Genomic DNA, 72,089 nt, shown 5'->3' with positions numbered 1-72,089 from the left:
ACATCCCACATTTGTATACCTATTTATACGTAAACCAAAATTAATAAAAATAACCATCCAATTACTAATTAAAACAACCATCTACACATCTAGTAAATTAGGCATTTAGTATATTTAACTTGTGATTACGTAAATAACCATTCACGTATGAATAAAAATAACCATCTGTCAATATAGTAAAATGAACATCTTGAATATTCGTTATTGACCACAACTTATAACACTTTTAGGATAAATTTCTCTTTAATCACATATTCATGATACTAACGGCATATGTTTTATAATTGAAAAAAAATTACACTTTGTGATAAATTTCCATTATGGAATATGACATAGTTAAGTAGGATTTAGAAATGCAATAACATGTCTATTATAACTTAATAACTTATATCTAACTGCAACAACTCCAAGCATACATGAATTCAATGAATGGTAAACTAAATCCAATTCAACAATATGATCACGTTCTGTTTCATCAGTTTCTAGCTCAGTCATATCCGTCACTTTCGACCTGTAATCGAACACAAATAAAAAAAATCAACCAAAGGAATTAAGTGACATATGGTACTATGATATAAATATCAACAATATAAACCACCAAAAAAAATAACTAACTCAAACTGGATTAAGCGTGTTAGTAAAATTTCAGTTTATAATAGACACTATACTCACTATTTTTTAATAAAGTCTTTTAATCAGGCAAAAAGTAAGCAACCATAGTAAAGTAAAAGTAAATCACTAATTCACTAACGTGATTATGGGATTTGAACTAAATATTGGACAGGACATGAATTTAAAGCAGACATGTGTGTAATCAAAAGCAAGCCTAATAATGGAGAATGCAACTGTTATCTTCACATTGGCTAAATAGTATTTTGCCATTTGTCAAGGGGTGCAATGAATGTAACATTGACAAACAAATTTTATCATAGATGCATATTACAATAGCTCCATAACTCCATGAATTGTGAATGAAGCAAAAGCTGTCACAGTATTTGGTTATCACTGAAAATAATGAGACCATAATTGACAAATTAAAGGCACTTGTGTTATGTTGGACAGTTAGAGCCTGTCTTCATGGTGTATGAATTGAAATGTTTACACTAATGCAACCAAAAGGACTATCAATTAATTGAGAATTGAACCAAAAAGTGGTCCTTAAAATTCTCTTTTATGAAAAAAATCTCTTTTTAAGTTGAATTAAGAAAGTTTTAATTATTATTCTTTGAAAAAAATCCAAACAATCAAAAATAATATTTAATTACAGCCTCATTAGAGCATTTTAAAAATGAAAAATACTCCTCGTATATCCAAGAAATAAATTTGAGAAACCAAGAAGAAGTGAAAACAAGGAAGCATACTCTGCTGTTGCTTTAATGCGTTCTTCCAATGTTGGGTGAGCGGTGGAGTTCCAGTGTCAGGAGAGGCAACTCCCATCAGCCATGGACGACTCGCGCAACGAAGATTGGGCGTTGCAGTTCGGGCCGACGCTGATGGGCGAAGCAGTTGCTGCCAGTGACGGTAGAGGCGCGTGAAGGAAACTGGGCGCTGCAATTCTGAACGGTGCCGACTCAGGTTCCAGGTCAGGTGGAGGCGCAGGGATTGGATGTTCAGCGGCGAAGGAGGAGGGTTTTTGTGGGTAGGGTGACCATTGGTTCAGAAAAGGGAAATGGATGGAAATTAAGACTAGGGATTACGTGGTTTTATAACTGGCGGTAACCCTAATTTGTTTCAAATTTTAAATTAGAAAAAATTTAAAATTAATTAATTACCCATAATTTAATTTTAATTTTAATTAAACCCCATTGTATGCATTGTACAATAAAACTATTGTCTCCTCATACTTTTCGTTAATTGTAATACGCCGAAGATAGATTATGATGCTTTCGTCTTTTACTCGTAGATTATTTATATTTTGATGGCAACAAAACGAAGTTGTATCTCTATTGAACTCTTGGACTATTTCTAGGTTTTTTTTTTTTTTTTGGGGAGGGGGATCAAGAGCCAAAAGAAACAATTTGAAATTTATGCAAATTTTACATAATCTTTTTTTATTTAGCTTAAGTATTTTTTTTGGAAAACAAAAATTTAATTCTCAATTATTCGATAATAAAAATTCTAATCTCATATTAAGAAATTATGTATTCTAAAAACTTGAAGATAAAACAAATTTACGAATAGTTGTAAATAAAAGTAATTATTCCTTAGTCCTTGCACATTCTTGTAGTTATTGTTCTAAGCTTGTAGTCTTGAACTACTTTCACAATAGGCTAGTTAATATTATTATTATTATTATTATTTATTATTTTCAAATTCCAAACTCGTGATGTAATAAAGTTGACCTGTTATTTAATTTTCTCTTGACTTTGGCATTAACCTAAAGATATATGCAATTCATCCATCACTTGACCTAGTCTTCTTGTAGATAAATTCTTATATAGATTTTAGATAAGAGAAAAATTTTGCTCTATATCATTTTTTATCAGCGCATTAGTTTTTAGGTTTATTACTGTTTTCCATTTTTTTTACATGTATATTTTCTGGGTACAATATCTTTTTATAAATATTTGTAATCAAATAAGAAATAACCGATTTAATATTGGGTATTGTTTTTGTTTTCTAACATGTTACTTGTTAGGGTTAATATATATAATTTTAGTATTTCATTAAATTAAATCACATTGACCCAGTATAAGATCATTATTATTAATTACATCATCATCATATTAACCTAATGACAACAATAGAAAATAAAAGAAAATGACAAAACTAATAAATATCTAGGATTAAGATGTTTCTCTCTTACTCTAAAAGCATCTAAAATTTCTCCATCTTTTATCACAAGTCTTGGGTCTAGTCAACATGAATCACAATCCAAGTGTGCCAGTTGTTATTATAAAATAAATTATTGTAATTATCATAATTAAGTTGTGGATAACTGATGAAGGACATGCATGAACCACACATGAAGTAGTTAGTTACTACCTCTTTGAAATTCTTGTATAAATACCCTAGCCATTGCAATAGTATAATAACTCAAAGCAAGATATACTCAATAGCACAAAAAGATGAGTAATTCTCAAATAATCCAGTATTATTTTTTGGTTATTGTTGTTATGGTCACTACTAATTTGGGCACATGGGTAATCCCTACCAATGGCATGAACAATGATGATAATGGAAGGCTCACTCACCATTTCTATAAGAAAACATGCCCTAAGGTGTTGCCAGTGATAAGGTCTGTGGTTGAAAAGGCAATAAAGAAAGAACCGCGCATTGGAGCTTCATTGCTACGTTTGCATTTTCATGACTGCTTTGTTAATGTAAGTAAAGTAATTGCATGCATGCATGAATTAATTTACTATTTAAATAAAGATGTTTTTTATGAAAATAATGAACGAAAATATTAGAAATCTAATCATTTATATTATTTTTCTCTATCAATTAATCTTTTGGAATGAATGATTTGATACAGAGAATCAATCATCTTAAATTTTTTTATAATAGTTTAATATGTTTAAATAAATTATTTAACTAAATTATTTTAATTATTATTTTTACATAAAAATATTTTTATGTGAATAATCACTCATAATTTATTAATAGTGCAAGAAATTATTTCATGTATATATACATGTGAAAACTCACATTTAGTAATTTTTATATGAAGTTAATATTTGTAAATTATTAAATTATTTAACATGTTTAATTAAATTATTATTTAATAGTTCTTAACTATTAACTATATATAAAAATAATGCACAACTGTATGTGAATTTACATACAAATATACATAGTTCTGCAGACATATTTTTTGGCTCATTATTATTTAATATTAAAATTTGTTTGCTTGTTTTTACGTTAATATTTTTTTGTATTATTCTTTTTCTTATATCTTATTTATGTGCCAGCTAAGTATTTGAGATTATTATAAATTATTTGTTTTAAAGGTTTAAGCATGATTATTTGCATGATTATGTGTATAATATATTTTTTTTAATTTTCACTATATTTTATACTAATTCTTTTTTATAAATTAAAAAACTAATTTTATATATTTCAATTATAAAAGTTTTTATTCGATATCTTAAAATCACTTGTCTAACACATACATTAAAGATGACAAAAAAAAGATATACTAATAATATATTTTTAAAGAATTATATAGACAAATTAAAAAAATATTCACCGTTTTAATTTTATTATAAAATTAATTCTCTAAAAAATTTAAATAAATAGAAAGAGATATATGAATTATTATATCTTTAATAAATTTTAATTGATAATTGTCGACGGCACTACAACTGTGATGTAACTTTTAAACTTTAGATAGAATGCACCACAACAAAATCAACTCACATGTTGAAGAAAAATATCTTCTTAACTCACTTTTCTATAAAACACCTTATTCCCAAACATCAAAATATGAAAAAGGAAAAAGAAAATTCATCATGTGAAGAAAATCCACACGATGACTTATCTATAATAGATATTTAGACCAGAAAAAAGGCAAACACCATAGGTCCAACTATATATGCCAGAGACTTTTTTTAAATAAATAAAATATATTATTTATTAATGAATACATTTTTTAAGAAATTACGTTTTTGTATATTATTACGCGTCTCGTCTATTGTATATGTACAAATAAAAAGAAAAATATCAATCCATAAAGCAAGAACCGTGCATTGGAGCCTTCATTGCTACGTTTGCATTTTCATGACTGCTTTGTTAATGTAAGTAAATTAATTGCATGCATGCATGAATTAAGTTACTATTTATTGATGTCTTCTTATGAAAATAATGTCTAAGAATCAGCCATCTTAATTTTTTTTATGATGGTTTAATATGTTTAGTTAAATTATTTAACATAATGTATTAATATTTTAATTATTTTTTTTTGTATAAAAATATTTTTATGTGAATAGTCATCCATAAATTATTAAGAGTATAAAAATTATGTTATGTATATATACATATGGAAACTCACATTCAATAATTTTTATATAAAATTAATAATTAAAAATTATTAGATTATTTAACATATTTAATTAAACTATTATTTTACCATTTTCAATTATCGATTACACATGAAAATAAGTGAGTTTATACTATATTTAGTTATACATAGTTTTATGCACACATTTTTTGGCTCATAATAATAACTATTTAACATTAAAATTTATTTACTTGTTTATTTTCACGTTAATATTTTTTCTTTTTATGTCATTTTTTTATATCTCATTTATGTGTCAGCTAAGTAATTAAGAGTATTATAAATCACTTCTTTTAAAATTTTAAGTATAGTTATGTGTATAAGGTTTTTTTTTAGTCTGTTTAATAAATTAAAAAACGAATTCTATTACTTTCAATTATAAAAGTTTTGATTGAATATCTTAAAATCACTTGTCTAACAAATTGAAGCTGGTAAAAAGAATATACTAATAATATATTTTAGAAGACTTGTATAGACAAATTAAAAGAATACTTTTCATTTTAATTTTGCTATAAAATCAATTTTATTAAAAATTTAAATTAATAAAACATATATATATAAATAATTATATCTAATAAATTTTAATTGATAAGCGTCACAGCACGGCAACTATGATGTAACTTTAGATAGAATGAACCACAATGAAAGCAACTCACATCTTGAAGAAAAATATCTTCTGAACTTACTTTTCTATAAAACACACCTTAATTATTACCAAACATCAAAAGATGAGAAGGAAAAAAAAAAGGTAAGTACGATTTTGGTTCCTAAAGTTTAGCGCCAGAATCGATTTCGTCTTTCTTTTAATTTTGGATTTAAAATCGTCCTTAACGTTTTTTTTCGTATTAAAATCGTCATTTTATTTTTTTTTTTGGATAAAAATACCTTCGTCACTACCAACATAATTACTTCCTCCATCACCACTATCACCAACACTTCCACTACAACTTCCACCAACACCACCACCAGCATCACCACCAACGCCGCCGCCATCTCCCTCCCCCCTAAACCCCTTCTTCCTCCCCCCTCCCCTCCCCTCCCCCACCCCCTCCCCGTTTTCCCTTCCCAGCACCCCCACCCCCACCCCCACCCCGCGCACCTTCCCCTCCCTGTTTTTCCTTCCCCCACTCCCACCCCCTCCCCGTCTTCCCCTTCCCCCCACCCCGCGTCCCCTCCCCCTCTCCGTCTCCCCCTTCCCCAAATCAACAAATCAGAAACAGAAAGCAACAATAATATTCCACAAATCAGCAACAACAACAACAACAACAACAACAACAACAACAACAACAATAATAATAATAAGAAGGGAAGAAGAAGAAGAAGAAGAAGCGGCAGGCGGCGGTGGGGTCGGCGAGGTGGCAAGGCAGAGGCAGACGCGGCGAGGCAGAAGTGGAGGCGAGGCAGAGGCAGAAGCGGCGAGGCGGCAACGGATCTAGCGGCGGTGGAAACAGCCGAGGCGACAGCGACAGCCGCCATCCCCTTCCCCCTTTCCCATTCCCCCTACCCCCTCTGCCTCTCCCCTTCCCCCACCTCCACCCCACGTCCTTTCCCCTTCCCCCAACCCCGAACCTCCACGTCCTTTTCCCTTCCCCTCCAAGCTTCGCCGCCGGCGCCGTCCCCCCCCCCCCCCTTTCCCCTCCCCCTCCCCTCTCCTCCCCCTTCGTATACCCTTTGCCTCCCCCCACAAAATGTGTTTTCTTTTTTTTTTTAATTATATATTTTTTTATTAAAGTTAAAGTAAGGGTAAATTTGGAATAAATTAAAAAATTTTATTAAAAATGACGATTTTAAAATGAAATGCAACATTAAGAACGATTTTAAGTCGAAAATTACATCAGGGACGGTTTCGATTCTGACGCTAAATTTTAGGGACCAAAACAGTACTTACTCAAAAAAAAAAATTAATGTAAAGAAAATTCACACGAGTTTTGTGAGTTATCTATAATAGATATTTAGACCAGAAAAAAATGGCAAATACCATAGGTCCAACTATATATACCAGAGTTTTTTTTTTAAATAAATAAAATCTATTATTTATTCATGAATAATTTTTTTACGAAATTACGTTTTTGTATATTATCAATCCATAATACTACCCTAAATAGTAGTCCACTAGTCCAACTAGAACAAAAGCAAATTAAACGAAAAAAACAAATATATAATATATTATAGACGATTATTAATTTATTTATTTATAACTGTACACCAATATTTTTCTTGATTTAATTTATTTAATCGTCCTGAAATTGATGGGATGTAGGGTTGCGATGCATCAGTTCTGCTAGATGATTCTAATAACATAAATGGTGAGAAGAATTCGCCACCAAATAAGAACTCGCTAAGAGGATTTGAAGTGGTTGATGAGATTAAATCAGAATTAGACAAAGCTTGCAAGGGTCCTATTGTATCATGTTCTGATATCTTAGCTGTGGCGGCTCGTGATTCTGTTGTTATTGTAAGTAATTAGCACTTTATTTTTAGTGTCTAAAATAAGGTTAGATTATAAAATTTTGATTTTTTTTTGTGGAATTATTTAGTAACTTGATTTTTAGTATTTTATAAAATAATTCATAATTTTATAAATCAATTGAATTTCTCAAAGATTTAACGGCTCAATTTAGTATCTAAAAGTTACATGTATAAGTTAAGTTAGTCCTTCAATTAAAAGTAGTTATGAAAATGACTAATTTAACTTGTATTGACAATTTTTTAAAGACCAAACTAAAGTATTAAAGTTTAATTAATTTGGTAGTTTTAATAGGTATTGACATATTTTAAAGACCAAACTAAAGTATTAAAATTTAATTAATATAGTAGTTTTTATAGTTTTGTCAAAATTTTAATTGAATTTTTATAGTTTAAAAGTTTGTAATTCAATTTTATGTTAAACAAAAATTTGTAAAAATATTTTTTAAAACATTTATTTTTGTATTTAATATATGATGAATCATAAAATTAAAAATATTTTAAAATTAATATATTTTTTAAAAAAATATATTATATATTTTTATTTAATATAAAAATTTAATTATAAATTTTTAAAATATAAAAATTTAATTAAAATATTATAAAAATTAACAGAATAATTAAATTAAGTATTAATTTTTTAAATTAATTTATTCATGATTTTTTTTAAACCAAGTTTGAACATTAACCCAACTCAATGTGCTTCTATTATAATAGCTAGGGGGTCCACACTATCGTTACCATGTGCCCTTAGGAAGAAGAGACGCTAGAAGTGCAAGTTATGAAGCTGCAAATACAAGCCTTCCTTCCCCATCTTCAAGCTTCTCAGAGCTTCTCTCTAATTTCAATTCTCATGGGCTGGGCCTTAAAGATCTTGTGGCCCTTTCTGGGGCCCACACTATTGGATTTGCTCAATGTTCCTCCTTTAGGGATAGGATCTACAATGACACCAACATTGACCCAAAACTTGCATCCTACTTGAAATTACAAAAGTGCCCTCAAAGTGGTGGAGATAGTAATTTGGCACCATTTGATTCCACTGATGAAACATTTGACAATGTCTACTACAAGCAATTGTTGGATAACAAGGGGCTTCTTCATTCTGATCAAGAACTCTTCAAGGGAAATAATAGTGAGAGTGATAAGTTGGTGAACCTATTTAGTAGGAATCCAATTGCTTTTGCTAAAAGATTCAAACATTCTATGATCAAGATGGGTAACATGAAGCCTCTTACCGGAAATGAGGGTGAGATTAGACTTAATTGTAGAAAAGTTAATTAATATTCATATTTGTATTTGTATCTTGTTATTGTAAAACTATAGATTTTATAAGGGGCATTTTTGTCAATTTATCCTTAAGATTAGCGTAAACCGATTGTGAGTGAGATTGGCAAGAATGTAAGATATATATCATGTATGTAAAATAAACGAAAAATAGGTCTTTGGCCTTTTATCTCAAAAATAAATAAGTTTTTTATTAATTAAAAATATAAAACGTCTTTTATTTTTTAAAAGGTGAGATATTTAAGTATTTTTAAAAGATTAATATTTTTATATATTTTAGATAAAAAAATTTAAATATTTTATATTTTAAAAAATTAATAATATTTTTATATTTTTAATTAGTCGAAAATTTATTTATCTTTGAGACAAAAAATTGGAGACTAATTTGTTTTTTTTTAAAGAATGGTTATGTTATTTTCAATAGTTTATTTGAAATTTAGGGGTATTGAAATTTTCATACTTTTTTCTTTGATGTTGTGGTATCTTGTGTTTCTTTTACGAAATTATTGTATATATATTGTATTTCTTTCATTTTTAGAATCAAGCGATATTAAAGGGAAAAAAAATTCAGATAATCACAACATAAAGTCACACAAGTAAAGTAAATTGTATATATAGAAGCCTTCAATTCCCATAAAAACACTACTACTTCCTCCTTTTTAAATTAACGGTCTCTTTTGAATTGTGCACAAATATTAAAATAAATATTAAATTTTGTTAAAATATAAGCAATGAAAAAGACTAAAATATCTTTAATATTATTTTTTTTATTTTTAGTCTTTTAATTTTTTCTTTCTATTTAATAATAAAAGATATAATAAGTAAAAATTAATTAACACTATAACATGTGAGAAATAGTGGCAAAATTTGAAATGATAACGCCAATTCTAATATTAATTTAGATTCTGTTATAAAATTAGATAATTTAACAACGGTTTAGAGATTTCAATCGTTCTGCTAAATCAATTTATAGAGTACTCCTTTTCATTTTTACGTGAATATAAGTGTGCAAAGACGCGAATCCTTATCACGGTATAGTTATTTTTTGTCAATTTTAGTTGTTACGTTCTTCTTTTTGTTGTGTCTATTACTGATTTGTTCCCTCCTTTCACTAACACTCGGTAGTTCTTAGGTTTGCTCATGCTTTTTGGTTCAGATTAATATTATTAAAAAGTGTATTCTTTTAATTTTTTACTTTAAGAGGATGTTGGTTGCTAAATCGCTAATAAATTATTTTGCGAACCGCCGCAATTTTTAAGATAAAGTGACACTATTTTTCGCTTAAGTTGTAAGCATGGATTCTTGAAATTAGAAAGCAACACTTAATTTGTAACAAAAATAAAAAAGAAAAGAGGCACTTAGTATGAAATGGATCGGAAGGAGTATATCACTATAGCAAAAATTATTTTTAATGACGATTTTTTAATGGCAATAATATAATAGTTAGTTAGTTATTATATGTCTTATTTAACTTATGTTTTTTTGGTAGTTATATATAAGTTGTTATTATTATATGTTATAATAGCAATTATATACTTTTGCGGTCATTAAATTAACGGCAATAAAGTATAAGACAACTAATTAGGGGTGGCAATGAAACGGGTAGGGGCGGGTTTTTGTTCTATCCGACTCCGTCCTGCTTTACAAAAATTCGCATCGAACTCGTTCTGTCCCTACTCCCAGGTAATAAAATGTTAAATCCTAACCCGTCCCTGCGAGTACTCGTCTTGTCCCTATCCGCCCCTATAATTATTAAATCCAACAAATAAAATTAAATTTTAAAAAATATATAACCATCATTTACATACATAACATAAATTAAAGTAAAAATTTAAATATGATACAATATTATTAATCATTTTACTAATTATTTTATATATATTACATATATTATATATTAAAAGTGTATACACACACACACACATATATATATATATATATATATATATATATATATATATATTATATCGGGACGGGTTTAACCTAAACCCGACCACTCCGCCTTGTTAAAATCCGCTCCGATGCGGGGGCGGGTAATTATCCGGCCCGAACGGGTAGAAGCGGAATGAGTATCCGTGGATTTGGGTAGTGTTGCCACTCCTACAACTAATTGCCGATAAATATATTAGTGATTATGTCTATTACCACTAAAAATGAAATAAATAGTCGCTGAAAGTAATTTTTTTAATAGCCTATGTTTACCAAAAAATAAAAAATACATCAGTTGCTATGTATTTATATAAATACATATATTATTTAATAATATTTCATATTTTAAGATATATTTTATAATAATTATTATTATTTAGTGTTTGATTTTTTATGCGTACTAACTTGATTAATTGTTTTTTTTTTCAATTAAACTAACCGCCATTAAATCTTATATATTATTTAAAATTTGATTGATCCCCAACACATCCCAAACAAGGTCTTCTTTTAAATTCAAAAATTTAAATTTGAGACCTAATAATCAAAGTACCTTCATGTGATAATATATACTAGAATAATTTGTGTCTGCCTAAAAATTTTTATTAAATTTGTATGTAATAACAAATTAACAATATAATATAAGTCTTCAAACCATTGATGAAACAATTAAGATACATAAAATTAAAATAGTAATATTATATATATATATATTATTTTAATTATCAGATTGTATTGAAAATATCTTTGTTGATATACTAAAGAATATTATAGTATATATAGAAACAAAACATACTCCTCCTAACTTATTTTATAAGTAATATATAAAAGGAGTAAATACTAAAAAAAGAATTGACATTACGGTTTGTCTTGTAGCCTTCACATACTTTGATGGTATTATTCTTCATCCTTTTTTTTTTTCTTTCATTTTTTAAAAATGGCATCATTCTATACCAGTTTCTTGATATGTATGTTTTGTCCTCGCTAACTCATCACTCTTGAATATAATTGTTGGATATATAACACAATGGTAAACAAATTGGTAGCGTGTATACAAATAACATAAATTTTAATTCAACCATATTACGTATATTAAAAAAATCAACTATCAGATTAGTTATATGTATAAAATACATATTAAAATATAAAATATATATTAAAAATAAATTAAATAAATATTTATACATAAATATACATAATAAATAATTTCATAATTAACTTTTTGTATACACATAATTAATTTTTTGTATACATAATGAATTAATTAGTTTGCATCAAACAAAAATTTTCTTGATTTAGGTTCAATTCTAACAGCAAAGAATATGTTATTGTGGTTTATTAAGACAATTTTACTTATTATTACTTTAAATTCGTAAGCGAAAAGATGTTAATAATCTTATTTCAAAAGATTATATTAATGGATAGATAGGGAATAAATGTAGCACACGCATATGCATGCTAACTTGCTTTCCATTACCTTTATTTGTCATACTTATGTCTAGGATGGATTCAGACAAAAATCCATAATTAATTTCTAACCAGCTAAGTAATCGATTTAAGCCATGTTTATAATTAGTTATCAAATAATAATTTACTAATACTAGACATAGATGGCTACTAGATATAGATGCTATGTGGGTAACACGTAAAAATGGTATTGAAATATAAAAAACTAATAAAGATTTAAAAATTAAAAAACTCTACTCTCTTCTTCTTTTCTATTCTTTAAACAATTCTGTGATGAGTTTCAATATCGACAACATTATGTCTATCTTCTTTTGAATTTAGTACATGTACAGCGGAAGGTATTCTATGAGAGTTTGGAAGTTAGGAGAAAGACTGGTATGATACATAGTGATTAACTGGTATGATGAGTTTTAGCAGCTTAAGTGTAATTGGATTGGAAAAAAATACTTGAGAATTCGGATATTTATAGAATAGTAAATGAGACTTAGTCATTTTTTAGAAATAACTTCAAATAGTCATAAATAGTTATTTTCTTACATAGTGAAAATTTACTCACATATTTGATGTGGTTATTACTTAGTGGTGAATTGGTGATAGTCAAACAGAAAGTATCTAACTTATTCCTTAAGTCGGGTCGGATATGATAAACTGTGTAGACCCACATCTTAGTTGGTCTGATTCCATGTGGTTGAGACCATAGGGACAGGTGGCTACTGTTGGATTGAATAGCGGATAACGGCCTAATTTGATGAGAATTGATTGTCGCAGAGTAGACATTTTAACTGGACTTATGTCCTTGAGTCTAGGTATAAACGCTTACAATTTTTTTAACCATAAAATATTACTGAAATAAAGAAGGAAAAAAAAAAAAGGATGAATTGGTTCTTAGTAGCTAACTCATTTGTATGTAAAAATGTTTCCTTTGTAATAATATTATCATCTGAAATCCTTCATGATCACGTGTGTAGTGTATAATAAGATTGTGTTTGCTTGTTAAAATATGGACACTAATTATTATTAAACACAATGGTACATGTTTACTGTTTATTTGTCGAGACACAAAATTAAATGGATACAATAATACACAAATACACATAAAATATATGTATTTAATGTTTCTCCTTAAAATTGAGATACAAAAATACAGTACATAAGACAAAATTTTGACTTTTTATTTCTAATTATTTTTGAAATTATCAATTTTATCCTCGTATCTTTTTTTCACTTTCTGTTCTCTCTCCTCCCTGCTTCCTCCTTCGTCCTCTGCTACTAATAATTTTCTCTCTTGCTTTCTTCTACCATTGTCGCCGTTACTGCCGCCATGCCATCTTCACTTCATCCTTTCTATCTCACTCTTCAAATTCTCTTTTATTTGTCTAGATCTGCACTCTCACACTTGCAGTTCAAATCAACTAATACCCCAAAACACAAATAGAGAGAGAGAGAGAACTGGATCTATAGTGGAGGCTATGCGTGCGATGAATCTTAGTCAAAATCAAAGACTATTGACGGAGATGAACAATTTCGCAGTTATCGACAGTAAAAGAGGGATGAGATCAGAGTTCCAGCCGAAGCCGAAGACAACAGCGAGACCGACGCTGACCACAAAGCCATCAGCGAGCGAGTGAGATTCTAGGTATTGAGCGTTTACAAACGTTCTCAATTTTGCGCCACACGACTTGGTCCCTCCACCTCCATTAGCATACTTTTTTTTCTTTCCTTGTTTATATTTGGTTCAATTTTTTTTAAAAAATAAAAATAAAAAGTGTTGAGTTAATATTGATATAAATTTTTTGCTGAGTTTCTAATAGTAATTTAGGTTGATGTTAAAATTTAATGGTGATAATGGTAAAAAATAATGATAATTGTAATAACAATAATAAAGTATATTAAAAAGGATAAAATTAACATTTGATTTATATACATATATTTTGTATATTATTATCAAATATATTATAAAATTTATATATTTTTATATTTATGTATCTTTATATATTTTTATATGTGTCCATCTATCTTAAAGACACTAACTAAACACAGTCTAACATTATTTTACAATGGACTTTGGAAATCATTGGTTACAATTTCAAAAAGTTAAGTAATTGATGAATAACCACACCCAAAATAAAATAAAATACGATAAAAGAAGCTTATTTATTTCCTCATTCTGGATGAGAATATAATCGGGAAATTATATATATATATATATATATATATAAAGTTGAGAAAAATAAAAAAATAAAGAGTATTATTTCTTCCTAATAAATAAAAGTAATAAAGTGATAAATACGTGGCTTTCTCTTTACCGCGGTTTGCAGTATAATATTTAGAGAAAATTTTGTTCTCATCTCAAAGAAAAAATATGAAGAGGCAATGTATGTTTTATATAATGTGTACAATGCGATTAAATTGAAATTAAAATTAAATTAGAAGCAATTAATTAATTTTAAATAATTTTTAATTTAAAATTTAAATTAAATTATTATTCCCGTTAATTATGGCAATTAACTAATTTTGAGTAGTTATGACAATTAATTAATTTTGAGTAGTTTCTCATTTAAAATTTGAATCAAATTATGATTTCTGTCAGAATCAAATTAGGATTATCTCCCTCTCTCAATATGATGTAAACTTCTCTCTCACTCTCTCCACGAACCAAAAGCCAGTACAATGCCACTACAGTTACCAGTCGCTGTCGGACATCGCGCTGACACTCTTCCGACTGGCACCGTCGTCCGCACAGGCCATCGTACGTAGGAAGGACGCGTATATTGTGTGAGTCGAGCTCGCAGCAGCGTAGCAATCAAGACGTCAAGCGCCTCCATCGCAGCCGGTTTGTGCCTTATTCCTGTCGCCAGATATTCACTTTCTCTATGAACATGGATGGTTATTCTTGAGTGCTTAGTTGTAGACAATGATTGCTGGTTATGATTTATACACGTTCACATTGGATGTTCGTTTTTGTATGATTTTAGATGTTCACTTTCTCATTTTTCATGGATGTTTATGTTTCGAATAATTCAACAAGACCCAGGAAACAGTGCTGGGATGATCCGAGCGCGCGGTTCGGGGCTGCAACTCACGTCGGCGACGCTGACAGTTGCAGGTCACGGATGTTCGATCGCGTGAGAAGTGACGGAGGTTCTTCCGGCAAGGACGTTGGCGCGAGGAGGCGGAGCGCGACAGTTCTGGTCGGTAGGAACAGAGGCTACACGTCGCGTAGAAACAAAGCGGTAGAACGCAGGTTGCTGCGCACATGGCGGGACGGCAAAAAAGGAGGTTTTTTGTCGAACAAACAATGAAATTTTTTGGAGGGTAGGTAATGGTGGGTGATGAAGGGTTAATGTGAAAGAATATGGAGTAAATTGGGGGGTAGATATCACAAAAAGTAATTAGAAATTAAGGATAATGATATTTAATTTACATTATTAATACATATCGGGCCAGATAAACAATCCATTATACATATTGTATAGATATTTCATTGTCTCCCTAGCGGGACTCAGAAAGAAATATTAAAATAACACTCCTCTCTCTTATACGTATATATATATATATATATATATATATATATAATTTTTAAAAAATTTTTTAATTTATTTTAAATTTTTTGTGTTAACAAATATTAATTTTATTCATTTTTAAAAGAAAATAAATTATTTTTTATAAAAATACTCTTTAACAAAAATTTTATTTTATTGTCATTAAATTTTATTTATTAAAATATCCTTTAATAAATTACTTTTTTATAATTAAATTATATATTTTTTTAAAATATTTATTTAAAAAATTAATAATTAAATTATTTTTTTAAGATACTCTTTTAATAATTTTTTAATTATTAAATTGTGATTTTACCAACATTTTTATTAACAATTATAGTTATATTTTACTATCAATTTTTCAATATCAATATATATTATTTTATCATTAAATAAAAAAATCTTGGTAAAATTATTTTTTGATATCAATATATATTAATTGTTATACATATTAACAGTAGTAAGATTTTTTTATTTAATGTTAAAATAATATATATTGATATTGAAAAATTAAATAGTAAAATATAAAAATAATTATTAACAAAATTTTTGGTAAAATTACAATTTAATAATTAAAAAATGATTAAAGGGTGTCTTAAAAAATATTTTGATAAAAATATAATTTAATTAATAAAAAATAATTTATTAAAGAGTATTTTGATAAACAAAATTTAATGACAAAAAAAACCTTTTGCTAAAGAGTATTTTTATAAAAAATAATTTATTTTTTCTTAAAAAATAGATAAAGTTAATATTAGTTAAATGTTTTTAAATTTTTAGAAGAAATGATTTTATCATAACATGATATCAAAATTTTTATGACTAAATTTCTAAAAAGAAATTTAGCATAAAATTAAAAAAAAAATATATATATATATATATATATATATGAAAAAAAAAGTTTACATAAACTCAAAATAGATTGCAAAATTAAAGTGGAAAATAATAATGCTCTATAAAACTGAAAAATCAAATAATAAAATATAACTCTTATCCCAAAAATTACGCAATTAAAAAAAAACTATAATGTATGTTAGAAAAAGGGAAGACTTTTCTTATTATTTGACTTCACCTTGTAACGAACGTGATGAGGCAGAGTTATGGAGTAGCACAATCCAGTTGTATTTGATGAACTAAAATATTGTATGTATAGATAGAGCCAACCAATTAAATTAAACTATAGTTCTTAATTAATTTTAAATGTGCAAAAGTTTTCTATTGGCTTACCTTATTGCTTCTATATAAATAAACCATATACGATCTCACTACCCAATGCAATGCACAATAACAAAACCAAGCTTCAAGCACCAACAATAATGGCTTCTTTTTCTTATTTGCAATGTTTGCTTGTGATTGTTATGGTGACAATGATGATTCCGACTACAACAAATGCAGCAGCACTCACTCCTAATTTCTATAAGAAAGTTTGTCCAAAAGCATTGCCAGTGATAAGGAGAGTGGTTCAAAAGGCAATCAATCGGGAAAGGCGCATGGGAGCTTCTTTGCTGCGTTTGCATTTCCATGATTGCTTTGTTAATGTAAGTTGTTGCCTTTGCATTTCTATCACATATATATATATATATATATATATATATATATATATATATATATAACATTTTCTTTAATGATGAAAAGTCTTTTTTGATTATTTTGTATAGGTTTTCTTTAATTTTTCATTTGTTGAATACTTTTTTTTTTCTAAAATTAATAATGAATGAATTTTAAATTTTTTATTATAAAAATTTTAATATTATATATATTATAAAATTACTTTTTTAATATATCACCTTAAGTAAGAGTTTTTTTTAGTTTATTTAAATTTTTGTATAAATATTTTTTTATCTTTCAGAAATAACAAAAATTTAAAGATTGTAAAAATTTTGATATCATATTATGATATTTTTTCTTTTAAAAATTTGAAAATAATAGGAGAAGATAAATAAATAATTATATTTTTAATATGATAGGATGAGATACATAACTTTTTTTAAAAAAATTGGAAGAAAGATAGAGAGACTGAGAAATTGAGATAGAGAGACAAAAATTGAAAGACAAAGACTGAAATAAGTCTCAATATTGTATTTGATATAAAGTGAGATACAGAGATTAAAATAAGAATGAAGTTTTAATTTAATTTGCACAAAGTGTAAAATTAGAATTAATTAATTGAAATGTGGTATTAGATATAAAATATTATTAAATTTCAGTCTCCTGTATATCTACGTTTTGGAGGAACTGAAATATTGAAATTTTAGAAATAGAGATAAAAATTTTAGTAACAATCTTTGAATCAACAAATATGATACTGAATCTCAGCTTCTTAATTTCTGTCCTAATAACTCAAAATAAACATTACCTAAATAAAAATAAAGAAATTATATCATTTAAACTATAACTCGTTGGCACATAAATAATTATTATATCGGTAACAATGAAAAATGACATTTGCACGGCTTTTTATATACCTTCTTTTCATGATATAAGAAAAAAACTTGTACAATAATTTCTTTCATTTCTATATCAATTATTTTTAATGCCAAAATTAGAAAGTGACAAAAGAAGCGTATGTATAAAGAAATAGAGCATATAATAATAATTTTTCTGGTGTATTTTGCAAACTACTATACTAATGAATCAGTAATTAATTATATATATTATTCATATTCTAGGGAAACCGAACAAATTAAAGTCATGAAGATAACATATAAACACGTGACTTGTATTATTTATTGTAGGGAAATATATCATATAGTTAATATTTAAATTGTTGATGAATATACATACAGGGTTGTGATGGATCGATTCTGCTAGATGACACGAAGAACTTCACCGGAGAGAAGACAGCAAAACCAAACCTTAACTCAATCAGAGGTTTCGACGTGGTTGATGAGATTAAGGCTGCTGTTGATAAAGCTTGCAAACGACCTGTCGTTTCATGTGCCGATATCTTAGCTGTTGCTGCTCGTGACTCTGTTGCCATTGTATGTCCACAATCTTTTAGATGATAATAAACTACTTAATTATTTCTTTCTTCAAAAATGTTTTAAAGCATATAAGAATTTTATTACAAAACTCTTAAATTAGTTAAAAAAAAAAACTAAATGAAAACTATTTATTATATACAGAGATATAGGAATAATCTAATTCAAAATTTTCTATGAAGACCTTTAGAGAGTAGCCAGACCTTTTATATGTATTAAAAAAATATTTGATGTGCATATTAAAAATTAGTAACAAATAGTTATAATATATTTGTATATATTTTTATTGTTTTACATATTTTTTTAATAAAATAATCGATTTCTAAAATAGTTAAACATTTCAGAAAGTAATTAAACATTTTGGTAGTAACATAATCAAATTTTTTTGTACAGTGAGTTAATAATTAAAATAGTCCTTAAAAGAATGTTTTACTCGAAAAATTAAATATCTTAAATTATCTCTAAAATATATAATTATGAATTAGAATGGTCTTTTCATCAACTTAGTTCACTAATGTATTTTTCAAAATCCATTAATTAGTTTAAGATATTTGATTTTTCAAGAATAAAATTGATGAAGACATCATCTTGAGACACTTTAAATTATTAACTCATATCATGATGGTATATAGTATAGGTGGCTACTCCAATGAAGATTTAATGATTGTCATTATGTGAAGATATATCATTTTAATCATTGGATGATAAATTATAGGATTTTATTTTATTTGAAGTAAAAATGTTATCTTTATTTAAAGTGTTGCAAAATAAATAAGTTATACTTTTTAAACAAAAATTATCATGAAAAAATATTTTTAACATCTTCACGGGAGTAGTTGCTTATATTATAATCATGGTACATATCATTTTGAAAAAGTGAAGAGATGAGAGTAACCCGTTGCATGTTGTGTTTATTAATAACAGTTGGGTGGTCCACAATTTTGGTACAAAGTACTATTAGGAAGAAGAGACGCAAGAACCGCAAACATAACCGCCGCAAATAACAACCTACCAGCACCATTCTTAAACTTCACACAATTGGTTACAAGCTTCAACAACGTTGGACTAAACACCAAGGACCTAGTTGTACTTTCAGGTGGCCACACAATTGGGTTTGCAAGGTGCACAACGTTCAGGAACAGAATCTACAACGACACAAACATTGAAACTAATTTTGCAACTTCTCTAAGGAGGAATTGTCCTAGGACTAGTGGTGTTGGGGACAACAATTTGACACCGTTGGATCCAACTCCATCAAGCGTTGATAATTTGTACTACAAGGCGTTGTTGGGCAAAAAGGGAATTTTACATTCGGATCAGGAGTTATATAAGGGGAATGGTAGTGAGAGTGATAAGTTGGTGGAGCTTTATAGCAAGAACCCTTTTGCGTTCGCTAGAGACTTCAAAAATTCAATGATCAAAATGGGTAATATGAAGTCTCTAACTGGAAACAATGGTGAGATTCGGCTCGATTGCAGAAGGGTTAATTAAATTAATTAATTAATTATTGGATGATCTTACTATTTTGGACAAGAATAATAATAATAGTAATATGAAGGTACCTACACGATGAATAATTAATTATGTAATACTAAGGTTATTATCAAGTCAATATTCAAAATTATTGATGGATGGATTAATTTGTGTTATTTGATATATTTCTATTGTTGAAGTGATATATTTCTATTGTTGAAGTTATTGATGACTTAAAATGATATTTCAACCTTAAATGGGTGTCCACTGTCCACTATCTTATTTTAAAAATTTGTCATGGGTCATGATATTGTTAATAAATTATAACTATGTTGTTTTTGGTCAGATAATAAGTTTATTAACTCAATGTCCGCTAGGAAATAACATGACCCAAATTGCCTCATCTTGATAAAACTTTCGGCCCAATTTGGCTCAACGAAACCTTTTTTAGAAACATAATTTATAAAATAAGAAAGAGACCAAAAACATGGCCCATGCAGGTCTCGAACCTGCGACCTTCGCGTTATTAGCACGACGCTCTAACCAACTAAGCTAATAGGCCAGTTGTTAATAAGTGTTTGAAACTATTTATTTGTACATGTTTAGACATATGGTCTCAACCCTTTTTCTCCCCCTCTTTCTTAATCTGTCATATTTTTTCATAAAATTTTTCTTTATTCTATTAATGTCTTCTTTTTTCTATAATTATCAATGTTTTCAAGTTTATACCTTTTTTTTAATAAAATTATCACATTTTTTAGACATTATTTAAAAATCATTTATAAACTATGAGAGTATAAATGGGTACATATATAACATGAAAAGAATCAATTTCTTTTGGTTGATGCAAGATAATATAAATATTGACCTATAAAAAATTTGGTCTTTTCTTAAAAAAAATGTTTTCAAACATCCTATACAACATAAAAAGGACAAGTTACAAATTGATTGGAATTAAATTTATCAAATTACAACTTTTTAATACTACAGACGTATATGCAACTTTTTTATATCTATAGAAATCACTATAGAGTATACTGATTTTTAATTTGAACAAAATCACTATAGGGTGTAACAGTTTATGTGAGTTTGCATATTGAACAAAAACTGCTACAGAATATAATAGTTTTTTAGGAGTTGTTTGGATGAGCTTCTAAGAAAAGGTCTTTTTTGAGTTATCTTTTTTTTAAAGATCATATAAAAAAAGTAAAAATAATTGTATGTTTAGATCATAGTTGTAAGAACCGAACCGGTGATCAAACTGCTCAGACTATTGGTTCATTTGTTTATTGGTTCAACTGATAAATTACAAGTTGAACCGATAAAACCGATTCTATGTAAATAAAAAATATAAAATAGACAACTAATACAAAGATAAAGAGTGAACTACCAATCTGGTTCCTATCCATTTCTCAGAATGACAACGCGACCCCTCACCATAAAAACGTTCCACTTCGGTCTCTGTCCTTTACTTCCGTGACCCAACGCGGTCCCTGTGGGTTTTTTTTCCGTCAACTCTGAACGAAAAATGCTGACGAGTCAAGTTCAAAAATGGACAAGGGCCTAATTGTCTCTAAATTTAAATTGGTTAGGGATTTATTTGTCCCTATTTTTTAAATAATATTTTTTTAAATTTTTTATTCATTATATTAATATTTTTTTTAATAAATTATTGAATATATGATATAATAAGTACAAACTAATTAATAAATTATTCAAATTTAAAAATATCATTTATTATGAATAATTCTCAAATATAATTTTTAAATATATATAAATAATAAATATTAAAATTCAGTTACTACATTATTAATAATAATCCTATGATATACTATTAGTATTATGATCTAAATAATTTTTACAATAAAATAAAATCTAATGAACACATTATTTAATATATAGTAAAATTTTGTTGAGTAATACCAAATTTAATTTTTTTATCTCTTTAAATTAAATTAATAATTCTATTTGATATCTTGACACTAAAATACACTATGAGTAGGTTACTAATTCTTTAAATTTGAATAATTTATTAATTAGTTTGTATTTATTATACCATATATTCAATAATTTATTAAAAAATAATATTAATATAATGAATAATTTTTTTTAAAAAATATCATTTAAAGAAAAGGGACAAATAAACTCCTAACCAATTTAAATTTAGAGACAATTAGGTCCTTGTCCATTTTTGATCCTGACACGTCAACATTTTCCGTTCAAATTAAAGTTAACGGAAAAACACCCACAGGGACCGCGTTGGGTCACGGAAGTAAAGAACAGGGACCGAAGTGGGTCGTTTTTATGGTGAGGGATCGCGTTGTCATTTTGAGAAATGGACAGGGACCGGATTGGTAGTTCACTCCAAAGATAAATATAAAATTAGTTAGTACTACTACACTAATATCTTAATTTGATATAATAAGAATAACAATCCATAATATCAGTAAATTTCAATACTAGTATCAAAATGGATAACTTTAATCATAACACTAACATTAAAATAGATAAAGTAAATTAATAAATTTTTAATAAAATTTATATTTCTATTAATAATGGTGCATAATTAAAAATATAATTAATTCAAAAGATAAAAAATATAAAATTAAAATTAAATTAAATATTTATAAAATTATTTAATTCAAGAATTTACATTATAAGTATCCTTTGTCATGTAAAATCTTTAGAAACACAATGGCACAGTGGTAACAAGGAGACAATGTAACTAGTAGGTCCCTAGTTCGAAGCTATGGATCACATGTGGAGCATAGAGTAATAACCAAACCGAATCAGGTTAGACTAGTTTCTTTCGGTTCTTATTGATTTAACCGGTTTTACCGGTTCATATTGGTTTATGGCGATTTTTATCCTTAGACGGTCCAAAAGGCGAATCGAATTGATTTATGGTCCGATTTATCAGTTTTCTTGTTAAACCAGCCTGTCCGGCTCGATTTTATAACTATGGTTTGTGCAAAAAGATTTTTTTTATCTATCAATTATATTTCGGTATAATAATATAAAAGTAATTTTTTGTATTTATTACGTAAAAAACATCTTTTCTTAAGAAAAAAAGATCTTTTAAAAAAAGATGTAAATTGTAGCTTCTCAAAAAATATATTTTTTTTTTATTTTTCTAGTGCTTTTACTTTTACTACTAGAAATTTGCCAAACACGTTAAAAAATAAAAAAGATATTTTCTTTTATCAAGATAATGTCACCTAAACAAGCACTTAAAGAAACTGTGCTGCACATAAACTGCGAGTGGCTATAGCGATTTTTGAAGAAATGTTGCCTTGCATAAACTGCGGCACACTGTAGCGGTTTATATATAGGGAGGTTGTCTATAAACGAGACCTCAGTGCATTGATCGATACCTGGATGCAAATGAAAAAGAAAGTCGTCAAACCCATGCGGAATGAGTATGGAGAACCGCCAGAAAATCCAAGACTGCAGTAGCTGAAGAAGACCGTCCAAGTTTGTGACATCTCCGTTGGCCACCCGATACATGCATCGATATAGCCATCCCAATGCCCCCAGTTATAACGGTCCATCTCATTAAGCCTCGCCACAACAGGCAACCGCCGAATATGTATCCAATTCGAACTCTTGTCACCAAACAGCTGAATGGATAGCAGCATCACGATGTACGCACGTGCGTACATGCATACAGTATCCTCACTCGTATCAGTTGGTAGCACGATAAACCTCTCATGGAAGCATGTGAAGTGGAATGTGAACTGCTTGACCTTATTCGGCGATGACATCTCATTGAATAACTCCTGAAATCACTCCCATACCGGTCTTCCATCCTCTATAAACTAATCGAAGTCTGTGAGGCACCCAGTAACAACCTTCCTATCCACGGACAACCCCAATTGATACGCCACATCTTGCAGCATGATAGTGCACTCTCCGAACGGCATATGAAAAGTATGCATCTCAGGATGCCACCTCTCAATAAATGCGCTGACCAGAGGCTCATCTAACTAGAACCAATGAGTGTTTAGCCTAGTCTTGATACAAACCACCCTTTTTTAAATAAGATATGATCTATCATGCATAAGCATATTCTGTTGCCTCCAAAATTGTAAATACACCTACTTGACTGTATGATATGAGAAAAATAATCACACCCTAATTAAATTCTAATATTTATAAGTCTAAACCATAATTTATAAGAATAAAAATATCCTAATCCGATACAAAAACTAAGAGTGTATTACCTATCCAATCTTTTAGAAGTGACAATAAAAAAAATAAAGAGATCAATATATTAAAACCTAATTAATAAATTACTGGTAAAAAAATACTAATTTTATTTGCTTTAAAAAAGCGAAGACACATTTTTTTTCATAGTATAATACATGTTTTCCAACTAATTATATATTAACTAAATATTTAATTTAATTCTCTTAAAATTGTTTATAAGTCTAATTTATTAAAATAAAAAAATACGTATCACCATCTAAATAAAAATATTGTATGAATGTATATACTCTAGAGCAGGTAAAAAATGTACAACTTTTAAATTTATAAGTCTAAATTTAAAATTTTAACTCTTAAAATTTAAATATTAAACTACAAATCTTAAATTCTATATTATAATTCCTATATCCTAGATACTAGATTTCATATTATAAACTTTAATACTTAAAAGACAACAAACTTACCTCTTTATTGATGTCGCCGACAACGTAAGCAATGCCATTGAGTTGGTATAAGCAATTTTCGTCTGCTATAGTCCCACTTAATTATGGCTCTCCTCTAATAATCCCAAATTCTCTCCAAGCCTCCTCCTCCTTCTCTCAATCCATAACTTTCTCTCTAACCACAACTTTCTCTCTCTAGCTAAACTTTCCCAGCTTACCAAATGAAGAATCTGTTACTGGCTAAAACGATTTTATAGGCAAATCACATGTAAACCACAGCACCCTTCCACGATTTATGCAAGACAATATTTTTTTCAGAAATTGCTATAGCCATTTGGAGTTTTTGTGCAGCACAATTTTTTCAGAAACCACTATACTCTGTAGTGATTTATGTTCAACACGTAAACCCAAGTAAATCACTATACTCTGTAGCAATTTATGTTTAATTTAAAAACTATTACACTTTATAGCGATTTTTATAGATATAAAAAAGTTGCATATACGTTGTCTGCAACAGTATTAAAAAATTATAATCTAGTAAATTTAATTTCCAATTAATTTATTTAATTAACTTGCACACTTAAAAAACCAATACAACATTCCATCCATTTAATTTGTTATACACACTGGATAATCAATGTTAAAAATATCGAAGGAACTATAAATTAAAAGATGATAATTATTAAATTGGGTACCTTTGGCACTCTGCTTCTTGTTGTAAGTAAAGAGTGACAAAGGTTTTAAATTAATTTATTATTAGCATTACTACTTAATTCTCAGGGAAAAAATCATAGAAGAAAATAATTATTTTATATTTGTGTTTCATAAACTTTAGTTTTTTTGATCGACGAATTATAATTCAAATGGCATAATTTCTTCGTCTTCACCTAAAAGTCTCGAATTCGAGTCTCACTTCTAACTTAAAAAAAAAAAACTTCGGCTCCTTTGCATAGGAACCGGTTCTTAGACTTAGTTGCGCTCATAATATATATGTAACTTAAAACACACTATATATTCACCTTTTTGAACGAATAATACCACATACACTTTATTTTATTTTAATTTAAGTAATAAGTATCAAATTGATACTTTTATAGAACACTACTACAGTATGCATATATAATTGATTTCAACACAACACCTTATATAATTCAAATTCTTAAGACTCATTAGTTAACACCAAGACAATTAAGTAGACATTAATCATAGAGAAAGAAAACCACAATACATATAAAGCGATTTTGACTTTATGATCATTCTTTTGGTAAATCATACTATATTCATTACTCAATATTCATCACTCAATGCGTGACAAAAGTGCTGTAACTACGGTTTTGTCATATTTTAGCCACAATTTCTTTTGTGACTATAACCCACTTCTTTTATAGTGATTTTCTACTAATAACAATGTTTAAATTAATTAACTTTGGTGCAATTGGCACGAATCTGGCCAGTTGTACCAGTTAAAGGGCTTAAATTTCCCATTTTGACCATAGCACTAGCGAAGTCAGCAAAGAAAGCTGAATAACTGTTGCTATAGTTAGTGACAAGAGAGTTAGTGGAACCGCCACTAATAAAGAGCTGCTGATCAGAATGAAGAAGGCCTTTGTTGTTGACAAGGTTCTTGAAGTAAGCATTGTCAAAAAGCACATTTGTTGTGACATCAAGTGCTGTGAGGTTGCTGTCTCCATCACTGCTTGGACAATTTGATTTCATTGATGTTGCAAAGTTTGTGTCAATGTTTGTTTCATTGTAGATTCTTCCTCTGAATATTTGGCATCTTGCTTGTCCTGTTGTATGAGCTCCTATATACATATATAAAATTAAAATAAATTAGATAACAAGATTAATCTCCTATATATGTTCTTTCCTTAGCTTCTACATAATATTATTAGGTATACATTCTCAAATTAATAATGAATTATATGTGAGAGGTTTTATTTTATTTGGAGTATTATATATATATATATATATAGTGCATGCTATGGAGTTTATGATAGCGACAATATCTTAAAAAATATTGTTAAAATTAAAATATTTTTTTATTATTTAACAATGTATTTTAATTTAAAAATAAAAAATATTACTAAAATATAAAAAATATATTTTTAATTTTAACGATACTCGTATATCTACTGTAGTTATTATAATTATAGACAGTATAAACTCGGTTTATATATTATGGTGAAAATCCAAGTACAGTTAACTACACATGAAGTTAATAGCTGAGAGTCGTTAAATGATATGAATGATTTGACTAAATTTTCATCTAACAGCTCTTAATTATTAACTTCAAGTGAAGTTGAGTGTACCTGAATTTTCACAGTATATTATATATGTTAATCCATTAATTTTATATTTAATTTTAGTAAAATTCATATTTCATCTAATAATAGTTTAGGTTATTATTACCTGAGAGGACTACCATCTCTTGAGTGGTGAAACCCTTATTGGAGAAAGCAGTTATGAGGCCACTAAGATCCAAAAGAGGGGATGGAATATCCTTAGTTGCTGCATCTTTGCTTGCACTTGTTGAATCTCTTCTTCCCAGTCCAACATTCCATGATGGACCACCCAACTTACATATATACACATTCAATATCGTCAAATATATAATTCATTCATTCTTATATCTCTTTTTGAAATAAACAATTTAATGGTATAATATCAAAATTTCTATATCAAAAAGGTAAAAACTCAGGAACAGTCAACTTCACGTGAAGTTGATAACTGAGAGTCGTTAAATGATTTGAATGATTTAACTAAATTTTTATCTAATGACTCTCAGTTATAAACCTCACGATAACTTCACGTGAAGTTGACTGCACCTGAGTTTTTACCTATCAAAAAATATAAAATTTTAATAGAAGGCAAATTAAAAAAATATAAATCTATACAAAAAATTTACACATTTAAAAGAGATTTTTGTGTAAAATAATTTAATTTTTGGAATAAATTATTTTTTATGAGATTAAAAGATATATTAAAAGTATAATCATTTATATATATGTATGTTGCTTTCTTCCATTTAAATTTTGGAAAGAAATGACTTCATATAACAAATATAATTATCTCTCTTAAATTCTACTCTATATATATGTTGAGATATATAATTGAATATATGTATATTAAGTAAACTTACTGAAACAACAGAATCACGAGCAGCAATAGCGAGAATATCAGCACAAGAAACAATTCCAGGACAAGCACTCTCCAATTGAGATTTGATGTTATCAATTACATCAAAACCTCTAACAGAATTCAAATTTGGAGCAGCTGTCTTCTCTCCCGTAAATGTTAAAGTGTCATCCAATAGAATTGATGCATCACATCCCTACAACTTTCAAATCAATACATATATAATTATATATACACACAAAAGTTTATCCATGCATAGAACACATGAAAATATTTAATTTATTTATTATGAACAATTTATCAATATATATATATATATATATATATATATATATATATATATATATATATATATATTTGTCTTTTATCATGGTTTAAGAGAATTATATATTTTTACTAATGAGTTATAACTCAAATGACATACTTTTTTCATACTTATCTTTTATCGTGAGTTGAGTTTTTCTATCTTTAATAATAAAAATATTATATATTTTTACGATAACGAACTATATAACACGTGTAAAAATCTAAAAATAGTTTGTTTATATGGTATATTATTGGCTTTTCATATATACACTACATACATGTTCCTTCGCTTTTTAATTAATTATAACCAAAATTGAATGAGTAAAGTATTTTTTTATTTATAAAAAATTGTAAAATATTTTTAAATTTTATTTTATTTAAAATTTTTTTAATTTATAACAAATATATTCATGACAATTAATTTTTTTAAAAAATGACCAATTTAATAATTTCACAAAGATCTTTAATAACGTAAGTTAGATACAAATTTTGTTAGGAGCTCTTATATTGTCAAGTAATATTATAGTTGAATTAATTCTAAAATTTTTAAAAATTTAGCTGTCAGGAAAAACATATAATTGATGCAAATAATTTTTTTAAAATAATTAAAATAAAATAGAACTTAAAATTATTTTAAAAATTTTTGATGACCTTTAAAAAAAATTTACCCAAATTGATCTCATAACAAAAACTTGCTAATAATTAATTAGATAGAGATGATAAAGGAAACTAACTAACTAGCTAGAAGGGAAGAAAGAAAACTTGCATTAACAAAGCAATCATGGAAATGAAGACGAAGCAACGATGCACCCATTCGATGCTCTTTCGCCACTGCACTGGCCACTGCAGATTTGATTATAGAGAGTGCCTTGGGACATGTTGAATCATAGAAATTTGATGTTAGCTGAGATGAACATATGCCAAATAATAGGGAACAAATAAACATAATGTAGAAGTAATTATTATTTGATGAGTGGATAGCCATTTTCAAATATCTGATCTATATTATATGCTAATTATTTGTGCCCAATTTGCACTTGTGTTATGAGTTCTAGATATGATTAAGTTACCAAATAGAGAGCATCATTTATATAGGAGGGCATAGGTTAATTAATAATTAATTATGGTATCAACATTATTATTATTGGTCAGAAGTCAAAGCAACCGGGAAAGGAATCGCCCTCCCACTCCTTGAAATATTTATTTTTAAAAATATTTCCAAGATTGAAAAGTTAAAATATTAATTTTCACTTTTGATTTTTAGGACACTTGTTAACTAAAACCGAGCATTTATATACTCATATACTTGATCTCTTTAAAAAATAATTAAGTGAAGTTTCTATATTATTTTGAGTTGTGTATATTTATATACTGATGATTTGATGATATACCAGAAAATTAAAGGTGATATTTTATTCTGAAAAGGAGATAGTCCATTTTCCTAACAATGGAGGAAAACTAAAAATGATTAAGATTTATTTCATATATAGTCATTAGTTCATTAATTAGTAGAATAAGAGAATGAATGTTAGAGATATAATTATTTATATATTTTTTATTAACTTTAACTTTCTAAAAAAAGTAATTTTATGATACTTCCAATTCAAAATGTTCACTTAATTAAGTGCATTATTCTAGATGTACAATAATATTTATATTTGATGATTATTGTTATGCATTAAAGACTTGTAGTAGAACTATTTATTCCAAAATCAATACATTTAGGTAAAAAAAAAAATTATACATAAAAATTTAATTTTCTAGACTTTTAATCATAAAAATTTTAATATTATGCCTTTCTGACATAACATAATAAGGGCAATAAAACTGCAGTTTGCTAATTACTATTTCTATCCATTTTAACTTGTTGAACTTCTAGCTATCTCACGGATTTACACTTAGCTTCATCATCACTGGTTTGCTGTTCATATTTAATTACAACCTTGATCATAGGATTTTAGTTAATCTTAGAGTAGGCCAATCTCAATAACTTCATAATTTATTTGTCCAGAACACGCTTGGAAGATAGCCTAATCTTTAAGACAAAGAATAGTTGATGTATTCAACACATGTTCTTTCACGTTTTTCATCCACTATAGCGAGGATTATTTTAATAATAGTGACATAAGTCTTTATTAGTAAATGATTTGGACATATCGTTTAACCTTATTTGACAAGTGCTATTTTATATATAGAGAGTTAACATTTTAGTTTAATTATAATGCTTTTTCAATGGGTGTGATCTTTTGTATCTAAAGATAAACAACCATTCGTTTAGAATGTATGGTAAAATATTCTTGTGGTAATAAGTATGCATGGAATCTTATAGAAGTTTGTTAATATTTTAAATTTTAGTTGTTTTATTTAGTTAGAATTACGATTAAGTTTTATTATTTTGTTATTCAATAAGTTACCATTGATTGGAACTGTTTTCAGTGACAATCTCGTTAGAAATCAACTACGATACTAGTTAATTTTGTCAATTTTAATGTATGGCCTAACAATAAAGTCCACTAACATACACAAAAAAACATCCCACCACTTTTACCTACACTAACCCTACTTTATCTTTTCATCTTCAAAAGCAGTGAAAAAATGCAATTCAACCCACCACTCTCTTCCCACTCCCAATCACGCTCCAGTTTGATAGCGTTGCAAACCTAGCCCCAGGAAGGCACCCTTCACGTGCCGTCGCTGCCTCCGCAAAACCCATCTCGCACGTCATCGCTGCCTCACCGAAATTGACTCGTTGCGCTGTCGTTGTCCCGTGCATCCCGTTCCCTCGAACCATTGCTGCTCGTACACGACCCGACGCTGCGACAACAACCCGGTGCGAACGTGCTCTCCACGAAGCCATTGCCCGCATCCTTCGTGCGCCAAGGATTGTCAGTAGTCCCTTCGCCGCCAATGAATGTTTCTTTGTATTATAGTGGGATGTTTCTTAACACAGGTTTTTGAATGCTCCTTTTTAATTGATAAATGTTTATTTGCTATTTAAATGGATGTTTTTTATTATAAGATTGCAGATGTTCTTTTTATTTGGTGAATGTTTCTTTGTTCTCAGCTGATATAAGGTTTGAGATGTTTCTTTTCGTAGTTATTGGATATCTTTTTTATATTAGTGATGTTTTTTTTTTGCAGCGGCAGCACAACACTTGTGCGACGGTGGTCTGCCGATGACTCCAACCAGGCGACAGCAGCTCGAGGGGGGGGGGGTGGGGTGAGGTGCGCGCGATTGCTTCACTTGAGCGACTTCTCCCTGCAACGGAGATGTGACTGGCCGCTAGAATTCCCTCTAGAGGCAATGCGCGCGGTGCATTGCAGAGGCAGCGATGCAGCGATCTACGCGACGGGAGCCGGGACACTTCGGTAATGACAATGCGGAGAGATTTGTGTGAACGAGAACGTTGGCGCTATTGAAAAGGATGCTGATGCGATTATGGACTGTGATTATAGAGCGGTTACTTTGCCTATCTAGGGAAATTGATCTTCTCTAGTGAATAAAATATTTGAGAGAATAAAGTGTGATCTCTCGCCTTTAATTTTATAAGTGAGACCAAAATTAAATAAGAGAGAAAAAATAATAACAGATTAGATTAAATACTTGACACCATCTAATTTTTTTTCATTAGAAAAAATCCACTTTCCTTATCTATCTAGTCCTTATTATTCAAAATCTATTTAATGTTAATTATTCAAATTTTAATTTTTTCTAAAAAATTTAAAATTAATAATTATTAAATGTTGTTTAAGTTGACTGCTTTTAAGTGTTGGTTTCTATAACTTTTTTTTTCCGTTAGGGTTGTAATCGATTTAATCCATGTTTAAATTCAGCCAATTTTTCATTCAAAATTTATACTGCTATACAGAATGTCTTTTTTAGGATAACCTCCAACACTTCTTCCAATGGTTCCTATTGCAAGCACAAAAAATATACCTGCCAAGAGTTTATTTTGACCATACTATATCAATGGATCTATCGATTTGGAAAAACTCCAGCTCTCTTCAACGATCCCTTCAAACGTACATATAATAAGTATATATAGCAAGAGTTTGATCAGTTTTACGATTGGCTATTATCACATATTGCTGCATCGTGCTCGATCATTATTTTATTTGAGCATAGTCTCGAAATGAAATACAATCACGCCAAGCATTTCATAAATTTTGATATATATTATATATAAAAGTACATGCATGTGAACGTGCAATGATAAATAGAATCTAGTTAGTCAACATAATTATTTGCTAGACTTAGAAGCCAAGTTCTGCAAATCTGCCAAACTTGGGAACATTCCAAGCGTTTTTTTCAACTTTCAACTTTGACTTTCCGAGTGTCTTTCTATTCAAATGACGATTGCAATTTAATAAGAGTAATATTAGATGATGGAAAAGTATGTGGAACCAAAAGGATCAGCAAAAAACTAAACAAAATCACATTAATTTATATTAATAATTAATTTTAAATTTTTTAAATTTAAAATTTAAAAAATTTAAAATTAATTAGGTAAACCTAATTAAAACCTATAAAAGCCTTCCTCTTCTCTCTCACATTAACCTACCCACCTCCAACAATCACACACAGATCTCTCTCTTGCCAATGCTGCTGGAAGCGCCGACGACTTCTATGCTCTCCAAGTAAACCTATCTTCATTCAGTGAGAAATGAGTGGAAGCCGCCTTCTCCGTTAGAAGTTTCAAGAGCAGTATATCAAAACTGTAGACATCTGCCTTTTGTGATACTTTGCGAGAGTCAATGACCTCTGGGGCACGATAGCCGGAAATACAGTTGGGTGTGACGGTCGGGAGAGCAAGATGAGCAAGGCCAAAGTCGGAGACACGAGCTTCAAATGATTTGGTGAGAAGGATATTTGAGGATTTGATGTTTCCATACGAAGATGTTGGTCCATGTGAATGTAGGCATGCGACCCCACGAGCAGCGCCAAGGGCAATGGCAGACCTTGTTTTCCAATTCACGGGAGTTCCTCCGGCGTCGTTATATAAAAAAAACATTCATTTAATATGAAAAAAAAACATCCTAATACTTAACAAAAGAAACATCCAATTATATTTTAGTAAAAATAATTAAATATCTATAAATTTTTTAAAGAAATAGAGACATTCACATTTGCAATACAAAAAAATACGAAAAATATATAAAAGAACATCTATTTAGTATGAAAAAGAAACATTATGATACTTAGCAGAAGAAACATCCACATATATTAACTCGTATAGATTTTGAATTCACCAAAAATATTTTGGCTGGTTTTTGGCTAATACCTTTTTGGTTCCTAGCGTTGCTCTTAGATAATTAATTTTTGTCAATTAATATCAGTTTTTTTAATTATTTTGTTTATCTTAAACTTTAGATCTTAAGTTATAAAATCTTAATTTTAAATTTTAAATTATAAATTTAAATTTTAAATTAAAAATTAGTTTTTTATATTTTTCATTTAATAACATGCAGTTGTAAAAAGTAAACTCTATGCATATAAAAGGGTAAAAATTCTGATTTGTTAGAGGAACTATGATTAAACCAAAGAAGAATATGGCCACATCATAAGCTGGTAATATCTAATAAAAATTAGATGGTAATAGCATGAAATTTTCTTTGGTAATACATAGCATATATTCACATATACCATCAAAATTATATTTATCACCAATTTGTGTTTCTCATTTTGACAAATATGAAGATAAATTGAAGTGGGAAATTATGATGCAAAACGAGAACGACCTACTACTTATGCTTGCCCAACGCCATACTGATTAAGATAATGGTTGGTGGTTGACAACCTTCTTACATTTTAGTACGCGAAAAAAAAATTGCATTAAAGGAAATGAAAGGAAAAAAAAAATTGCATTAAAGGAAATGAAAGGAGGGAGAGGTAGACACAGAAAAAGAAAGAAAGAAAGATTGATAGCATTTAATGTATATTTTAGACAAAGTGATTGCATGAATTTTTCTTTTATTATGGATAAAAGTGTTAAAATAGACTAAGTCTGATGAGTTATGAATTTAGAGCTTATTTAATTTACAAAAAATATGGACTAAGATGAGAAATTAACTCACGGATTTTGACGAGACAGGAAATTAATAAATAGAAAAGTTTTCAAGAAAGATGAGGGGTATCATTCCAATTTTAGGAATTGATTCTCTTAATTTTTTTTTCACTCGAAGGAACAACCAAGTCTGCATCTATGTGTAAAGTTCTCCCACAGCCCAAAAATGCTAACACCAGCCCAATTAGAACAACAAGCCCTACAAACCCAAATCCAACACATCCCAATAACGATCCCTCTTTTCAGCCATCAACTGAAAGAACCCGCACTCCAACTTCTATTCCCCTTCTACATCATCACAGAGAAAATTGGTGTGAACCCCAACTTATCTCTCAGGACACAATCATGGAGGACTCTTTTGTGGAGGAGTCTGCCCAGATAAAGGATATCAGGAAAGAACAAAAGCTAAAGCCACCTGATTTCAGTTCAGTGGACACAGAGATTCTGATGGAAGCTGCCCTTGATTATGAAGAAAGGGAAAGTCTAAGAGATAATGAAGAAAATTCAATCTCCAATGATAATGGAGAGATGGATTGTAAGATGAATGTAGTACAAACAGAGAAAATGAATGACTTTATTGTCCCTTCTAGGGACGATGGTTGCTTAGACCCTGAAGTTCTCAAGGGTGGAATTTGCTTTTTACATTTTAACTATGATGAAGATTATAGTTTGGAATTGCAGAGGAGCGGCCAGTAAAGAATTTGGTCGTGCCTTAAGAGGATTAGTGAAACAAAAGAGTCCGGACATGGTAATATTGGTTGAGACACGATGTAGTGAAGAACAAGCGAAGAAGGCAATCAAGAATTTTGGCCTTGATTTTTACCATGTAGAGGAAGCTAGAGGTTTCAGTGGAGGCATATAGATCCTTTAGAAAAAAACTAGATTTGCAAATTGTCATCTTGAACTCTGCTCCCTAATTTATTCATATGCGTGTTGACACACAGAATAAAAGAGGCTGGGTTCTAACAGCCATATATACTAGTCCACATCCCAATGAGAGAAAGGAGCTCTGGAGAAAATTGAAAGAAATTGCAAAATGTATGAAAGAAGACTGACTCCTTGTTGGAGACTTCAACGAAATAGCTTGCCCATCTGAAAAGAAAGGAGGAAGAAAGACAGACAATCAAGCTTGTAGAAGGTTTGTTGATTGGATAAATGAATGTTCTCTCATAGATTTGGGTTTTGTTGGATCTAAGTATACTTGGAAGGGTCCCAAATGGAAAGGGTTGGATAGAGTTTTCAAATACCTTGATCGTGCCCTCTTTAATGCCGAATGGAGGACCAGATTCCCAGATGCTAGAGTGGACATCCTGACAAGAACACACTCAGATCACCATCCAATGATGATCTCCCTTGAACCAAGTATTTTGAGCAATGGTCATAGACCGTTTTGGTACGAGGTTATGTGGAGTTTGCACCCGAATTTTAAAGGATTTATCAACCAAAATTGGAGGAGCAAAGAACAACTTTCGGTAGCTCTTGACAGCCTCACAAAAGACTTGAGAGTGTGGAATAGAGAAATATTTGGGCATATTAGGCGTCAAAAGGTGAGACTGATGAATAGAATTGGAGGAATACAGAGAGCTGCTTCTTATGAGCGGAATGATTTTTTAGAAAAATTGGAGAGACAACTTAACAGAGAGTTAGAGGAAATTCTTGATCGAGAGAAGATTTTATGGATGCAAAAACCGAGAGAGGATTGGGTGGTGAAGGGTGATAGAAATACCCGGTATTTCCACACCAAAACAATAATTAGGAGAAGGAGAAATAGAATCTTAAAGCTAAGAAGACTAGATGGATCATGGATGGAGGATCAAAAAGAACTAATTAATGCTGTCCTTATCTTCTTTAAGGAGCTCTATAATGAAGAAGATCAGAACCCTCTCTTACTCAACACAGGGGTCTCATATCCACCTCTAAGAGAAGAGATAAGCAGAAACATGGACAGCATCTCTATGGTGGCTGAAATCCGAAGAGCCATTTTTAGTATAGGATCTTTAAAAGTTCCCGGAATAGATGGCTTTCCAGTCCTTTTTTACAAGAAAATTTGGAATGTGATCCAAAAGAATGTGGTAGATCATGTGTTGCGCATTTGGAACAACCCCTGCAATATTAAAGAATGTACTCAGACTCTTATCTCTCTCATACCTAAAGTTCATGTACCTGAATCTATCACTCAATTCAAACCAATTGCTTTATGTAATGTGAGTTATAAGTGTATTACAAAAATATTGGTTGAACGTATAAAGTTTGCGCTTGATGGAAGAATTTCTCCCTATCAATCTAGTTTTATTCCTGGGAGAAAAATTTAGAACAACATAATTATTGCAAAAGAAATTCTGCATTCGATGAAAAAATTAAGGAGAAGAAGGGCTTCATGGCTATCAAATATGATTTTGAGAAGGCGTATGACCGCCTTAGGTGGAGTTTTTTTACAACAATGCCTCATGGAATTTGAAATTCCAAATCTCTTAATTTCAAATCATCATGGAATGTATATCATCAGTAGCTTATAATGTGATTTGGAATGGTGAAAAAACAGAAGAGTTCAGACCATCAAGAAAAATTAGACAAGGAGATTCAATCTCACCCTATTTATTTGTTATAACAATGGATTTAAACTATCCCATCTCATTGAAGAGAGCACAGAAGCTTCGAATTGAAAGGGGTTTAAAGTGGAAAAGGAAGGCCCTATCATTACCCAAAACTTCGATAATATTCTCAAACAATGTTAAGGAGCATCTCAGGAGAGCCATCAAGGATAAATGCAACTATCAGGAACAACCAAGTCTGGGTAAGTATTTAGGGGCCATGATTACCAACAAGCGCTCAACCAAAGAAAATTTTAACAATGTTATCCAGAAGGTGCAGAGCAAACTTAAAGGGTGGAAGGTGAATTGTTTATCTTTAGCTGGGAGGGTTACTTTGGCAAAATCTGTGATTACTCCCATTGCCAATTACGACATGCAGCATATTTTACTTCCAAAAAAATTTGTAATGAAATTGAAAAGTTACAGTAGAATTTTATATGAGGAGAGAATATGAAAAAAATGCACCATATGAGTTGGTCAACTCTTTGCCTTCCCAAAAATCAGGGAGGGCTTGGTTTGAAGCAATTTAGTAAAGTAAATGAGGCTTTTCAATTAAAATTGTTATAGAGGTTGATAAAAGATCCATCAGCGCTTTGGGTACAACTACTTCTATACAAATATGGTAGACGTTTGGAACTACCACATTGTATTAAAAGTTGTAAGTCGGATTCCATGTTTTGGAAGGATATTTCAAAAATTTGGGAGAAAAATCGAATGCATTTCTCATGGTGGCTGAATAATGGTAAATCAATTAGCTTTTTTAATGACAGATGGCTAGAAGGAGAAGGGCCTTTAGTTTTGAAGGACAATAGAGAAATAAATGATGAAGAAAGAAGAATGACAGTAGCTTATTTTGTTGATGAAAAAGGAGAGTGGAATAGAATGCTATTAAGCAATTATGTAGAAGGACATATTTTTCAAAGCATTCTCAATACAACCCCTCCAAGAAAGAAAGAGGAAAATGATAAAATTTATTGGAGCCATAGCCTCAGCATATCAGCTCCTAACAAATTCGGGAGGAATGAGAAGTTGCATTTGGAAGATGATTTGGAGGTAGCAAGGGCTAGAATGAATCAAAATATTTACATGGTTATTAGCTCTTGAAAGACTCATCACTGCTGAAAGAAAAGCTAGAATATTTGGTTCCAACCCCTTTTTGTTATAGCTGCCAAAGTAAAGTTGAGACCCTATCTCATGTGATGAGGGATTGTCCAAGGACAGCAAAAATTTGGGCAAAACTGCTACAACCAGGTGTGACACATGTGTTCTTCAATCTACCCTTCTCGGATTGGATAACATTTAATTTGGAAAATGGGTTGGGCAAGTCGAGTCAATATGAATGGCGAGATCTCTTCCTTATTACTTGCTGAAAGCTGTGGAAGTGGAGAAACTTGGAGCTCTTCTCTCAGCCTTTCCAAACACCAAAGAATGGGGCGAACATCATTATGGAATTAGCAACAAGGTTCAAAGAAGCTTTCGAGAGGAGCAAAAGAGAGAGAACAGAACACGGAAGAACAAATAGCAACATCAAATAGAAACCTCCTGAATAGGGATGGGTAAAACTCAACACTGATGGGACAGTGGAGAAGAACCAAAAAATTACGGCGTGCGGGGGCTTGATTAGAACTAATGAAGGAGAATGGGTAGCAGGATTCATTGCTAATTTGGGTAATTGCAATGTTATACATGCAGAGTTAAAGGGGTTCTTCACGGATTGGAGATGGCCTGGGATCTGGGTATGAGAAGGATGACAGGGGAGATGGATTTCAAAATAGGAGTGGAATTCATCACAAGAAGAGAAGAGGATAAGGAGAGATGCTGTTACAATCCACTTCTTCAAGAGATTTGAAGAATTAAAAACAGGCCTTGAGAGCTTCAGTTCAAACATACTCACAGAGAGGCAAATAGAGCAGCTGATGCACTTACAAAATTGACTTTAAGCAAAGCTAAAGGGTTCCAGTTTTTTGATAACCCCCGTAGAAATTTAGAACAAATTCTCGATGATGATGTAAAAGGGATGTATACATCCCATGTAGTACCTTGAGGATAATTTTTTTTTTGGGCTTCGGCCCCGATTACCAACCAAAAAATAAAAGTAGTAGTGTGTCTAGTTCTTTTGTTTTCTTGTGTTATTTTTCTTTTTTGTTGGGCTACCTCATATTATAAATAAATGAAAAAGTATTAAAAATTGGCAAATTGAGTCCAATGAACTACACCGCGAAGACATACATAAGCTCAAAGAATTAATAACCCTCATTTAAAAAAGGAGTTAATACCTCATTTGGTCCCTGACAATTATCTCAAAAGAACAATGAGGCTCCTAAGAAAAAAAATACACCCAACCCGACTTCTGATATATTTTTTTTGGACTGATTAGTCATTGTGCCAAAAAAAAAATAACATTGACTTTTTTTTTCACACAGAAACTAATCAATTCCATAAAATTAAAGTAAATCTTAGGGATCGGATTGGATATTTATTTTTGTCAAGAACCTCGTTATCTTTTGAGATAATTATCAAGAACTATTTTGGATTTTTCTCCAAAAAAAATTTGCTCAACCGGTAAAATTTTTTTATACGAAAGAAACCCCTCATTTTCATTGTACACATCAAATGTGTATACAATTGTTTAATTTAGTCATCCCTTGGATATGGTGAATATGATATTAAAATGTCTGAACTATATATATATATATATATATATATATATATATATATATATATATATATATATATATATATATATATATATATTTCACTGCTGATGATTACTACTACATCAAATTAAAAAAGTTAAATTTATTGGTAGCATTTTGATGAAATAAAATAGTATTACGAAAATTAAAATACAATAATAAAAAAAATTAAGGGCGTATAATAAAATAATAGCACAAAAGTGTATGTATAAGCTGTTTGACATTATTATTATTTCATGGGCGTGAATTAGAGCCAATCTTTGGGGCTGGAGGAGCCTTTATTGCGTGATCTTGCACACGACCAAAATTAAGATTAGTCCTGTTATAAACATTATAATATTCACCATTAGATAAAAGAAACAGAGACATAAAATGTAAGAAAAATGTATGTTACATATAAAATCATTTAACAAGAGTTTTAACATAGTAATAGAATAGTACGTAGAGACATACTCTAACGCAATAAACAAAATAAACTAAGATACAAAAAAGAAGGATTAGTTTGACTACTACTAAGATTAAAATGTTTATAATTAGAAGATTTTAATTTAAATTTTTTATATTTTTTATTTTTTCTAAATAGAAGTTAAATTTTCGGAGGATTAAGTTTTTTTTGCCTAAATTACACAAGGTAATAAGATGAACTCATATACATTGTTGGCTTTTTTATTTGAGTAGTGTTAAGATATAACAAAATCACTTGGGTATAAAAGATTCAGTTATATCCTGAGGTTACTCTTTCATATATATATATATATATATATATATATATATATATATGCATGATGATCAACAATATATATGTTAATTCTAGTATGCTATGCTACCGTAATTATGATGTTTTAAAAAATATTGTTAAAATTAAAATTAATGTTTTTTTAATTATTTAGCAACACTTTTTAAAAAGTGTTGTTAAAAAAAATATTATCAAAATATATAAAAAAAATGACTTTAATTTTAACACCTCATAACTTCTGTAGTCACTATAAATATAGACATATTAGAATTAACCGTATATATTATATATGTATGTAGGTATTGTAATTAAAGAGTAGCGTAATTAACTAATTATTATTTACCTAGCAGCAACGGTAGGATGGAAAAGAATCAGCAAGAGACAGGAGAAGCGCAAAAGACACCACAAAAGCTTCATGTATGTGTATGTCTCACAGTAGATAAGGGAGTTAGTAATGACGATATAAATTTTGTTGAATCAATGATGTGATATATAGCTAGCTTGTGATGATATATGAATATATATACTATTGCATGTATCGTGAGAAAGTCTTAGTCAGCAAAGGAAGATGGTTGAACATGTGTGAATCTTTGGAATAATATGTTTCTGGTTGTTGAGTTCCAAAGTAACGTTGAATCTTAGCCAAAAGGGAACCGCGTTATTGAGAATATTAGCCATCACTTGTGGGTGCTTATTATATTTAGGGGCAGCAACGGGCGGGTTTTTGTTCTACTCGAGCCCGTTTTGTCGTACAACAATTTGCATAAAATCCGTTTTTATCCGCGAATAATAAAACGTTGAACCTTAATCCGTTCCTGTGGGTACCCGTTCCGTCTCTATAATTATTAAAATTTAATAAATAAAATTAAATTTCAAAATTTATATAACTATCATGATATATATAACATAAATTAAAGTAAAAATTTAAATATAATATAATATTATTAATTATTTATTAATTATTTTACATATATTATACATATTATATATTAAAATTATATATATTATTATATATAGCGGGCGAGTAGGGACGAGTATTACCTAAACCCGATTCCGCTCCGCTCCTTCCAAAAATCCGTCCTGCTAAAAATCCGCCCCAAACGAATAAGAGTGGGGTGGATACCCGTGAATTCGAGTGGTATTGCCAATCCTAATTATATTTTGGATCATTATGTAGTTACTAATAGTGGACATTTCTTAGTTTTAGTATGTGTTTAAAATTACACACACATTTTCTTATTTTTATTATGTAATTGAATAACATATTAGGAATTAAAAATTATAAAAAATAGAAAAAATAAAAAACTTTTTTTTAGTTAGGGGTGTTTTGGGGACAATATATATTTTTGGATTCCCATGAGTGATTATCTCCTTTTTAACTAATTTATAATAGTTATACCTGTATAATATATATAGATAGTCAAAGTCAAAGTTTTCTAATTGACCGTATGTTATATTTTCTCTTATAAATTAATTTTAAAGAAAATGAGATATATACTATTACAAGTTTTTTATATCTAATAAGATAAAATCTGTATGTATATAATTTATAAGTATGAGATATTTTTTATTAAATGAGTTAGTTTTTGAAATTGACTTAGGTATACTCAATCACAATTTTAATATAGTATCAGAATCTATCTGATTTAATAATAATATTGAGCCACCTACCTGCAAATATTCACATTTCAGGCTATTATTTTTGGACGTAACAAAAAATATATTTACATACAAATTTCACGTCATCTATCAAAAATAAAGTCTCTACATAATTTAAAAGAGTGAAATATACTTCACTCCATGAACTAATTTTTTTTTCTATGGAACTAGTACTTCTCACACTTTATTATAATTAAATTAAAATCAGTATTGTTATATCAAAATTAAACTCACGTGTGTGTATATATATTATCAAGGGTGTAATTTAACTACCCAAAGTATAGTGATTAATTAGACTCAACTGTGACTAGAATTCTATTAGTAGTTGAATTGTTAGACAGTGGTTAGTTGTCATACTATATAGTAGCTCATAGTGCAGTGCTTTGTATTAGTTGTATTACTCTTTGAATTCAATAACAATTTACCTATTACTCAACCAATGTTTTCTGTTTTCATTTCTTAGACTCAGCTCTTCTGTTACAACTTTGTTCTTAGGTTCGTGGTTCATCAATATTCATTAGGATTTTTAAGATTCTTTTATGGTACCGAAGTTTCTATGACAAAAAAAGTCGTTCGATCCATGATATCTCCTAAAAAAAAATAGTATAAATAAATAAAAAATATATGTAAAATAAATTCACAAAAAAATTTTACTTGAGAAAAAGTATAAAGATAGAATCATTTATGTATTTTTTACTGTTAAGTTAAATATTTGGGAAAAATAATTCTGTGATATGATATCTAGACTTTAATTTGATGGTCATTAAATATGTATTTATTTATTAGTGTATGTTGATGAAATTATTGTCACAGCTAGTAATCCAAAAGATATTGATACTCTTATTCAACAACTCAATACTACTTTTCCTTTGAAGGATACCAGACAATTTAGCTACTTTCTTGGGAATGAAGAAGCTACTTACATGTCTCAAGAGAGTTTATTATGTACAAACTAGCTACATATGCTACTGATGAGTTACTAAAAAAATTAAAGCAGGAATGAAAATATCAAATCCTATGCCTATCCCTTAGGTTCTTGGTTCATTAACATTCATCAAGGTCTTCAGGACTCTTTTACATATATATATATATAGTTACGGATCCAAAAAATTATAATAGTGGAGTAAAAATAATATATAAAAATAATAAAAAAATAATATCAATATATTTAGATATTTAAATTTTAGAGTATATTAGTTAGTTAAATTTTTAATAAATATAATTAACATATTAAAAAATATATTAATTTATATAATATTTTTTTCATTTCAATATTTTGACACATTATTACGTGATATGTTTATTATTAATACAAATGCTATTTTATATTTGTGAAGGTATATTTTTATTGATTATTTTTTATGTAATACAAAAAATATTATAGTGTCAATAATTAAAGAATCTATCAGAAATATAATTTAAATTAACTAATTTTAAATTTTTACGAAAATTATGTGAGAGACAAAAAAATTGGAAGAAAAATAAAAATTTAAATCAAACCATACAATTCTCTTTATATATAAGTATAAATAAGATAATATCTCTTTTTATATTATGTAAATATTTAAATAATTTGTTAGCATTTAATTGTAAAATTGATATTTTTAAATATTTATGGTAAAAAAATTTCGACAAAAATAATTATTATATATAAGAGTAAGACCAAAATTAAATTAAATTAAATAATAAAAAATAATAAGTAACTAATATATATATATATTATATAAAAAAATACTAAATACTAATAATCTCATTTATATTTAAAAAAATTATATTTGACTTTAGATAATTAACTAATTAAATTATTATTATTATTATTATTGTTATTATTTGTTTTAAATATATATGATATAATAATTTTTATCATTGTATTAATATTTAATAACAATTTTTTCTTACACAATTTTTTTTAAAGTATAGGGGACAAATAAATTATAACAATAAGGACATACATATATACTTACTATTGTTTTTCTATAAACTTAATGGAGACAGCTGTCCCCACAGAAACTAACGTGGATCGTTCCTGGAGAGAATGACAGAAGAGAGAGAAAGAAAATGAGGAGAGAGATGAGTGAAAAGAGGACTTTTTTAATATTTAAAATAAATACATTTAATATTTATCAAAAATTCAAAATATATTATTTATAAAATATTTACTAATTTAAACATGTGTTTACATTTCGGGTACTAAGATATAAAAATAATAAAAAACATAATTTGGTGATTTATCAGTATTCGGGATAAATAATTATAGGAACTTAATTAAAAAAATATAAGATATAATTAAAAATTTGGTAAAATTATTAAGACTAATAAAATAATTAAACTTAAATTATAATAATTATCTTAAAATTTATGTCAAAAAGAATAACTTTTATTTTATCAAATTTAACATGTAATAATAATTATGTTATTAAATTGGTTTAGTTATTCTTTGATTTTTATAGTTTTATTTTTACTAAATTTGTAATTATGTCTCTATATTTTTTTTTTAATTGTATCTTTACACTATTTTTAATTTTATAATTAGGTCATTCATAGTGTAAACAAATATTAGAGTTAACTGAATATTTTTTTTGTAAATTAAAAGTATTCATAATTAAAAATCTAATTAAATATTTGACTTCATATATTTTAAGAGAAATATTCTATTAATTTTGACGTTTTAACATGAAAACAATCTAATTTCAAAATTAAAATGTAAAAATAATATAGGAATCTAATTAAAAAAATAATATAAAGACCTAATTAAAAATTTGATAAAATTATAGAGATTAATATAGAGTAATTAAACCTATTAAATTTAGTAAAAAAAAAACTATTAAATTTGATTTAGTATAAAAACTATAAATAAATAAATAATCTCAATAAAATGACTAATAAGTAATGATAATATATTTTGTGAAGCTAGATAACTAGGGAAAAAAATTAATGAATTTATTAGTGGCTTTCTTCTTTTAAAAATTGGCTGAGATTAGAGATAGAGAATATTATCTATTACTTAATTAATATTTTTATTTTAAAATGATATATGATTTCTTTTTACTTTAACTCTTAAATAATGGTTTTACTTGAGGAACTATTTTAGTTAAAAAGAGATATGCCATTATATGGTAACAAGTGGAGTTTCCATTAGAATAGTAGGAGGTAATGGATACTTGGATAATTGTAATAAATAATATAATAATATTTGGGGGGTTTTGCTTGCAGGGCACATATTAAAATTGTGATTAATAGAAAATTTTCAATTTTATTTTAGTAAATGTCTAGTAAATATATTAAAAATTTATATTTTATATAATTTTTACAAAAAATAATTTAATGTATAACCTTAATATGTGTCTTTGGACACATATTAGTTAAATCTTTTATTTAGGAGCAAAGAATTTAATTTAATTATATTGACAATGCAAATTTTTTTTATATAATTATTTAATTATATTCATTTTTTAAATACTATTTATGTGGTGGGTGTAAAAAGTTATTTTATGCAACAATAATTAATAATTGAATAGATGTATAAAAATTTGATAAATTATTGACAGTGTACTAAAAGTAATTAAAAAACATATAAAAATAATATTAATTAGGTTAAAGTCTTAAAGATAAAGAAAAAAATATAGTAACTTCAACTTTTATTATTTTAAATTAATATACTTTTCATCCGTAGATCTAGTAATTTTTCCCTCCCTAACACTTGGATATAATTTTAGTTTTAAGATATAAATATATCAATGTTCGAAAAAAAAAAATATTCTAATATACTTTTATCCTCAATATTAAAGTTTTTTTTAGGTCCACCGTACCACTGATTGAGCAAACACCAAAGTATGTAAATGAATTTAGCTAACATAAAAATACATGTTAAGATTATCTAATAAAATAAATTATTAAAAAGTTTTTTAAGTGTATTTGTTATATATTTATTAAAATAAAATATTTTAAATTTTTATTAATAATGATTTAACACATACCTTTACAACATTATATTAATTAAAGTTTAGAGAAATTATCTAAATTCATTATTGAAATTTTTTATATTAGACAATTTAGTCTTTCAAATTTTTAAATATACAAAATAATTTTTAATATTTATCTCTATTAGACAATATAACCTCCTCCAGTTTAATTCTTTTAATCGAAATGTAGGTTTTGGAATTTTTAAATTTTCGTAAGGACTATTTTGAGATTTTTTTTATTTTCAGATACTGTTTTGTAATTCACTCTTTAAATCAAATTGGAAGGGAACTGTATTGTTTGACAAAGATAAACATCAAAAAATATTTTGTATATTTTAAAATCTAAAAGATTAAAATATCTGATTTTAAAAACCTCAAAAATTGATTCAGTTAATTATTCTAAATTCTATATGTGTATAAAGGAAGAAGAATAAATGTTTAATTATTCTATTGGTCTTTATAGTATCACTAAATTTTTAATTAGGTTTTTATATATATTTTTTTAATACTGCTTTTAATTTTATAATTAAGTCCTTGCCAATATAAAAAAAATAGAGTTAGTGGAATATTTTTCATAAATTAAAGGTATTTACAATTAAGAATTTATTTCATTAAAATTTTAAGATTTTTGACACGAAAAAGATCTAATTACAAAACTAAAATTAATTTAATGATCTAACTAAAAAAATATAAAAATTTAATTGTAAATTTAATAAAATTATAAAAACTAATAAAATAATTAAATTAAAAATAAATACTAATAAAAATTAACATTAATTGAAGGTCAACAGAAAAAAAGAAATGGATATTAATGGATGAGGGAGAGAAATTAAATGTTAATCCTAGAGTAATTTAATATCTACTATTATGCTATAAAAGAGAATTGTTACATTCATCATGTATATATCATTTCTTCTATCTTTTCATTTCTATAACATACAATTATCTCATCTTAAATTAGCTTCGTTAGTTTTATATCATCCTAATTACTTTAAAATGAAGATGAAAATGATGACAACAAGCATCATGAGCTTATTAGCTCTTATCATGGTGTTGAGCAATGGATTCATGGTTTTAGGTAGTAGACAAAACTTGTTAGAACACAAGTTTAGCAATAAATTTTTTCTCGAAGAAGCAGGTCCATCCCCTAGAGGAGAGGGACATGACGCACCTGGACATAAAGGTCCACCACCTACAAAAAATGTTCAGAAACAAACTCATGATTTTTCAATTGAAGGATCAGATCCATCCGACGGAGGAGAGGTATATAAACTTCCACCTGGCCATGGAGGTCCACCACATATTTAATCATGGAGGAGATCCACCACCTTCAAATTTATACTTTAATTAAATGAATATTAATAAAAAATAATAAAATGTAGGAGATCCACCATCTTCAAATCATATCAAAGTATAATTGGTTGATGCATGTAGTTTTGTTGTTGATAATAATAAAATAAAAGTTTTAGTTTTATTAGTCACAGTTCTGCCATAATTATTTTCTTCAATATATATTTAACGCTTACGGTGTTATTATATTAGTTTAAATCAAATATAATTCAATTAAAATTGCTATTTCAGCATTGATCAAATTGAAAATCAAACTTGCAAATAAAAGTTTTCATAGATTGAGTAAAATCGGATTTATTTTGGTCTGCGGATTCTAAATTTCACCAAATCTATTTTTAATACCATGCATAAATATTAAGTTCAACTACATATAAAAACTATTGTCGTTCTTTTATTAAATTGTTTAACTTTATTAAAATATTAATTTTATAATAACTAATATCAAAACTTTTAGAACGAAAATTTTAGAATTTAAAATAGATAATTTCACAACAAAGGGGACATAAATAAATAGTAAAAAAAATGTTATCCGATTCTTTTTATTAAATTTTTATTTGTGAAAAAAAATTAAAAGTCGAGTTATTTGATATGGAGTGGAGTAAATATTGATACTAACTAGCAAAATAATCGTGCGATGCATGAACAAGATAAATGAAAACTATAATGACGTGAATATATAGCGTATTTGGAATATTATTTAGTGTAAAAAATAAAAAGGTATAGCTATAATTTGGATAATTATATGTAAATTTTTTAAACATACAGAAAAAAATTTTATTAAAAAAGGAATAGGCAAAAAAATTATGTTATTTATTTTTTATGAGTGATACTATAAAGATATAAATTATAATTTGAAATATTTTTTATTTATTTTTATTATTGAAAATATGAATAATAAAAAATAATTTTAACGGAAGAAATGATGGTTTATGCACCGAATAATAATTGTTTACAAGAAAAACACCCATTCAAAACACCCATTCAGATACATTTGAAAAGTGTAGTCAAAAGTGAAAAAAATGATGTCTTAGACTACAGCTACGTTTTGAGGTGATTCCTATTCGGCCGTTGCCTATTCTCAAAGGCTACGCTTTTCTGCACCAAGAGCTATACTTTTAGCATTTGGGAATAGGATGCGTTTTTTAAGTAATGCTGTCCAGGACTAAAGGCTACGCTTTTCAGCTTCTATTTTTACCGGAATAGGCTACGCTTTTCAGTGCTACTGCATCACTTGTAAAACATAGCCACATTACTATAGCTACTCTATATAAATGTAGCCTTAGATCTCTCATTTTTTTTTAATTTTCTGTATAACCATAGCTACTCTATATAAGTGTAGCCTTAGGTTTCTCGTTATTTTTTTTATTTTCTATATATATTCTAATAATTTTTTGTGCAAAATATTTAGTAATATGATTACATATATAATTCTGTATTTTTAATTAAATGAGTTAAATATTATAAAATAAAAATAAATACATAATTATACTAAATAATTTCTTTAAATAATAAAAATTATCTGTAAATAAAATATATTTATAATAATCCAAAAGTACTAATATTCATACATCTCACACTAAATTAAACATAGCCATATCAAAATAGGCATGAGACTACTTAGAATTTACTACTAATACTCTACGGAAAACTAAAATATTATATTCTATATAAGTATCTTCTAATAAAAGTAATTAGTCTACCATACATGTATCCATTCTCAACATTACTCCATCTTAACCCATAAACCACAATGATAAACAGTTTAATTTTCATTATCATCCTCAATATTATTCTGCATAATTACATAGCAAAGTAATTAGAAAAATATTTATAATGACATTTGCAACTATAAAAATTAAAAAAATCAAACTGAAAATAATTAGAAACCAAACTGAAAATAGTTGTATAAATTATCAAAACTATGTCAACTTAAATAAAGTTAGCACAATTCTTGGTGCTACTTCAGTTAGCACAAAACTAGAATTACAACAACCAGAATTGCACAAACAATTTTCAGCCATAACAATACAACTTCAAGTGTTAAAGTGTCAATAAAGCTAATAACATATGATTTTTAGCCATAGCAATTAACTTAACCATATGCAAATATAAGAGGTATAACATATTATACATATACCTAATATATTATACATATAAAAAAAGGGGCAAAAGAAATCCTAATATATTATTATTTATTTTAAATAGGAATTCTAAAGTGTACTTTGTTTTGGTTTTGCAACTGCGTTCTAAGAATTTAATTTTATATGATTTTTTAAAAATCGGTTACTGATTTAGTACACTTCAGAAAAACAGCAAGCAGTAACCAACTTAGAAAAATCATATAAAATCCATCTTTGGTTGAATTCTCCTAAAGTTTGGTGTGGTTGAACCAGACTTACCCATCTTTCACTCAGTTCAAGTCCCAGAGCATTTTCACTTCTCTAGAAAAAGTTTTGCCTCTCGAAATATGGTTTTATTTTAAGGAAAGAGTGCTGTCGCAGCAGTGAACAGCCCTGCTTCCAGAAGACACAACTTTCTCTATAAAATTCGAATTGTCCTGAACTTTGGACATAAAATACTAGACATCCTAATATTTTATTCCTCTTTGGTTTCACCTCCAAAGAGTTTCAGCGTATTGAGATATGTAGTTTTGAAGTTGCTGATCCAGAATTCGTACAGCATTGTTTCTGCAGAAAATGACCATTTTCTAAAAATCATATCTCCCAAATCACACATCGGAAAATTCTGAAATTTTAGGAGAAAAATCTAGACATCTTAAGGTTTTATATAAAAATAATTTCACTCATTTTGAGTAGCTAGATTGCTCCCAGTTTTGTTCACAAATTGCTGCCTGAAACTGCATAATTCTGCAACATGTAACCTTGGGTTTTGAGAGGTCAAAAATTGATTCCTAGCTTGTCACTCACTCTAACCTTGTTAGAAAGATTAAATTAGCCCCAAGTGCTCAGGATTAATAAGTCACCATTTTTTGTCACTTTTCACATTTAAGCATACTCATATGAAATCAACAATTTCTGCATTACTCAACATAGCAATCCAGCCACAAATCACTCAAACAATTCACATGTATTATCGTCAATTTACTGCATCATATATACCAAATAGACCAGCATCATCTCAAATAATCATTAGCATGTATCATCAATTAATTCAATCATGAAAATTGGCTTTTAGCCTTTCAACAAATTCTGCACTCTAACAAACAGAATTTTCAGCATCATCATCATTCAATAAATCAAACACAACATCATTCAATTAGTCACAACCTCAATTCTATTACCTCCTTCCCGTGGCTTCTCAGCAGTATCACTATCATCACTCCCTCTAAACCAATTTGAAGTACCAAAGCAATTTCCAAAGCTGGACAAGATATTTCCAAACTTTTGAAATAAATCATGTAATCCCGCATTATCTATGGATTCAGCTAAGTTCTGTCGCAGTACAAGAAAAACAAAAGAATTCACTTTAGAAATGATATGGATCCTGGCATATGATTAAGTATGGTGTATCAAAGCTGCAAACAAATAGATATATACCTTAACAAAAACATTCCCTCTGCCACTTTTTCTCACATCAGGATCGCGACGAGACCACATGACCCTTATCACTTTTTCATGTAGTAAAGAATGATTCTTCAACTAAATTGCACGACTTGCTATTCATGAAAATCAAAGACAACGAATTAAATTAACAGTAATTAGACTACATTAATTAACAAGATAACACTCTTAATATGCAATGATTTTATTTTTTCAATCCTTTTCAGTTAGTGAAAACTTAATCATATGTCTTGCACACTTCAATACATTTGAGATCTGAGTCTTAAAGAGAAATTTGGACCTCAAAAGTCAAAACCAAAATCACCCAGGGAAAATCTACACTGTATGTCATGTTTGTAACAGTTGCAACAAGCAACTCCCTCAGAGGTTTGATTATGTGCATCTTATGGCAGCTAAAACTCCTCTTGGCATCAAATGGAACCCAAATATAAGAACAAAAGCATGACAACTTTTGAAGTGAATAGATATTGTTACTCAGAACCATAGAAGTAACTCAATAACAATGAGATCAGAATCTAAGTTTGCATCTAAAGTAACAACTGTAAATTGTCCCCTCATGTTGTTGCCAACCTACAAAATCAGAGTTAATTGTCTCTCATCTAAACCCCATAAAACTCAAGTTTGTAAGCATGTAAGGATCCACAAAAACACCTCTCTAGCAAATAAAATAGAATCTAAGAACAATAACATGAGCAAACCAAGTTCTAGTAATCACAAAGCAGATACAAACAATTCACTCCATACATAGAAAAGGGAGAAAAACACATAATTCATACCTTGATAAGAGCATCGAATTAGAAGAGTAAAAACCTCTTCGGAACTATTGGAATCGTTATCACACAACAAAATCCTAACTTTGCTTCTATCAATGAAGCCATCAACGCCACTCTTACTGTTGTTACCTCCAACACCGTTGTTATTACTCTCTTTGCTCAAATTCAGCTCCTCCCTCTCCATCTCACAGGGAAAAAGAAACACGAAAAAGAGAAAAACTTTATGCTAAAGTTGAGAAATTTGAACACTAAAGAACCTCCACAGAAACCCTTCTTCCGAAAACCCAAATTATGACAGTCACAATCAATGGATCAAATTTAAAACCAAAATCCATCATAAGAGAGAAAGTTCACTAATGTTATTAAGAGAGATACCTGCATGTAGAGATAAATACAATGGCAGATCGGATGTCCATATCTTCCATTTTTGATAAAATATGCATCAAATTTACCTCCTTGACCTTTTTAGGGATAAACATAGTCTGTTGCTTAAGTGTTTCTACAGTTTTCAGGCCTTCATATGCCTCATAGACATACAGTCTATCCTGGTAACGCTCAGACAACTTTGCAGATTACTTGTGGTTGTTGCAGACAAGAACAGATTTTGCGGATTTTCTGGTAAGCACTTAAAGATAAATTTCAATTCCTCCTGAAAACTGACATCAAGAACTCGATCTGCTTCATCCAGGACACGGAACTGCATATAAATATGAAGGTAAAGAAATGCATAACATTTAGATATACACAATGTGGTTCCATATATATATACACGTATATAACCTATGTCCTACCTTCCAAGCTTCTGGGACACAGTTCTACACTACAAGCCCTCCATACCTCCATTGAAAATCACAGCATCATTAACAGTAAATCAGAACCACAACAACATCAACACCAAAACCTCATTATCCATTAACAAAACAAAAAAACATCACGATCATTAATACATAGATTAAAATAAATCCACTGAAAGTTGCTTCCTAGAAATTCCCTTACTTTTAAACCCTCCTATAATTTAAAAATTGCAATTGAATTCTTCAAATTAAACATTTTTTTAAGCAAGTCACTCCTCACAAACAGTACTCATAGTTTGAGAAATTATCGTTAGACATTGTGAACAATCACATATTTTTAGACTATACAAACACGAAAGAGTTGAACCTAGTTATTACCTTAGTTCTAGCAAAAACTAGAGGAATATCAGGATTCTCGAGCAAGGCCTTGATCCTCCCCGGCATGGCAATAACGACGTGGGGCCTAGCAGCAAGCTCCTTGGTTTGCCGAAGCATGTCCATGCCGCTGACAACCACTGCAATGCGGAGGTGGAGGCAGGAACCGAGGGCGCAGAACTGCTCTGGTAGTTGGAACGCCAGTTCCCTAGTGGGCGTCACCACCAACGCGAACACACTAAACGGGTGCTCCGACAGGCTGGAGGATCGGGAGGCCGAGAGCGACGGTCTTGCTGCTGCCAGTTTCATCGATGCCGAGCACGTGGCGGCCCTCCAGCACTCGCGGGATGCAGCGAGACTGAACACGCCGGGGACGCTTCAAACAGGACAAGAGAGCAAACATTGGCGAACGAGGGGATCGAGGGCCCTCGAGAACGACGAACCATGAGGATTGCGAACGACCACGATGAACCTGGTGCCGATCTTGAGCGCGACGAGCGGCGACGGTGAGATTGATGGCGGCGCGATGGAGGCTAGGGTTTTCACATCCTTTCAAGGGAGAGCTGCGAAGATGGACGGACGGCGGCAGAAGCGCAACTAAGGGAGACGAGCAGACAAGTGAGACGGTGACAGTGGTGCACGACGACGGAGAGCACAACGACGGGGAGATTAGAGAAGCGGCAGAGGTTTTTTTATTCGGCGTTTTTACATTAGGCAACGCTTTTAAAGTGCACCCAAATCATAACAAATATGTTACTCTTCAAAAGCGTTCCCTTTGTTATGAAAAGTGTACCCATAGATATTAACATAAGGCTACGCTTTAGAAGTGACTTTTATTGTATCTAAGACTACATTTTTTAAATGATGCCATAATTGTGTTTCCTATTCTCTTATAAAAGGGAAACACGGAGAAAAGCGTAACCTATTCTATGAATAGACTACACTTTTCAAATGTAGGTTAAAAAAAGTGTGGCTGAATGGGTGTTTTTCTTGTAGTGAAGTAATAACTAATAGATACTAACAATTGAAATGAAATTTTCACGGTGTAATACATATAAAAAAGATATAAATTTGATTCAGTCATGCTACACATCTATGTATTCATGTATTTAAGTTGGCCCAAACTCAAATAGAGTCACGTGCATTAATAACGAGTGAAAACATGCGCTCGAAAACCTTTCGTTACTTCACGCTTATTATAAAAAAAAACGTTACTTCTTCCTCAACACGAAACCGCTCATTCTCTTCGAATCTCTCTCAAAATCACTCAAACTTCAGTCACGTTCTCTGCTAAAACCACTACTGGAGAAGAATTACAACAAGATTTCACCACAAACAAGCAAAAACGAACAAAAACAACAACAGAGACTAACAAATGTATGAAAAAAATTACTGTTCATTTGAAATCTTGCAATATAGCGTTTCTCCTAGTTGCATTTAAGCTTTACTGGATTGATTTTCTTCGTTCAGTAGATCGACGTATTCTGATTGCATTTTTACAGTATAACTAGGGTTTTGAATAAATTTTTTCTTATTTTCATTCAGTTCAGTAGATAGTGTAACTAGGGCTTTGAACTTGATTGTTACTCTGTTCAGTTCTTCTTTTGCATGGAGAAATACTATTCTTGATGATTGAAAGTTTACGAAACACTATTCTTGATAATTGAAAGTTTATAACGATTTATTCACCACATGAATTGTGTTCAATTCGGTGGGCTTGGTGATTCTCATTCACTTGATATTTAGTGTGTTCAGGGTTTAGGGATTATTCTGATTGCATTTTTATAGTATAACTAGGGCTTTGAATCAAATTTGTTCTTATTTTCATTCAGTTCGATAGATAGTGTAACTAGGTCTTTGGACTTGATTGTTACTCTATTCAGTTAACTTCTATTGCATGAAGAAATACTATTCATAATAATTGAAAGCTTATAATGATTTATTCACCACATAGATTGTCTTTGGTTCGGTGGGCTTGGTGATTCTCATTCACTTGATATTTAGTGTGTTCAGAGTTTAGGGTTTATTCTGATTGTATTTTTACAGTATAACTAGGTCTTTAAATCAAATTTGTTCTTATTTTCATTTAGTTCAGTGGATAGTGTAACTAGGTCTTTGAACTTGATTGTTACTCTATTCAGTTAACTTCTATTGCATGAAGAAATACTATTCATAATAATTGAAAGCTTATAACGATTTATTCACCACATGGATTGTGTTCAGTTCGGTGGGTTTGGTGATTCTCATTCACTTGATATTTAGTGTGTTCAGGGTTTAGGGTTTATTCTGATTGCATTTTTACAGTATAACTAACACTTTGAATTAAATTTGTTCTTATTTTCATTCAGTTCAGTGGATAGTATAACTAGATCTTTGAACTTGATTGTTACTCTATTCAGTTAACTTCTATGGCATGAAGAAATGCTATTCATAATAATTGAAAGCTTATAACAATTTACTCACCACATGGATTGTGTTCGATTCGGTGGGCTTGGTGATTCTCATTCACTTGATATTTAGTGTGTTCAGGGTTTAGGGTTTATTCTGATTGCATTTTTGCAGTATAACTAAGGCTTTGAATCAAATTTGTATTTTCATTCAGTTCAGTGGATAGTGTAACTAGGTCTTTGAACTTTATTATTACTCTATTCAGTTAATTTCTATTGCATGAAGAAATACTATTCATAATAATTAAAAGCTTATAACAATTTCCTCACCACATGGATTGTGTTCGATTCAGTGGGCTTGGTGATTCTCATTCACTTGATATTTAGTGTGTTTAGGTTTTAGGGTTATTTTGATTACATTTTTACAGTATAACTAGGGCTTCGAATGAAATTTGTTCTTATTTTTATTCAGTTCAGTGGATAATGTACGTGAGTAGATAGTGGAACTAGTCTAGCTAATTCATTATTTATCATGTTTTATTCAGTGCTTGAAGTGGGTTCGGTTCAGTGGGCTGGCACATTTTAATTGATTTGATTAAGATATGCATGCTTGTGCTTGTTAGTGTATTAAGTGAAGTATTGACCAAATTTTTTTATTACAGCAAAATACAACAAGACAATGGTGACAAAAATGGAGAAGCCACACTATAACGTAAGCATATTAAATATATTTATCTGCTTTTGTTCAAATAATATCTATTTTGTATTATAAATATATCCTCACATTCTATTTCAAAACTTGCAAAAAACTCATGATTGCAGATGCCAAACAAAGGCAATAGCAACAATGTTCAGGAATATGAGTCAATAAAAGAAAGATATAGTTGAACAAATGGGATTTGGTGCCCTGGCACATGTCCTGGAAATGAATGTCTCTCACGCCCTCTTGAGAAAATTGATTGATTGCTTTGATGACTATAAGGGATGCTTGAAAACTCTCCAGAGAAAAATATAAACTCCTCACAAGGTAGCAGCTGCACTGGGCATAAACAATGGCGGTAATACACTTTTCACTTCTTGCTTACTTTCGGTTCATTTGTGTACAGAAAATTAAACTGAGCCTTTTTGGATGATTTTTTGCTATTAAAATATTGTAGGGAGTCATTTTGATGAAAAGGTTGATTACACCAAACTGAATCTAGAAGACAAGGTCTGTTCTGGATATGAGTGTTGAAGGGGAGGAGAACTAGCAAAAATTCAAGAGGACTTTTGTTGTCTTCGTACAAAAGTGCTTCTTATTGCCGATGATGGTAAGCGTGGCCTCCTCAATCCATAAGCTGCCTATCTTTCATGTGGACAACATCCGAGAGTGGGATTGGGCAAAACATATGCTCAACTTCTTGATGAAAGGAATTGAAAACAAGAGAAAGGGAACGAAACAGTCCGTTGATGGCTGTATTTTTGTTTTGATGCTAATATACTTCCATGAAACCAAGTTCCCTCGCCCGTTCGGACCTGATGCTCCCCCAGCACCGTGGGTGGCCCATTGGACAAAGCAAATTATGCTCGACCGGATTTCGAAGGAAGCAACAGACTTATTGGTAAATTAAACAAAAAATTCCCCCTAAAATTTCGTTTCAAATGCTTCTAAAATACTCTGCTAACTAAATAAACTTGTGTTTTAGGTTATAATTAATTTATTTCTCCTACTTGCAATTGTTAGTGTTTTCATTTGAATCTTTGTGCATTCAGAAACATTTTCTTGATGATTAAATGTTTGTCACGTTTTATTCACCATATGAATCTTGTCCGGTTCGGTTGGCTTGCTCCCATTGGTTCACCTGATTGTTAGTGTGTTCATTTGAATTCTTTGCATTCAAAAACATTTTTCTTGATTATTAAATGTTTGTCACATTTTATTCACCTTATGAATCTTGTTCGGTTCGATGGGTTTGCTCCCTTTGGTTCACCTGATTGTTAGTGTGTTCAATTGAGTCCTTATGCATGAAAAAATATTTTTTTATCATTAAATAATTATCACATTTTATTCAACACATTACTATCGTTTGATTCAGTGGGTTGCTCATGTTGATTCAGCTGATTGTTACTGTATTTCTCATTGAATAAATTTTTGTTTTAGGGACATCTGTACAGAAAGAAAATAAAGAAGGAAAAAACAAAAACAAAGAAGTTAAAGAAAAGAAAGAAAAAAAGAAAATTGTTGATCTGGATTCTTCTTCGAAAGAAGAAAGATTTTTTGAATATGAATCTGAATCCAAATCCGACAAAACACCACTAGTAAAGAGAACAAGACAAAAGAGGGTGGTTAAAAAACAAAAGCTTGTTGAGACGGATTCAGAAAAACAAGTGAAACTGAAAGCAGTCCAACCGATTCAGAAAGCAAAAGTGAATCTGAAAACCAGTAAGTTTGATCTTCATATTGATTTCATTTAACTTGTATTTGCTTAAAGTTGTTCTTATGCGCTTGTTCTTATGTTTTGCAGAGAAGAAGAAATTGAAAAAACTGGCACAAAGAAATGAAAACTACCACAGAAGGTGGTTAAAAAACAAAGCAAAAAAAGGAAGCCTGTGCCGACAGATTCAAAAGGCACAAGCAAATTTGAAAGCCAGTAAGTGTTGGGTGATGTTCATTTATATGATTGTATGATATTCATCTGGTTTAGTTTTGCATTTTCTTGCTGAAAATTGGTTATGTATGCTTGTTAAGTAAATTACAAATGTGATATTATTCAATGGAGTTGCTCAAATTGAGTTTTTTTTTTAATCCAGAAATGTTTTTCTTAATGATTGCATGAGTATCACATTTTGTTCACCATATGAATTGCTTTCGGTTCAGTAGTCTTTCTAAATTCGATGTGTTTGTCTGTCTTGCAAAGAAAAAGAAATCGAAAAAACATCCATAGTAAAAAGAAAACAACCGCAGAGGGTGACAATAAAACAAACCAAATCTGACAAGGAGTAAGTTTCTCAAATCATATTTTCTTTTACTTTATTGATGCTTTTGTTTTAGGTTCCTTGATACTTATTTTATAAACTTTCAGAACTGAACAAGTAAAAGATAGCGCTGCGGAAAGAAGAAGACAAGCGTTGGAGACGATAAGAGAAAAGAGATCAGATAAAAGAAATAATGGAGCTCAGACAGCAAATGTTGCTCCAAATCAGTTTGACTCGACGGATGCACAAAATGATTTCTCTAAGACGTAAGATTCAGTTTCTTATACCAAGTTATTTTTCTTTCTTTGTTAACTTTTGCTAGATCCTTTTCTAATTCCTCTGGATTCATTTACTAATATTTATTTATTTTGCTTAGACTGCCAACTGTAAATCTGGATGGTGAACCTCTCTTACAGACTCAAGTAAGCTCCACACCGTCCGTAAATGCCCCAGACAATACCAGGTAAATTGGTTCATTGCAGGCTTTACTTTCGGTTTAGTGGTTTCCTAAAATGAATTTCATGTCTTTCTACCCTAAAACGTAGACCCTAAGCCATGAACCCTAAACGCTAAACCCTAAACTTTGAATCTTGAACCCTGAACCATGGACTCTGAACCCTGAACCCTAAACCAATAAAACCTAAACCCCTAAAACCCTAAACCTAACCCCTAAACCCTAAAATCCTAAAACCTAACCCCCTAAACCCTAATCTAGGTTTCTAATTTTAATATAGTTCTAATTTTAATTTGTTATCTTTTTTTTTAGGAAAAGAACCCCGAAAATCCCGGTAAAATATTTTAGAAAAGAGAAAATCCATCCAAGAAAGAGTTTTGAAACTCCACAAGTGTAGGTTAAAAATATTTATGTTACTTTTTTAGATGTAGGTAATAATTTTTGTTTAATTAATCACATGGAAAACGTGTTTAAATGTTACTAGTGCTACACCTGATTCTGAGCTACAAATCATTGAGGATCGACAAAAAACTCATTCTGAACCTTTGGAAATGTGAGTTTTTCAATCTGCAGATTCTCGTTTCTCAGAAAAAATTCTAATTATTCAACAATAACTTCTTCATTGTTTACATTCCTTAGATCTCCTCTTGCATTGTCTCTTCCAAGTTCTATTCAGGAAGAGTTGATCAAAGATGACTTTATCTATGTCCCTCTAGAAAGTCAAACACAACAAACTTATGATAATGAGTAAGTTTATAAATATTTATTCACCACATGAATCTTGTTCGGTTCAGTGGACTTTGTAATTTTAAATCACTTGATAGCTAGCGTATCCAGGGTTTAGGGTTATTCTGATTACATTTTCACTTGATAGTTAGTGTGTTCAGGATTTAGGGATATTCTGATTGCATGCAGTAATGCTTTTCTAGCTGTTTCATTTTTTTTTATCATATTTTATTTAGTGCATCAATGTTTTATTCTGACAATGAAAACCCCAACCGAACCAAATCAAACAGGTATTCTAAAAAAAAAACCCTAAAAAAGCACCCCACACCCCCAAACGTGACTCATGACCTAACCCCCACCCCAAACGTAAACCTAGCCGCTCTCTTCTCTCAGTCTCGCTCTCTGCACTGGAGTCTCGAACTTGAAGAAAAAAACCAAAATACATACTACAAAACATTATTACAAACACACAAATATTTTATCCAAGATTTTAAGTCCAGAAATACAACATAGCAAATCATAGTCCATAAAATAAAATCTTAAAATACAACTTCTATTCAAAAAAAAGCAATAAAATAAAATTTTCAACATCAAATATTCTTCCATTGTCAACATACAATTTCCAACAAACATCTGCATATTCTCTGTTAAAACAACACAAACATAAATATGTTAACATACATCATAAACAAGAATTTCATATATTAAATAAAAAGTTGACATAATAGAAAAACAATTACCTAAACTCCTAAATCCCCCATATCTATCTCATAGTCCTAAGGAATTGGAATTTTCGACCCTTATTAAATAAAAAGTTGACATAATACAGTACGAACTTTGCATTTGAGTTAACACTTGAACTTTGAAACTTAAAAGTAAGTAGAAAAACATATATAGAACCCATGTATGGTATGCTCACAGCATATACTTATATAAATTAAATTAAATTAATCTATTTTAAACTATAACTATTAAGCATCCTCACAGTACAGACTTGTGATGTTGATGGCTTTGAGAATATGCATACGATGCCGAAATGGATGGCCCTAAAATGAGACTTGGCTACTAGAAAGTGATATTTTTCTCTTCTCTATTCTTTGTAGTGATGGAAGGATGTTATAATCATTACTTTAATAGCTTTACTCACATTGCAACTAAAAACACTGATTCATTTGGCCACTTTTTCTTTTATATTTATTCAAGCAGAAAGTTGATGAGATGAGAAACAATAATAATACATGCTTTTAAAGATATATTTTTGACCCAAATACACAAATAACATAATGTCAACCAAGCATAAGTACTTTTAATTTGGTATGAGATGCCAATACCAATATGTTATGTATTTATTTATTACATATTTGTAATAATAAAAAAATGACATTAGTAATGATAAGTAAAATAGGGCCAAAATCATAAACAAAACACAGGAGGAATGATTTAATATAAACTACACAAGTTTTTTGTATTGTATAGGAGGAATGGCATGAACACAACATGGCAGAAAAGGAAAACGACCAAGATCATAAACAAAACACAACATGGCATAAACAGAACAACCAACAAAATTAGAAGTTTAGAACCGCGTTCATTAACAAAAACAACAGCCACCAACATCAAAAAAATAAAAATTAAAATCAAATTCATGAAAAAAAAATAGAATTTTAAAAGTATGAAAAATTACATTATCAGAAACTAATTATTAATTAGCATGCATTCAAATTAATGAAGTAAAATGCCAAAATCCAAGCAGAAAAAGGGAGAACAGTGAATCTTACCAGGGATAAGGGATAAATGGCCGAAGAGGTGAGAGACGCGAAGTAGCAATGCAAAACGGCGGTGGTGCAGGAGTTGAATGGACTCAATAGAGCAGCGACGTCGGCGAAGGAATAGGGGGAACGATGCGGTGCAGTGATGACACAGTGAGTGGGCCGGCTGAAACGGACAGTGGTGAGGGCGCAAGGGAAGTGTTCGGAGGTGGCTGACTGGGTGCAAAGAGGATCGAGAGAACGCAGAAGGGGGGTTCGCGAGGAGGGTGAGGGTGACTGGGTAGTGGGTAGCGGCGCTATGTGTGGAGAGAGGGGTTAGGGACTTAGGGTTTCCAAATTTTCAATATATAAATATGTAAGGTAAAATGACTAAAAATCCAAAATAAAAAATACACTAATAAGGGAGTTTAAGTAATTTAATATATTCGGGGATTGTGGGGAATACGGGGACAGGGATGGAGATCCCTGCTTGGGTCCTCGCACTTGCTTTGGGGGAATTTTGTCCCCCATTCCCGTCCCCATAGGGAAAATTTTCCGCCATCAGGGCCCCATTCGAGGTGGTCCTCGCGGGGATCCCTGTCTCCCGGGGATTTTTGACACCCCTATACCCAGTCATCGATTCAACTCAGATATAGAGTCCAAGCCTCCAAGTCAGGTATGTAGTTTGACTAATTTCTTGGTTTTTTAAATTGCTTGTAAATTTATTTTGTTGTTCAATATATTTGTTTATGCAGTTTGATGTCAGTTCAAGTGAGAATATGGGCGACATTGGATTGCCTCCAGCTTCTATTTCGAATGAATCTAAAAGCATCAGATCTCTGACTGCATTGCCTGCTGTGCCAGCTCCTCATAGAAACACAAGGAAGCTTGCTAGTAGAGGCCGAGGGAAAATGTGGGCTATTGAAGAAGCTCCTGTTGATAACATCGCTGAAACTGAGACCAACGAAGGTAAGAGAGAGCCTTGTAGACCTAGGTCTTAGACATGGGATCACTTTACTAAAGATGAAACTAGTAATCCACAGTACCCTAGAGCTAAATACAATTGGTGTGGGGCTAGTTATGCTTGTGATACACATAAAAATGGCACCAGTAACATGAAAAATCACTTGTTGTCGCAATGCAAAAAATTTTTGAAGGAGGCATTAGATCCTACTCAAAAGATTCTTTGTTTTTAAGATGTGATAAAAGATGATAGGAAAGGGATAGGTAGTTCACTTTCTGCCGTATCATTTGATGTTGATCTTTGTAGACAAGCACTTACTAGAGTGACTATTGTGGATGAATTGCCTTTTCGCATGTTGAGGGGGAGGGTTTTCGTTATTATACGAGTTATTTGCAACCCAAGTTTCTAATTCTTGAAAAGCTCACAGTTGCTAGGGATTGTTGGATGCTTTATTTGAATGAAAAAATTAAGTTGAAGTCTGTTTTTAATCAACTAAATCAAAATATTTGTTTGACAGCTGATTGTTGGTCATCTGTGCAAAACTTGAACTATCTTTGACTTACTGCTCATTACATTGATGCTAATTGGAAACTGCAAAAAAAGAATCTTGAATTTTTGTGCTGTCAAGAATTATAAGGGAGAAACAATTGGTAGGAAGATTGAGAGATGTTTGTTGGGCTAGGGGATGTCGCGTGTTTTTTCTATCACTATTGATAATGCTAGTTCAAATGATGTTGCACTTTCTTACTTGAAAAGTAGAATGGAAGATTGGAACTCACATCCATTAAAGGGAGAGTTTTTACATGTTAGATGTTGTGCTCATATTTTAAATCTTGTTGTGAATGATGGGTTGAGAGAAATGCATGATTCAATTTTAAAGATTAGGAATGCAGTTAGGCATGTGTATGCATCACCAGGTTGTACTGAGAGTTTAAAACTATGATTAAGGAAGCTAGAATTCTGAAAAAAGGTACTGTGCATTTAGTTCTACCAAGTGGAACTTTACCTTTTTAATGCTTGAAAGTAATTTGAAATTTCAAAAGGCATTTAAACAATTGGGGGAGAGAGATTCAGAATATGCTATAATGGTTGGTGGGATCCCTAAGTCTGAGGATTGGGAGAATAAAAGGCATTTTGTCAAGTTTTTAAAAATATTTTATGATGTAACCAACAAAGTTTCTGGTTCAACATTTGTGACGTCTTCTCAACATTTTAATGACTTTTGTAAAATATTGTCTACACTTAAGCATTGGATGGGAAGCTTAGATCCGATACTTTTAGGCATGGCTGAGAAAATGAAGTCCAAGTATGATAAGTATTGAGAAAATATAAAAAACACAAACATGATGATTTTATTGCAGTGGTTTCTTGATCCTAGCTATAAGCTTCAATTGATTAAGTGGAGTTTTGAGAAGTTGTATGAAAAAGAAGATGCTGAATTCTTGACTTCAAAGGTGAAAGAGACGCTTTTCAACGTGTTTGATAGCTATAGGCTGTTTGGTGAGATTGGTAACTATCAAAGATCTACTCGTCAAGATCCTCCTGAAATTGGCACACAAGAGTTTGAGGCACATGAAACTTCTTTTGCTATGGAATTTGAGAAGGAAATGCAATTCAATGAATGTTAATAAGAATGAGGTGGATTTATATCTTATGGGAGCCTTAGAGAAGAGTGGCGTGCAATTTGACATTCTAAATTGGTGGAAAGTAAATTCCACTAAATATCCAACTCTTGTGTAGATTGCAAGAGACGTCTTAACCATGCCAATTTCTACAGTAGCTTCAGAATCGGCATTTAGTACTAGAGGAAGGGTGTTGAATAATTATAGGAGTTCTCTAACTCCAATGATAGCTGAAGCATTAATTTGTACACAAAATTGGCTTCGAAACTCTCCAATACTTGTTCTTGAGGAGCTCAGTGAGGAATTGGAGAAGTTAGAATTAGGTATGGTTAAGCTTCGATTTATAATTTTCTTTATTTTTAATCTAATTTTTATTTATATATATTATTTGTTATGATTATTTCTTGTTTTATATATTTTGTAGAAGTTGTACCCACTCCTGATCCTAATGAAGAAGATTCTGGTGTTAAGTCTGATTGAGTATAACTAGATTAGAATACATTTCTACTAATGCTATATTATTATTATTATTATTATTATTATTATTATTATTATTATTATTATTATTATTATTATTATTATTATTATTATTATTATTATTATTATATTATTATTATTATTATTATTATTATTATTATTATTATTATTATTATTATTATTATTATTATTATTATTATTATTATTATTATTATTATTATATTATTATTATTATTATTATTATTATTATTATTATTATTATTATTATTATTATTATTATTATTATTATTATTATTATTATTATTATTATTATTATTATTATTATTATTATTATTATTATTATTATTATTATTATTATTATTATGTAACTATTTTTTATTTCAGGTTGGTTTGCGTAAAGAAGTTTAGCTGTTTTGTTGGAGAAGACACCATAACTTAGCTATCTTTTGATGGAAATTTATATTTATTTTCAGTTGTATTGACTATTAACTTTTACACTTTTTAATGTTGTATTTGAATTTCTTTTGTCATTAAATTTCATTGGATCAAGACTTTGTTAGCTATTGTGTATTTGTGTTTGTTGATTTTAATGTTATGACTTTGAGAAATAGTATGGTAGTATTTTTTTGGAATTGATTGAAAAAATTGAACAAACCAAACCAAACCAAACTGAACTGCAGTTTAATTAAACGATTGGATCGGATGACTTTTCTCTCAAAAACCGAACCAAACTGCACCGTGAACACCCTTACTATCAACACCACGTCCAGCACCAAAAATAAGTTAATAATTAAATAATAGTCAAAATATCATCACCACCACCTGCACCACCATCATCACCACTATCAGGACCACCACCACCACTCAGCACCACCACCATCTGCACCACCATCATTATCACCTCTACCTCGACCATCGCCTCTGCCAGTACGACCACCTCTACCTCCACGCCCATCACGAGCCTTATGTCACCTAGGGTGTCGACCCCTCCCCTCCATCGCAGCAATCTCATCGTCGATCCACCTTCACTCACGATCACTTCCACGTGTACCAATGCACACTCGCCGCTCAACACGACACTTGTCTAGGACATCGGGGACCTGGTCCATGGGAGTTGCATGTTCTGAACCTCCCTGTGCAACCTCTATCGGAATCGGTACACCTCTAGGGTCACCGAGGAAGACCTCTGGTGACAAGAACCTACGCCTATGTGCATACCACCAGTCCAGGAAAACCTATGATGGCTCGGGGTTGGTGACAACATCAAACTGGAGAACATGCTGGGATCTGTTAGCCCGGGAGAGGTGCCAAGAATGTAAGGTGTGAGAAAACTAACGATCATCCCCTGCCGTCCTTCGCCATCAAGAAATCTATGTTCAGCGCTGCACGAGGTCGATGTTGAACTCCCCTAAGCTGTGGTAAGACCATGTCCACTTGATGCCACTGTATTACCGCAAAGTATATCAATGCAATCACCCTTTTCCACAGCTGAGTATGTTGAGGCTCTAGTATCTTCGGTTGAGCTATAGGGCATCAATAAGAACTGTAAAAGGAAAATAATAATGCACATCATTACTTAAGCATAAAATCTTCACAGGTAAAAACTTTATATTCACGCTTAACTAACACTTACATCCCTCCATTGCAATAAGTCTATCCTCAGGCTCCAATGTTGCACTTTAGGCCCTTTCTCGCTCAACGATGGTTGATATCCCAACTGCTTGTCATCAAATAAATTATTTTAATGATAGCACACTAATCAAATGATTATTAACCAACATAACAAACATAAGTACTTGAGGCCAATAGCCAATGAAATGCATCAAACCCGGGAGACCTAAAAGCCAAGAAACGCCAAAAGATCCATGACTGAAGTAGCTGCAATGGACCAGCCAACTTAACAACGTACCTGTTGGTAACACGGCACATGCATCGATATAACCATGAAAGTGCGGCGAACCCCCAGCTGTATCTATCCTAGTTTTCTAGTCCAGCTACGTAGGGCAGCCATCGGATGTGAAGACGTGTCCCAGACTTGTCCCCAAATAGCTGAGTCGACAACAACATCATGATGTACGCCCTTATATACCTCCTAACAATCTCCTCATCTGCACCCTCAGGCAGCTCACTGAATGTCTCCTGCATCCATGTACACTTCATAGTGAACTTGTCAATACAATTCGACAAAGGTAACACTCTGAGTAGCTCCTCAAACTAAGTCCACAGAGGTCGACTGCCCTCAATATATGTCTCAAAATTTGTCAGATATCCAATGACGTACTCACCATCAATCAGAAAGTTTAACTGGTACACCACATCTTGTAACGTAATGGTGTACTTTACGAACGACATATGAAAAAGTGTGCGTCTCCGGATACCATCTTCCCATGAAAGCGCTGACTAACGGTTCATCCAGCCTAAACCAGTGATCATTAAGCCTCACAAGATAATATAACCCAGCCATCTTATAAGTATAGTATGATCTGCTCGTCAAGGGGCATACCATGCTACCTCCTCGTGCTAGTAACATATCGAGTCGGTTACAATTATGGTAAAAAAAAAGGTTTAACAAAATATAATATTATATTATATTAAGAAAGTTCTTAATCTAAAATCACCCGAAAAAGTTAAGGCTCGATCTAAAAACATACATCTTGCTCTAATCTATTATTCATAGAAATCAAATCTTGGCTAAATCTATGTGAAATTAACACTCCATTTCAAGGGCTAATAGTAATTATAGATCACTACTATCACCAACATTTCTAACTTAATAGCTCTAACAAAATTTATAATACTTACAGATATAACATTTTTATTAAAATAATGCTTACTAAATATTAATAACAATTTAAAACTAATTTTAAAAATAATTTCATCTACTACATCTTAATTGATTCCACCAGCAATATAGACAACTCCATTCAAGCGATATATATGATCTGGGTCATCTTCTATATTTGGAGTTTTCAAGATTTTTCAGAGAATTTGTGTTTTTGGTAGAGTGGAGAATTGTAAATGTAATTCGCATCTAACAAATTTAAACTCTTTTTTATAGAGCTAGCCAATAATAAATTGAAACAACTAGCATCGATTTACCTTGAGCAGCACCTTGTATAAATTGAAACAACGGGTGTCAATTTACCATGAGCCAACAAAACCACTAAATTAAAACAAGATCATTTGAGTTGCCTAGGCATGCAACTCTCCAACGTGACACTGCTACTAAATCAAAACCAATGAATTCAATTTACTATGAATGTTCTAGTTCGAATTCACTCAATTCTATTTACATTAGGAGTCTTTAAATTGATGTCAGTTCATTCAATTTACGTTGAATTAGGACACCAACATAACACTCTTTACTTTAGGACATTCACGTAATATTAAATCTCAAATAACTTTTTTAAGTGATTTATCCTAAAAATGTCAACTATCAATCACTTTAAAATTTTAAAAAGATGTTTTAATTTATACCATTTTAAAGTTGCATCCAACTAGTTATACTTAAACCATAAAATAATCTAGTTACATTTTCTTTCAAAACATCAATTGCGTCATTTATTATTTATAAATACTTTATAATTGGACACTATATTCATTTTTAGATAATAACAAATATAAGGTTATTAGTCTACTAAAATAATTTTTTTCTTTTTATTAGTTTTAATTTTAAATAAATAATACAAGCTAGACGAATAATTTTTTAGTGAAAAAACAATACATTTTAATAAGGCAATGTACTTAAATAAATAAAATGAGAAAATCTTTTACGTGATTGCAACATTTGAAAACTCCTTACGTGAGTGTCTTGTTTTGTTTACTATGTAAACCGTGGGAGCTAACCACGATTTCAATATGTTCATAAACCATGGGAGCCTTGGACAGATTTCAGCTGGAAAACTTTGAGCATAAACCGTGGCTGCTCACCACGGATTATGAAGGAAAATAGGTAGCCATAAACAGTACTTGGTCACCACGGTTTATGAAGAAAAAAGCTCTGAACATATACCCCTGCCTACCACGGTTTATGCATAGAGAAGTATAAATACATAATCCGTGGATAGTCATCACAGATAGCATTTGTGCCAAACCAAAATTGTTGCACCTTGATGGTTGAGAGGGTTTGAGGGAGAGATTTGAAGGTTTGAAGGTTTTGGTGACATTTGGGTGGTGGAGTCATGGAGGACGAAGCTCGCATGTACCGGCTATATTAAATTATTAATTTTAGTTACACTTAAAAATGAATAATACTTTAAAAATAATTAAAAAAATTCAAAAATCTTATGTGAATCAACATGTACATAAAATATTATATGAAAATAAGTATAAACATTAGGATAGTCAATGAATAATTACCGAAGAACAAAAAGAGTAAAAAATAATTGTAAATTCTAAGAGTTGAAATAGTAAAAAGAATGAAGAAGAAAAAGTTAGATATATATCAATTAAATAATATTATAAATAAAAAATTTAATAATATCATTTTTAAAAAAATACATGTATGCATATAATAAATTCTCTATTTATGTTTGTTAAAAGTTGAGACCGAATTACAAATCAGAGTACAGTACAGTATATCACAGAGTACGTAATGAGTACTAAACCGTATAAGTTAAGACTATTTTTTTCCTCTTCATCCCTTTTAAAGTATACCTTTTTTTTAAAAAATCGCTTCATTCTTAATTTTTTTATGTAAAGTATATGAATGTAAAAAAATATATACTCCATTTAATCTCAATCTTTCTTTGACTGTGCCTTAGTCCAGTATAAATAAACATCTTTTATATTATCACAAATTGTTAAAAAAGTTATAACCACTTTTCTTATAATTATCATAAAAGTGGAGGAATTTTTTCTATGATTAATTATAAGTCATTTTTTTCTTGCAATTTTTAGAGAAAAAAATAAAAGTAATACATAATTAATTTAATAAATGAAAAAAGATCCAAAAGGATAAAAAAATTAATAAAAGTAGATAAATAATTAAAAGAAGAGAATGGAATAAGAAAAAAGACGAAGTGATTGAAAGTTATGTGTTAGCACAAATGCTATTGGTGATGACTATCCACGGATTATGTATTTATATTTCTCTATGCGTAAACCTTGGTAGGTGTAAGACCTATAAATTTTTAGAAGATTTTATTAAGAGCTAATTTAGATTTATTTATCATTAAGTATTTTAATCTTTGAAATTATTTTATTAAAGATAATTAAAACAAATTTTGATTAATTAAGTTTAAAGTAATTTAAGGTTTTATCTGATTTTATAATTACCGAATTATTTTCTATATTTAAATTAAAAAGTTTAGCAAATGAAAAATAATAAAAATTTTATATGATTTGGTTTAAATAATTGAGATTTCAAAATTTAATATAAATAATTTTATAAATAAAGAAAATTAATTATATTATCTTATAATTTCAATTAGAATATTTGATTTCAAATCAATTAATATTTTAATATAATAAATAATATTGTAGAGTAATTTTAGAGATTCAATTAGATTTTAGATTAACCAAAATTCTTAATTTCATACACACAAAACCCTAATTTCACCCTAAATTAAATCCTAACCTCACAGCCACTCACTATCCACCGCCCCAAGCCCTATACACCCACATACAGAAAAAAATGAAAAAAGGAAAGAGAGAAGTGGGAAGAACCGAGTGGGGAGGTGGAAAGGGAGAGCACAGATAGCAGAAGGAGGATAGAGAGAGGGGACGTTCTACTGCCGTCGTCCAGTCGCCGCGCCACAGCCGCTGTTTATACGCCGCCGTCGGTGACAAGGGGAGAGACATAGCTCACAATGTAGGAGGAGAAGAGAAGCCATCGTCACGCGTTGATTCCGGTTTCGCCGCGCCATCTCGCCGTCGGGGTCACAACCACCATCACTGCCAAAGCCGCGCGTTCGTCCCTGGTCGCGCCGCCGCTGTCGAAGCCACTCCTACCACCGCTGCTACTAGTGTTTTGTGCGTCGTCGTCGTCATCGCCGCCGGTATGGTCGGAGCCGCCGTCGCTGGTGAGAGAGAGAGGCTAGCCAGTTCTGCTTCTGGTTTCTAAAATCTGACAAGAACTCCACTGCAGCTGCTGGAGTTGCTGTTGCTATTGCTCTGGCTCCATTTTGAACAGTTAAATCGCTACTGTTTTGGTAAGCCCTACCTTGTTTCTGATTCTTCCTTGTTCTGCCAATTTGTTTTTATCTTAAAGCATGTTGATGAAACTATTTGTATTGAATAAAGTGCTTATAGTAAGTTACATTGCCGTTGCTGCCACGGTCGCCGGTGAGTCTTGCACCGCCATCAAAGTTGAAGATAGCACCAACCTTCTTCTTTTGGTTTTGGTTTTCCTATTCTAGAACCTGTAAACTTTAATCCTTACTCTGCTTCCATTTTGTTTCTTAGTCTTTTTCTGTTTTGAGTAAAGAAAATCTATGTTTCTGTTTAACACTGCTGCTCTGCTTTCCCTGTTTATTGATGGAATTATCATAGGTGATAGTATTAATGGTACTAACGAGCTATTAGAGTTGTTGACGCTGCTGAAATTAACAAAGATGGGATCATTGCGTTTAAATTTGACGGGTTCGACTAATTGAGGTAGGGGTGCTTTTCCTTAAACTTGTTTTACTTTCCAAAGTTGTTATAAATCGATATTAATGCATGAAATACATTTTTTGTGGTTTTGTAAGTCTTATGAATTGAATTGAATTTTTTTGGAAGAATGATATTATTAGTTTGATTGATAGATTGATCGATTAAGAAAGTTGGGTATTTTGCCTAGATGATTGATGTTGTTAAAGTGGTTTTCCTTGAATTATTGGAAGAGATTTATTATTGGCATTTAGTTTAATTTTGGAAACAATTTGATTTTAGAAAATATTTAGTATTAAAGTTTGATTTGATATCGAACCCGATTTGATATTGAAATTTGATTTTAAAACAAATTTGGAAAGGACTTGATATTTGAAAACGGTTTGTTTATTGAGAATAATTTACTATTTTGGAAATGGTTAGAATAGGGTTTGAGGAACGGTTTGGTTTGAAACTGTTTGAGAAAATCGAGAGTTCTTAATTATTGATTGATGTTGTTGAATGAGGTTGATCTAGATTGCGATTTATAGGATTGGTTGATTGGATTCTGGATTTTTGCAATTTCCTTGGGTTGAGTGTGGTGGTTGTGAAAATTGTTATTGGAAGTGATTTGAATGATTAACAGGTGTTTGGTTTGGTTTGGTTGGGACCTGAAAAAGGTGGCAGTGTCCGAGTTTTTAGAGGAAATGCTGCCGAACATGAATCCTACAGACTCGTCAAGCTCTTCACAACCCATACATCACTCTACCTCCCTAAGTATAGACCAATTACCCACTAGTTTAAAGAAAATCCTTGGCAACAAAATTGACCAACAAGTAGAATTCACTCATGTTCCAGAAGACTCCCGAACCCCAGCCACTGAATACCCTCTCATAAGTCCATATTCTTTTTACCAAAGACAAAAGAAATCAACTCTCACCTCCATTCGCCATCTAATCCACAGAAACCCTTCTCCGCCTCCCAAAGAAGTCATCCAGTCTTCCCACCTGCAACAGTGTGGTCTAAAAGCCACTACTGCTGAACAGTACATAACTTTGGAGATTCCTCCAGAACTTATACAAAGTTACCTGAACCAGGGCTACACTCATTTACATCTAGGAGCAGTTAGGCTAATTCTCACTCTTCATGGGAGAAGATCCCTTCCTGTAACAGCCAAAGTCGCTCTTTTAGACACCACCTTCAAAGAATACCAGCATGCATTAATAGGAGCGTTAGTAACCACACTCTCAAATGGAAGTGTCATTCTTACTATAGCCCCTAATTTTACCATGAGACTCTCAGATCCCACGATATGTCAAAGACTAAAGATCCAGATACAGCTGGTTGGAGTAATTCAAGACTCAAATGCTGAACAA

The 72,089-nt window shown here is 30.1% G+C and overlaps 5 protein-coding genes, 2 long non-coding RNA genes, 1 other non-coding gene and 1 pseudogene across 8 annotated transcripts; 4 read left to right on the top strand and 5 right to left on the bottom strand.

Annotated features, from left to right (window-relative positions):
- Window positions 1–2,926: 2,926 nt before the first annotated feature.
- Window positions 2,927–8,957, top strand: LOC112793770 (peroxidase RIP1). Its single transcript, XM_025836244.2, has 3 exons — window positions 2,927–3,323; window positions 7,257–7,451; window positions 8,180–8,957. The coding sequence occupies exons 1-3, from the start codon at window positions 3,069–3,071 to the stop codon at window positions 8,741–8,743; spliced, it is 1,014 nt and encodes a 337-aa protein (XP_025692029.1). The 5' UTR covers window positions 2,927–3,068; the 3' UTR covers window positions 8,744–8,957.
- An 8,001-nt stretch (window positions 8,958–16,958) lies between these two features.
- Window positions 16,959–20,298, top strand: LOC112793723 (peroxidase RIP1). The gene is made up of 3 exons (XM_025836242.3): window positions 16,959–17,219; window positions 18,468–18,662; window positions 19,587–20,298. Exons 1-3 carry the CDS (start codon window positions 16,959–16,961, stop codon window positions 20,151–20,153), a joined length of 1,023 nt encoding a protein of 340 aa, XP_025692027.2. The 3' UTR covers window positions 20,154–20,298.
- A 325-nt stretch (window positions 20,299–20,623) lies between these two features.
- On the bottom strand, window positions 20,624–20,697 carry TRNAI-AAU (transfer RNA isoleucine (anticodon AAU)). The gene has a single exon. It is a non-coding gene; the product is annotated as a tRNA-Ile (tRNA).
- A 5,210-nt stretch (window positions 20,698–25,907) lies between these two features.
- LOC112793786 (cationic peroxidase 1-like) lies at window positions 25,908–29,274 on the bottom strand. The gene is made up of 4 exons (XM_025836245.3): window positions 28,995–29,274; window positions 27,927–28,118; window positions 27,197–27,362; window positions 25,908–26,589 (listed from the first exon to the last, which is right to left on the bottom strand). The coding sequence occupies exons 1-4, from the start codon at window positions 29,211–29,213 to the stop codon at window positions 26,201–26,203; spliced, it is 966 nt and encodes a 321-aa protein (XP_025692030.1). The 5' UTR covers window positions 29,214–29,274; the 3' UTR covers window positions 25,908–26,200.
- Window positions 29,275–30,831: 1,557 nt separating this feature from the next.
- On the top strand, window positions 30,832–31,830 carry LOC140183892 (uncharacterized). Its single transcript, XR_011880396.1, has 2 exons — window positions 30,832–31,178; window positions 31,370–31,830. It is a non-coding gene; the product is annotated as an uncharacterized lncRNA (long non-coding RNA).
- Window positions 31,831–32,853: 1,023 nt separating this feature from the next.
- On the bottom strand, window positions 32,854–33,240 carry LOC140178636 (probable inactive receptor kinase At5g16590). The gene has a single exon (XM_072215844.1). The coding sequence runs from the start codon at window positions 33,238–33,240 to the stop codon at window positions 32,854–32,856; it is 387 nt and encodes a 128-aa protein (XP_072071945.1).
- Window positions 33,241–35,038: 1,798 nt separating this feature from the next.
- LOC140178612 (uncharacterized) lies at window positions 35,039–38,626 on the top strand. Its single transcript, XM_072215818.1, has 4 exons — window positions 35,039–35,135; window positions 35,467–36,497; window positions 36,934–37,087; window positions 38,577–38,626. The coding sequence occupies exons 1-4, from the start codon at window positions 35,039–35,041 to the stop codon at window positions 38,624–38,626; spliced, it is 1,332 nt and encodes a 443-aa protein (XP_072071919.1).
- A 1,113-nt stretch (window positions 38,627–39,739) lies between these two features.
- Window positions 39,740–40,795, bottom strand: LOC112698243 (uncharacterized). The gene is made up of 2 exons (XR_003151877.2): window positions 40,660–40,795; window positions 39,740–39,899 (listed from the first exon to the last, which is right to left on the bottom strand). It is a non-coding gene; the product is annotated as an uncharacterized lncRNA (long non-coding RNA).
- Window positions 40,796–52,003: 11,208 nt separating this feature from the next.
- On the bottom strand, window positions 52,004–53,607 carry LOC112796829 (DEAD-box ATP-dependent RNA helicase 36-like; annotated as a pseudogene).
- Window positions 53,608–72,089: the final 18,482 nt, after the last annotated feature.

The sequence above is a fragment of the Arachis hypogaea genome, chromosome 1 (assembly GCF_003086295.3).
Source record: "Arachis hypogaea cultivar Tifrunner chromosome 1, arahy.Tifrunner.gnm2.J5K5, whole genome shotgun sequence".
NCBI lineage: Eukaryota > Viridiplantae > Streptophyta > Magnoliopsida > Fabales > Fabaceae > Arachis > Arachis hypogaea.
The sequence above is the reverse complement of the archived record's forward strand: the minus strand, read 5'-3'. Positions and strand labels throughout refer to the sequence as shown.

Excerpts from the sequence above, each read along its gene's own strand:
- LOC112793770 (XM_025836244.2), top strand. The coding sequence starts at position 3,069 with ATGAGTAATTCTCAAATAATCCAGTATTATTTTTTGGTTATTGTTGTT. Across the intron at positions 3,324-7,256 it reads TTCATGACTGCTTTGTTAAT|GGTTGCGATGCATCAGTTCT; the intron begins GTAAGTAAAGTA and ends GATGGGATGTAG. Across the intron at positions 7,452-8,179 it reads CTCGTGATTCTGTTGTTATT|CTAGGGGGTCCACACTATCG; the intron begins GTAAGTAATTAG and ends CTATTATAATAG.
- LOC112793723 (XM_025836242.3), top strand. The coding sequence starts at position 16,959 with ATGCACAATAACAAAACCAAGCTTCAAGCACCAACAATAATGGCTTCT. Across the intron at positions 17,220-18,467 it reads TCCATGATTGCTTTGTTAAT|GGTTGTGATGGATCGATTCT; the intron begins GTAAGTTGTTGC and ends ATATACATACAG. Across the intron at positions 18,663-19,586 it reads CTCGTGACTCTGTTGCCATT|TTGGGTGGTCCACAATTTTG; the intron begins GTATGTCCACAA and ends TATTAATAACAG.
- LOC112793786 (XM_025836245.3), bottom strand. The coding sequence starts at position 29,213 with ATGGCTATCCACTCATCAAATAATAATTACTTCTACATTATGTTTATT. Across the intron at positions 27,363-27,926 it reads CTCGTGATTCTGTTGTTTCA|TTGGGTGGTCCATCATGGAA; the intron begins GTAAGTTTACTT and ends TATATATGTAAG. Across the intron at positions 26,590-27,196 it reads AGAGATGGTAGTCCTCTCAG|GAGCTCATACAACAGGACAA; the intron begins GTAATAATAACC and ends ATATGTATATAG.
- LOC140178636 (XM_072215844.1), bottom strand. The coding sequence starts at position 33,240 with ATGTTTTTTTTATATAACGACGCCGGAGGAACTCCCGTGAATTGGAAA.
- LOC140178612 (XM_072215818.1), top strand. The coding sequence starts at position 35,039 with ATGGTAATATTGGTTGAGACACGATGTAGTGAAGAACAAGCGAAGAAG. Across the intron at positions 35,136-35,466 it reads CCATGTAGAGGAAGCTAGAG|ATTTGGGTTTTGTTGGATCT; the intron begins GTTTCAGTGGAG and ends GTTCTCTCATAG. Across the intron at positions 36,498-36,933 it reads AACCAATTGCTTTATGTAAT|AGAGCACAGAAGCTTCGAAT; the intron begins GTGAGTTATAAG and ends ATCTCATTGAAG.